Here is a 72,089-nt window from a genome sequence, read left to right as displayed (position 1 = left end):
CTTTTGTGGTTCGCTTATGACGACAAGTCTATCACTGATAGAGTAGGTTTGATGTGGATAAAAATTTATCAGGTTGGGTGGCATTCATGTCACACTGTTATTCTCGGACTATACCGGATGTTTCGTCAAATACATTTACTTCTTTCAACAACACTCTCGTCAAATTATTACATTGTTCATGGTCAAGTATGTAGACTGCTTTGCTTTATTGATTACCAGTTCCTTGATATTGGGTGCAGAGGTCAGTTCTGTAGCTACTCATGTATATTGTTAATTCCACACTTATCAAGTGAATCACTAAGTACTGACAGTATTTACTATGGCCCTCACTGATTTTGTCATTCTACTTGGACCCCGAAACCGTCAACATCAACGTGAGATCTCCCAGCTGAAAGTCTATCATAGTGTTACCTTCATAGAGCAACTTTGTTCCTAATATGCATCCTGTCACCAATAAATCTGCCCCTAAGAATATGCTTAATATCGCTAGATTTATTAGGCAAATCGTACAAAGACCTGCCACTTGATGTTGAGAGATCTGGTGCCTGTCACTCACAAAATCTTGCAATCGCTAACGGAAAAGGCGGGTACATGCAAATTATCGCATTTCTTTTTGCATAAATATTTCGTGAAGGTGGTGCTGCACAACCTTAATGAAGGTTAAAATATTCACAATGGAACACACGTCTCTGTCAGAGTTTTTTACTAAAGATGACCGATATAGGTCTAGGATGAGACCATCATCGGCCCCAAAAATATCTCATCTATGTATTTACACAATTTGAATAGCAATTATTAGTTGTAAACTCACTCATCAGTAATATTAGCTGTATATGAGTAGAATTTATAGTCTATTAACCTAAGACATGCTCGTGGATACTTGCATCATATACTGAACTGAGTAGTAGGAGTAGCGTCTTTCGCTATACTTTCATTCAATAAGCACGAAAATATCACAGACACGATCAAGCAACTCCAGTGGCAGACACTGTAAGAGAGACGTTCGGCACCAAGGTGTGAATTACTGTTAAAGATCCACGACTCTACGTTCCTAGAAGAATCAACCAATATAATGCTTCATCGTCTGAGCATCGCACGGAAAGACCATGAAGTTACAATTAGAGAGATTTGAGCCCATTGGGAGACTTACAGGCAGTCGTTCATACCGCGAACTATTCTCAAATGTAACAGCAAAGGGGTGGGTGAAGGTGGTGCACAAATTAACCTCCGCCACACACCACTAGACGGTTTGCGTCGTATAGATGTAGACGTAGCTATTTAACGCTACGTTAACTCTAACGATAATTAAATTTAAGTCGCATTAATGATACTTTTCTACAATGTCTTATAACTGATTCGGCTTGGGTAGCTGCCATGAATGTGCTGTATTCTGTCCTGATTTACAACTATTGTAACCAGTGCTTGGTATAGTCCGGTCATTCTGATTTACGTTTTCTTGATTTCCACAGATCGCTTCAGGCAAATGTCGGGATGGCTCCTTTGACAGGGCATGGCTGACTTCCTTCTCCATCCTTTCCTAATCCGTTGGGACCGATGACCTTGCTGTTTGGTCCCTTCCCCCATATCAACCAACCAACCTCGTATGTAGATTTACACGTAGAACTGTGAATATTTCCTCAAGCTCGCTTTTCACGTGCTTCATTACGTTTAATACGTGAAACTTTTCATCCTCTGCTCTAAGATGTCACTCAGGAATGGGAAGGTCCCTAATTCCCTAATTGTAACAAAATCCTTCCTTCACTTCAGGATGATGTGCATCTTCCTTGATATTAGTTACACTTCAAACCTAAATAAATGGAATGCTTGCCAGGAAGTAGATGTTTCTGCAAGATGTGACGCTTTCTAAACATTTACACAGATTTAAGATTAACTTCAATACGTTGCAAGGCATTCAGAATATAAAACGGTGAGACATGTCAAAAAAACACTCATTACATTTCCTCTCAGGAAAACCTTGTGTGATACAAAATTTGTTGTAGTCATTTCACCAGTATCTAAATAGGTACGCCCTCGAGAAGCTACCCTCCTAAGATATTTGATTGTTTAGTGGATGTAACACCCAAATATGGAACCCCTAATGAAAGCCCTTTGGTGGCAAAAGAAACAACTAAATTAGTTTTCCTGACATTGACGGGAGCTACTAACAACTAAATGAACACTATTGCAAGTTTAACTAAAAACGCGTATTATAAAGAAAGGACTAAATGAAAGACTATCAGATGATACGAAGCCTGAAACTTTAAATGAATAATTCAGAATATATTCTTTAAGAAGGTTAAAGCCCAGACCATAAATAGATCAGAGATAACATTTACCCAAGACGAGAGTTGTAGCCGCATCGAGCTGTAAGTTCGCTGCGACTACAATGTAACACGGCAATGGAGATGTTAATTCAGTCTCTCTTCTAGACATATCAATAGTAGTAAGACTATTGAACACTACTACAATGTTTCAAACCGATCTGAAGTTTTAAATGTTTTCCAATATCGACTTGACGTACTAGTCAGAATTTCGAACTGAAGTAAAATAACATTTACGGTTTACCCACACAACGGAGCAGTTATTATATGTGAAAGAAAAGTAAATCGTGTGATACCTGATTAGCGCTGGGACTTAGCCTTCCTGATCTGTGATTGTCACGAACATCAAAGGACACAGCAATATACCAACCGACAACATAAACTCTATTATTAGCCTTGAATAGGAAACAGCTATACGGGATCACGAACAACTTACAGTTACGCCTTGTTGTCGGAAGTTGTAGTCAATGTAAGAATCACTGATGCAAATAGGCTGAAAATCCTGAGTGCAGGTTTAAATAATTACGAAGTTCAACATAAACTCCAATATATCCTTAATGCTTCGTGTCGGCTACGTCATTTAATGGAAATTTACTGTGGAATCGTGTATTAAATATTTCTTGAGAGAACGCAGAAGTTAAATGTGATTTAGTGATTTTATTAACAGTGAACAACAAGTTCTCAGCGAAATATGACGCTCTCTGTACGTTGTCCGAAGACTATTTAATCTCTGGGATTACGCCGTATTAGCTGTTGAATTAACACCGCATCGACGCCTTGACTACGCTGTATTAATTAATAAATCAACATCCTCGCAAAACTGTGATGTGGCATCGGCTTTAGTGATGGACTTTATAATTCAAGATATCTTATTAGCTGCGTTTGAACACTTATTCGCAAACCGGGCATAAGAACTATAGTTATCAAGTTCACGTAAGCTTATTAGCCTGTAGCGAACACGCGAAGCATATATGGCTAACTGTTTTTAGATCAAGGGAGTTGTTGCGGTACCGAGTGGTGCAGACGCTGTGGTTTCGAAGTAAAGAAGACCGACAGACTTCGAACACCAGTGCTTCAATTTTAAACAAGGGCTGCTTACACATTACGGCGTGCTGCTCCATCGATACGCTGATATCAGTATAGGGGAGATAGTGTCTGAAACTAATCAACCAAGCGAGGAGTTCGTTTTTAACAGTTACAGATCGGAGTCGTCGCGTTCAACGGACGCTGTTCCATGTCAACCAGACTGGGACAACCGTCACCATCGAGCCGACACAAATTAAACGCCACAAGGTTTATCCAGTCGGTATACAATCCTGTCTTTTTGAGAGTGCTTTTCTTTAACTAATTAGCTGTGGAGCATCCATTACAGGCTACAGTAACAAGAAATCACTCAAACAGCGCCCAACCTACCTAGGTAAGCATTAAGACTATGGTGGGGCAGGTTTCTTTCTCGTTTGCGTTTGTTTCACCTCAGCCATCCAACTCTTCGGCGCGCGTCACACCTTAAGACATAGTGTTACTGAAAGAGTTCTGTACAACTGTACCATAATTGGATTCTAGGCTATTAACCCACCATATCTGCGCCTAGTGACACACAACGTTCCACCGTCGCACCGCATAGTGACCTCTGAAACATGCATACAGCAGACAGAAAAGAGGGCTGACAAGTTTTTACCAGCTGCCATCTCATGTAACCCAGGTCGAAATTTCAGCCGAAAGCTAACGTAGCTTGACTCATGTCATTTAAATCCTCACTAACTGGCACTACTCAGGAGGTACGTGAGGTTTAACAAATTCCACTAACGTCTTATGCCTTACACCGTTGTACTTCTAATATGGAAGGAATGTAGCGCATATGGGTATACATTACGCTTGTCTCGTGTGTCTTCCTTAAATAACATAATGCAATAGAGGGCATGCGAGATGTGTTTGCTACTTTATCTCTGTTTTTCTATTTGCGGTTGGCAGGTTTTTTTTTTACGCTATATTTATTCCCGTACAGACCTCAGGGTGAAGACAACGTCTGGGAAGCAATTTGTGTGTAAATCTGTGGATATAATGTCTTATTTAAATTTTCTACGAACCAACTTTCCTAGTTTTCCGTGCTCTGTTTCTACAACTTCTGAGTATACTGTGGCTGGATTAATATTAAAATAAGTTTTACATTAAACTGAGTTCTCCTGATGTTGTTGCCGTTTCATAGAACAGGGCTTAACAGTTTGGGCACCCGTGAAGGGAGAAGGGGTTCGAGGAGTGGGAGCGGGAAGGATTCTCTCTGTCTCAGGAGATTACAGGAAAGACCGAGAATGTGTCTAATGTAGAAGCTAGCTTACCTTAAACGCAGCGCACATTAGATGGTGAAGTCAAAGAGTTGAGTTTCTTTAGCTATAAGGACATGAGTTTTAACTGTCTTAAATACAAGTTTAGGCATAAGGCCCAAAATGGAAACAGATAAGTATTTTTATATACTTCTTGTTTTATTAATTTATGTAACCTGATCTAAGTAGGGCCATCAAAACCTATTTTTCATCGGATCAGGGTTTCACATATACGGCACGTCACAACTACCTATGAAATAACAAATTTTAATATGACAAATAAGGTTAAAATGATCTGTGTGTCGATAGAGACCATTTCAGTAAATAATACTGACTATTAATAATGACAGTACTTCTACTACTGCTGCTGCTCCCACTATAATAATAAGAAGGCAGTTCATAAAATGTTCCGAGCTATTTTGCCCACGGAAGAAATAACAGAAGCAGGCATTCGTAGTGTGAATAAGGTTACGACTGAAGAAATCCGTATAGAAGCTGTAGAGTATTGTCTCGCGTAAAGCCTCCTAAAAGTAATTTAACTGTGGGTGAGAGGAATGTCATAAAACGCCTGAATGAGATCGACATTGTTATCATTTTCCCCGCTAACAAAAGAAAATACAGCAGTTGTTTTGAATCTCACCGACTATTATAGAAAGTTTAACCAATTATGAGATCCACAGACATATAGGAGGCTAAGTAAAGAGCCGGTCGGTGTGGCCGAGCGGTTTTAGGCGCTTCAGTCTGGAACTGCGCGACCGCTACGGTCACAGGTTCGAATCTTGCGTCGGGCATGGATGTGTGTGATGTCCTTAGGTTAGTTAGGTTTAAGCAGTTCTAAGTTCTAGGGGTGTGATGACTTCAGATGTTAAGTCCCATGATGCTCAGAGCCATTTGAACCCTTTTCTAGGTAATGACCCCGCTTATAAAGATTTTATAACTGTTACGCGGTTGATAAAAAAGTTCTCTATGGAAAAGAGCGTTCAGGCAAGTCTCTTCAATTCAAGCGCTAGCACCAAGACTTTATGGATTGCCGAAAGTGTACAAAGAACATGTTCCTCTAAGGCCTACAGTGTGTGGTATTTCTGGTATGATTTTTAGTAATTTAATTGAAAGCTTTGTTGCTTTGGTAAAAATAAAATTGTTTCTTTTTGTCGTGACAGAATAAATTACTATTAATCACACCAGATTTGTCGGAGAACAGCAGCAACATGCGTAATTGATCCAGCTTTAAGAAATTCTATTACCTTTTAGCGGAAAATTCGTCCGGTACTCTCCGACGTTAGAAAAGTCGTGGTGTTCCGTTCGGAGCAGGAGGCGGCTGTCTTTTCTCATTCGCGATATCGAAAATTACTAAAAAATGAACAGAAATTTTTTTTTCGGAGGAAGATCGCGCGGAGAAAACAGACGGAAGTTACATGAAAGAAACCTAAGGGACCAACTAATTGGATTTGTACGAACATATAAACGGAACTGAAAGAACTTGGAATAAATACTATAACGATGTCGTCACGACAGCCTCCTGTTCCGACAGAACACACGCTGGATCATAAGCTGCATAAATCTTTTAAACAGAAAAGATTATCACAAGTATAATTAATGAAAATAAAGTTGAGGGATTTTCTTTGAAATTAAATAAACTTCAAGGCTTCAAGTATTATATTATGAAACGGAAACTTACATTAACATGGCCACCCATTGTGGCGGTGGAGCGAATTTTCATGATACACATTCTCGCTTGTTTGTGGCTACATATATTTTTCAATCACTTAAACTCTTAAATTTACAATAAAATGATTATATCAGTATGGAGCACAATACTTTTGCATCCGACTCGCAACACATTCACAGAAGAACAGCTAGAGAGCGGCGCGGCTCCCTGAAGAAGTAAAAATTGGCAATTGTTATTTAGAAACATAGGTGCATCGTTGTTTTTTTTTCACTGATCGATAGCAGCGTATAACAGTTTATAGCTATCGTGATATTCTGCGCTTTTCAGGAGCGCGGCAAAGATATCTGGTTACAACATTCATTGGTATATGTTAAAAGTTCGCACATACTGACGCGAATACAGAAAAAAACTTTTACATGTTAAAAATCGCAGTGATAAAGGCTGTAATGTCACATATTGGTTAGGCCGCCTATTCAATTGCCAAGTTCTTGACAACATTATTACGACCAAATGTGGGCGAATCTCATTCGTATACCAAGAATTCGGCACATGTTATTAGTAAATTAAACGGCACAGTAGTACAGCCTTAGGACATATTGGTTGGTTTTGTTGTGGAGTCGCTATTCACTGTAGCTCCAATCAATGAAGTGTTGCAACAGATGAATCGGATTTTTCCTCCCGATGTTGAAGAGCTAATTAAATATTGCCTCACAACCATGTATTTCTAATGGCACCTAGACTTTTACGAACAAATCGATGGTTTCGCTATGGACATCCCCTTAAGGCCGTTTATAGCGAACTTCTTTACGGAAAAATTCCTGGTGCAGGCATTGAAAACTGCTAACAAGAAACTGAATATTTGGTTCCGTTACGTGGATGATACGTATGTTTTGTGGCGGCATGGGAGTGACGAAGTGGTTCGTTTTCCCAAACATCTGAACGGGATCAGTCCAAGATTTAGTTTACCAAGAAGGAGGTCTCAGGCGGAACATTAAAATTTCTGGATGTGTTAGTTTTCAAGATAGAAGATGGTAGTTTAGGCCACACGATTTATCGAAAATCCACGCACACGGATCGTTACCTACACCTGGATTCAAATCACCACCCACAACAAAATCGAGGCACCAAATAAACGATGACCGATAGGGCAAGGAAAATCTGGGAACCACAGATGTTTGACGCAGAATTTAAACATTTGATCAAAGTGTTGCTCAAAAATGGTTATTCGCTTGCTGAGGTGAAAAAAGCGTTAAGACCACCACGTAAAAATGAAAGCGATGCTCAAGCGCCGGTGAAATCGAAAGTATTCCAGCCATTCATTAAGGACATGACCAACTGCATAGGGAAGATCTAAAAAAAAAAGAAGCATCACGGTAATGTACACACCTACACGGGAGATACAAGATTACCTGAAATTGGCCAAGTATGCTCGCCAACCACAGGAAAAGCTGGAATTTATAGGATTCAGTGTAGTTGTGGTATTTATAGGATTCTGCGGAGTTCTGCAACATCGGGAGGAAAAAATCCGATTCAGCAGCACTGCAAAAAGAACTGTCTACAAACGACTCGAAAAACACAAGGGCAATTGCAGAAGAGGAGAGACTGGCAGATTAGCAGTTGCGGAACGTGCTTTACAGCCAGCAGACCACGACATTCATATTTATTAGTCTCAAGTACTGCAGCCACAAGTGGATACCATTAAAGGCTATAGTGAGAGAGGGCACAGAGACTCTGAAACTCCCCAGGAATTTCAATAGAAAGGAGGAGGGCGTGAAATTGAATGAAATTTTGATTTCGCTGCTGAAGAAAATGTGTACCAGTTTTCCGCCATGGCATAATAGCAACAGCGGACAACGTCAGTCGACAACGGCCAACTGCGCTCGCGTAGGCAAAAGATGTGATGTAATGCCACATTTTAACAAGAAGAAGAAGAACATTAATAATGGTGAAGATGATTAGAATAATAACAATCATGTTAGTGGTAGATGCAAAAAAGTTATAGGTGTAGAAAATAGATATTTTCTGATATTGCGAGGTATGGGGAAAGAAATAATACCAGTGTTCTCACTTTTCTGTCACGCTGTCGTTCAGCACAGTAACGTAATTTTTGGTGCACGTAGGCACACATGCTATCATACACACAGGCACACACACACACACACACACACACACACACACACACACACACACACACACACACACACACAAATATTCACACACACATACTAACACACAGTTCATCATTCCGTACACCTACATTAAACGCCGACGGTCTTGTCACGTTGGTAATATCGATTCTTTTGCGTCCACGGATATTAGCAGCATTGATCCCGGCTAATATTTGGATAGCTGACCGTTTGTTTTAAGGACACTCAAGTCGCCGAAGTGGCGTTCAACTGAAATTCTTGCACAAGGTCGTGGTGCCACATGACATTTACTCCTATTCTTTGGCTTTCATTTGTTCATTCTTACATGCAGGGTGTTTAAAAGCAGAGTTCAAATGGCTCTGAGCACTATGGGACTTAACATCTATGGTCATCAGTTACCTAGAACTTAGAGCTACTTAAACCTAACGAACCTAAGGACATCACACAACACCCAGTCATCACGAGGCAGAGAAAATCCCTGACACCGCCGGGAATCGAACCCGGGAATTAGAAGCAGAGTCTCATACCCTCACACAAGATAGTACTAATAGAAAATACAAAAGTAATGTATTTAGCCATGTATCAGAAATAAATGCATATTGATATACGGGTAATTTCACTTGGGTGTTGATCTGACAATAATCAGTGCTCTAGCCGTTCTTGCTATTGACGATGGCTGCTCATTTCTTAGGGGTTGTTTTTGTTTGTGTAATTTGTCTGAACTATCAGTTTGCAGCTATGCCGACATGAGAATATTAATAGTGATTACGGAGATTGTCTACAACATACGCAGTGAGAGTCCAGTAACTGAATGGACAACGCAAGAAACAAGGTAGCAAGTTTGGGCTTAACGTCCCGTCGACATCGAGGTTATTAGAGGCGGAGCACAAGCTCGGATTGTGTGGAGGATGGGAAGGAAATCGGCCTTGTCTTTTAAAAGGAACCACCACGGAATTTGCTGGAGAGATTTGGGGAAATCTCGGAAAATGTAAGTCTGGATGGCCGTATACGGGTTGAACCGTCGTCCTCCGGTATACGAGCCTAGTGTTCTAACCACTGCGCGACCGTGTTCAGTGAAAACGCAAGGGCCGTGGCAGATTTCTGGTACTGTCAGCATTTCCCACCGTCGGTCGGCAACACTGCCGGTTCAAAAACTCAGCAGAGGCAACCATTTCTACGTCACTAGACTTCCATACGTCAGTGGTCTTGGACATGAAGAGTCCTTGGCAGTTTCCGGAAAACCTACTACATATGGCAACCACAGCCGGTGACTAAGAAGCCGCTTCAGCTGTATTTTACCCATTTGTTATGGGATCACAGCCGGTTTTGTGGCACTGAAAACTACATCCTCAGATGACATGTAACTAAGAATTAGTTATGGTTTAGCCATATGTCACCCCAGAAAGTGATTTCCAGTGCCATAGAACTTACTGTGATGTGGTAATAAAAAGATTAAAACAACAGAAGCGTGTTCTTAGTACCCAAGATGCTTCTACAGTTCCACACACTGCTGCATGATAACAGACGGACACCAGGCACTAACCCTGTTCCAGGTGTTTCTGCATTGACAGAGAATCACAGTCATCTCCATATGGTCAGCGTTGAGCAGCTGCATTTAATTTCCGCACAGCTCAATACCTCACGACTGGCACCACAGGGTGACACCTCCCATATCTCAGTCGTCGTTACAAGTTATACTGACGCAGCCTTGGTGTCTATGTTGTAACTATGTCGCCATCACCTCCGCTGCCACCAGACTGTGCATGCCCTTGTTTCGAACATTATCACAGGAGGTTGCCGGTTGCTGCCGCTGCTCCCAAGCCTTCGGTCCAGAGTTACTCTCTGGATTACACGACCTGTCACGAGTGAGAAGACTCTATTGGCTGCCGTGTCTTGCTTTGGCTGGCACTGTTGATTCAGTTCGCAGTGTGCCAGCTACACCACCTCATCATCCCGCATATTCAATAACGCATACAGACAGCACACTGTACTATCTTGCCTGTTGCACCGAGTCGAAACTTTACGAGCCAACGTCAAACTGCGCCAGTGAAGAGTGCACACTCGAATGACTGTCGCACTAGAATTAATTAAAAAAAGAACTGAAATGTCACAATTTCAGAGACTTCACTTGCTCATACAGTTATGATATTACGTATATAAACCGAAGTTACGAGTGAATATCTTTACTTAGGCTGGGAATCGAACCTGGATCTTCAGCTTACAAGGGAACCTCCCCATCGCACCCCCCTCAGATTTAGTTATAAGTTGGCACAGTGAATAGGCCATGAAAAACTGAACACAGATCAGTCAAAAAACAGGAAGAAGTAGTGTGGAACTATGAAAAAAATAAGCAAAATATACAAACTGAGTAGTCCATAGTAAGATAGGCAACATCAAGGACACTCTGAGCTCAGGAGCGCCGTGGTCCCGTGGTTTTGCGAAATTTTTATAGGTTTATTATGCGAAGAGGAGGGTAGCTATAAAGCAAGTTGATAGTGTAAGAAAGCTCATGAAGCACATCTACTGGAATACTTGCTGTGTCTTAGAATGACGGTTGCTGTGAGATTAGACGGTGAGATTCGTTATGAAGTAGTCTGGAATACAATTATGAAATATTACGTGCAAATATTGATACATTGTGGTGGTGAAGTATGGCTTACAAAAACGCAATGTACTCAAATCATTTTCTCATGTGGTACCAGGGTAGTATGCGTGTACAGTAACGAAAATAAAAAAATTTACTTGTCATAGGAGAGCTTAGTTTTTTTTTTTTTACTTTGGATTATTATTTTCTTTGTAAATGCAGTGCGTGGCTGAAAGTTTTCATTGTATAGTCAGCATAATTGTTTCTTTTTGTTACGCTAGAGAAATGCTTAGAAAACAGCACATATACATAATAAATGACGTAGTTTCTTATTTAATTTCTAGTTAGTTGTTGTTATAGTTTACTAATCTGTGTTGTCTTGAAAGTATCATTCGTCCACTAAAATGTACATTGGACGGTTCTCGGAATTGCTTTACTCGTTCTGCATAATTTCTGATTGTATTTCGCAAGACAAGCTACTCAGTCACAGTACACATCCTAATCGTCGAGTGCCAACATCTTCGCCATGAAGGCTGAATTGTAAGTAACGCGACCCAGACATAAGTATCGTATAGTAAAATTGTGCCGTTTTTGGCTTCGCACTTTCGAGCAATTTATGCACTCAATATTGATGTGTCAGTAACTTCCAGTTCATGAAGTCCGATTAAGTCTGTCACAGAACTTAAGGAAGGATAGTTATTCTACTTTCAGTTATTACCCACCAACCATCACACCAAGCCCTCCGTTTTCAAACTGACGATTGCCTGACGCCCCCTAGTAGTGTCCTTTCAACCGATTCCAGCTTTTAGTCCAGTTGTACCATGAACTTACAGTGTCTGCGGTTTGGTCCAACACCACCTCATTAGTTACTCGACCTACCCATCCAATCTACAGGAATCCTCTGTAGCTACACAATTCAAATGCGTCTACACTCGTCGTTCCCTAAATGTTCCTTGTCCACTTTTCACATCTACACATTACTTCACTCCGCACGAATATATTCACGAAAGATTCCTAACATACGCATTATAATCCAAGTTGGCATACTTCTCATCTCCATAAATTATTGTTTGCATTTCATACCCAATTTACTGTAACCATTGTTATTTTCCTGCCCTAACAGCAAAACCAATGTACTACTAGTGCTTCATTTCCTATGTTAATTCCCTCACCATCACCTGATTTAATTCGGCTACATTCCATTACTCTTGTTCTACACTGATGTTCATCTCACTCTTTTCAATATTCCATTCGATTGCTCTTCCTAGTCGTTTGCCATCTCCTACAGAACTACAGCGTCATCAGCAAACCTCGAAATTCACGTTTTTCTCCTTGCACTTTAATGCCCTTTCCACACTCTCCCTGGTTTCCCTCACAGTTTGCTCAGTTTAGAGATAGAGTAGTATCATGGATAGTTTCGAATCCTGTCTCACCACCTTCTTAATTACCGTTTCTCTTTCACGTCCTTCGACTGAAAGCGGTATTGTATTATAGTTAACGGATAAGCATGCACACACATTATGTATTCGATGGATATATTGTAGCTAGTGGATACACACAAACAGCTACATCCATTAAATAAGATGCACAGAATAAAGTTACTCCTGGAAACAACTAATATGACATTGATCAACTTGTCCTATGAGACGCACATATTTATTAGCGATTAAGAAAGAGCGCATTCTGGTTACTCCTAATTTTTAGACATCTTAAAGTCCCCCTAAACAAATCTTGGACTCACGCGAATACACCTAACTGTCACCTAGTTTGGTCATGCACTTTGCACGCGTGCACATCCCATCCAATGCGCGAGGTGTGCGAGTACTACTCAGACAGACTGTCCTAGATGTGAGTGATCACCTGTAACAGGTCGCTGATACTACCTGCTCAGCAATTTTCTTTATTCAGATGGAATTCAGCATCGAGGGATTGTTTGGTGTACACGACAGTGTGTATCGATTAACGCTGTTCGCTAAATCACAGTGGAACACCCCTCCTACCATATCTCGAGTGAAATGTAAGAACTATACCGGATGAGGATTCCAATAACCACTACAGGGTAGTAAGAGCTGTCTTTTTGTTTGTCAGGATGGGCTCGTCTACCACCTGGGACAGCTTGGATTACTTTTGACGGTTTAGGAGACAGGAGTGACACTGCGGGCAGCTGTAAATAAACAAATGGTGAACATGAACACTTTGTTATTCCTTCAACCTCGGCAGCCATTATGGTGCGCCCTCATCTCTAGTACATTTTGGTGTTGGCTCGCAATATTAATTTGCCCTCCGCTGAGCAGCAGAGGCGGTGTAGCATGAGATGTGCAGTCGCTACAAAGGAGGTCGCGAGCTCAGCTGGAGGTGTCTGCACGCCAGGAGCTCAGTCGACATCAAAGTCTAAGGCCTGACGTGACCTGCTATGTAAACGAGGCAGAACATCAGCGTCTTCTCACTTCCAGCAGGCCTCTCTGGACCAAAGGCTGGGGAGCAACAGTTGGCAGATGGTGGACTCCAGCAGCAGAGTGTAGGTTGCGAGGACTTGGGTGGTCATGCAATGGCCATTAGTCCAGAGTCTGTCAGCAGCAGTGGTGGAGGCGGCGTAGTTACTGCGTAAACTCCAAGGCTGCTTCAGTACATCTACATCTACATGACTACTCTGCAATTCACATTTAAGTGCTTGGCAGAGGGTTCATCGAACCACAATCATACTATCTCTCTACCTTTCTACTCCCGAACAGCGCGCTGCAAAAACGAACACCTAAACCTTTCTGTTCGAGCTCTGATTTCTCTTATTTTATTTTGATGATCATTCCTACCTATGTAGGTTGAGCTCAACAAAATATTTTCGCATTCGGAAGAGAACGTTGGTGACTGAAATTTCGTAAATAGATTTCGCCGCGACGAAAAACGTCTTTGCTTTAATGACTTCCATCCCAACTCGCGTATCATATCTGCCACACTCTCTCCTCAATTACGTGATAATACAAAACCAGCTGCCCTTTTTTCCACCCTTTCGATGTCCTCCGTCAATCTCACCTGGTAAGGATCCCACACCGCGCAGCAATATTCTAACAGAGGACGAAGGAGTGTAGTGTAATCTGTCTCTTTAGTGGACTTGTTGCATCTTCTAAGTGTCCTGCGAATGAAACGCAACCTTTGGCTCGCCTTCCCCACAATATTATCTATGTGGTCTTTCCAACTGAATTTGTTCGTAATTTTAACGCCCAGGTACTTAGTCGAATTGACAGCCTTGAGAATTGTACTATTTATCGAGTAATCGAATTCCAACGTATTTCTTTTGGAACTCATGTGGATCACCTCACACTTTTCGTTATTTAGCGTCAACTGCTTCCTGCCACACTATACAGCAATCTTTTCTAAATCGCTTTGCAACTGGTACTGGTCTTCGGTTGACCTTACTAGACGGTAAATTACAACATCATCTGCGAACAACCTAAGAGAACTGCTCAGATTGTCACCCAGGTCATTTATATAGATCAGGAACAGCAGAGGTCCCAGGACGCTTCCCTGGGGAACACCTGATATCACTTCAGTTTTACTCGATGATTTGCCGTCTATTACTACGAGCTGCGACCTTCCTGACAGGAAATCACGAATCCACTCGCACAACTGAGACGATACCCCACAGGCCCGCAGCTTGATTAGAAGTCGCTTGTGGGGAACGGTGTCAAAAGCTTTCCGGAAATCCAGAAATACGGAATCAACCTGAGATCCCCTGTCAATAGCGGCCATTACTTCGTGCCAATAAAGAGCTAGCTGCGTTGCACAAGAACGATGTTTTCTGAAACCATGCTGATTACGTATGAATAGATCGTTCCCTTCGAGGTGATTCATAATGTTTGAATACAGTATATGCTCCAAAACCCTACTGCAAACCGACGTCAATGATATAGGTCTGTAGTTCGATGGATTACTCCTACTAACCTTCTTAAACACTGGTGCGACCTGAGCAATTTTCCAATCTGTAGATACAGATCTATCGGTGAGCGAGCGGTTGTATATAATTGCTAAGTAGGGAGCTATTGAATCCGCGTAATCTGAAAGGAACCTAATCGATATACAATCTGGACCTGAAGACTTGCCAGTATCAAGCGATTTGAGTTGCTTCGCAACCCCTAAGTTATCTACTTCTAAGAAACTCATACTAGCAGCTGTTCGTGTTTCAAATTCTGGAATAGTCCATTCGTCTTCCCTGGTGAAGGACTTTCGGTTAACTGCGTTCAATAACTCCGCTTTAGCGGCACAGTCGTCGGTAACAATAGCATCGGCACTGCGCAGCGAAGGTATTGACTGCGTCTTGCCGCTTGTGTACTTTATATACGACCAGAATTTCTTCGGATTTTCTACGAAATTTCGAGACAATTTTTCGTTGTAGAACCTATTAAAGGCATCTCGCATTGAAGTACGTGCCAAATTTCACGCGTCTGTAAATTATAGCCAATCTTCTGGATTTCGCGTTCTTCTGAACTTCGCATGCTTTTTCCGTTGCCTCTGCAACAGCGTTCGGACCTGATTTGTGTACCATGGGGGATCAGTTCCATCTCTTACCAATTTATGGGGTATGAATCTCTCAATTGCTGTTGCTACTATATCTTTGAATTTGAGCCACATCTCGTCTACATTTGCATAGTCACTTCGGAAGGAATGGAGATTGCCTCTTAGGAAGGCTTCTAGTGACACTTTATCCGCTTTTTTAAATAAAATTATTTTGCGTTTGTTTTTCGTTGATTTGGAAGAAACGGTATTGGGCCTAGCTACAACGACCCTGTGATCACTAATCCCTGTATCAGTCATGATGCTCTTTATTAGCTCTGGATTGTTTGTGGCTAAGAGGTCAAGTGTATTTTCGCAACCATTTACAATTCGCGTGGGTTCGTGGACTAACAGCTCGAAATAATTTTCGGAGAAAGCATTTAGGACAATCTCGGAAGATGTTTTCTCCCTACCACCGGTTTTGAACAAGTATTTTTGCCAACATATAGAGGGAAGGTTGAAGTCCCCACCAACTGTAACCGTATGAGTGGGGTATTTATTTGTTACGAGACTCAAATTTTCTCTGAACTATTGAGCAACTATATCATCGTAGTCTAGGGGTCGGTAGAAGGAGCCAATTAATAACTTAGTTCGGCTGTTAAGTATAACCTCCACCCATACCAATTCGCACGGAGTATCTACTTTGACTTCACTACAAGATAAACCACTCCTGATAGACACAAACACTCCACCACCAAATCTGCCTAATCTATCTTTCCTGAACACCATCTGAGACTTCGTAAAAATTTCTGCAGAACTTATTTCAGGCTTTTGCCAGCTTTCTGTACCTATAACGATTTCAGCTTCTGTGCTTTCTATTAGCGCTTGTAGCTCAGGGGCTTTCCCAGGACAACTACAACAATTTGCAACTACAATTCCTACTGTTCCTTTATCCAAGCACGTCCTGTATTTGCCATGCACCCTTTGAGATTGCAGCCCACCCCGTACTTTCCCGAGGCCTTCTAACGTAAAAAACCGTCCAGTCCACGCCACACAGCCTCCGCTACCCGTGTAGCCGCCAGCTGAGTGTAGTGAACTCCAGACCTATTCAGCGGAACTCGTAGCGATGAGTGGTATGCGGCAGGCGCTCTGTGTGTTTCCCTGCTGCGCCAGCCATGATGCATTCGGTTGGAGCAGCTGCTTCATACTGACTTCGCGGAAGGGACTGCTTTTCTGCACCACTGCTAAAATGTCAGGAAAAGGGTCACTGACTCATGTCTATCTCTTGTCATGTGGCAGTGCGTCAAACTGCTGAAGCTTCCCGATGTCCAGGGCCGCTGGTAAATGGAATTCTGATGACACAGAAGCAGTTGCTTCTGCTGAGCTGCTGAACTGGCAGGTGCATCAGCCCATGGTATCCAAAGCTTGGTGTCCCAGCACTCTGTCCATGGTTCTTGCAGTTATCCCACCATTCTCCTAACTGCAGCCTGGCTCCAGATTTCTATTGAAACCTGTCTGCAACATAAGAACTGTTCAGTTACACGTATTTTCACGCTGGTATCGTCCATCCTCTACTTCACCCACAGTGACACTTGATCGCTTATGCTATTTACATAATCTCACAACCATTGAGTCTCGATGATCTCAGTAGCACTATCTTCACTTCATATGACAATTTTAGTCCTGTTAGCAGCTACGTCACTTCATATCATGGGTAGGGAGTGCGCATCGGGAACGTTTTCTAACTCACTATGTTGATAAATTACGTTCTCCCACATTGTAACATAACATACAGACCATTTGTATATCAACTATACGTCTTTAATAATGTCTCAACTTACGGTGAGTCTTGCAGGTTGTATGGCCATGGTCCATCAAACTTCTCGTTCCTAACGTTTCATTGAGACCTGCGCTGGACAGATTACGAGGAGCTGCAGGTTCATAGACCATGAGCACAGAACCAAGGGTATTCATCAGCTCTAATTAGGTTGACTGATAGCCTACATGGCACTGTTTCTGAGCTGTGACAACTTCTGCAAGAAAAATTGACGTATGTGCTCTTTTTGGGACCTAAGTTTCTATATGTCATGGCAAGAAATGACATGTACTGCACAAAATCACCCTCACACGGTATAATATACATTTTTGCGCAATACAGTATGTTAAAAAAGTATTCCACATTATGACAAATGGCAGTATGACCTAAAATAAGATATAAATGTCCAGTATACATGGGCACTAAATACCGCAAGAGCTACGAGCAGTTGAGCAACTTCATTGCTGCGTAAGACACCTCTTCCACAGAAAGGTCTTTGCTATTACGAATGACTTACAGAATGGAATAAACAAATAAGGACAAATTCCTGTGTTATTGTCCATAGATGCAATAAACTTCAGTATTTCCAGTTTTGAGTATGTGCAGCACATACATTAGTTGTAATAGAATCAGGCTGTGTTGTGACATGTTTGTGAAATACTTTTACACTGTAGTTTTTCACTTACCAAAATAATAAAAGCCTATTATTCAACTCGGCGTATGGCAGACGCGATTTTATTCTATGGTGTGCTAAACGGAAAGCCTGCCGGAGTGGCCGAGCGGTCCTCGGCGCTACAGCCTGGAACCGTGCGACCGCTACGGTCGCAGGTTCGAATCCTGCCTCGGGCATGGATGTGTGTGATGTCCTTAGGTTAGTTAGGTTTAAGTAGTTCTAAGTTCTAGGGGACTGATGACTTCAGATGTTAAGTCCCATACTGCTCAGAGCCATTTGAACCATTTTTTGGTAAACGGAAACAATCGCTGCGCCTGTATGCTCTATGCTGCAAATATCCACCCGCATAATTATTCATCCGTCTAATCCGACTAGCGTACTCTAACACCATGACCCAACAACGGCGGATCGTGGTACACCTGACACCATTCCCATCCTGTTGAGGAAGTGCGGGTACTTCCTGGAACTACAATGTCAGCATGTGTTGGATTTAGTGTCGGCGATCCTACAGGAAGAGTTCCTTAGCCAGCACCATGTACACCGTGTTTAAGGGCTTCGGTCACAAGCTGAGCCAGTCAGAAAGAAGATCTATCGATGGTTGTTGTGAAGATAGGTTGAAGATGCACTTTTAACAATAAAGTTACTGTTCACTGTTGACGCAGGTCCCACGCTGGAAGGGATTGTCTATTTTCATAAGAATCATTTGTGGGTTGCCATATTTCCACGCTAGTTGAAGAAGCAAGGCATCAGTGCCGAATTTCATTTACTCAATTACGGCATGAGCTGGAGTTATGGGCAATTGATGTATAGGACCTTATATAATACTAAACAGGTTCGCTGGTGCAAGGTATCTTCAGTTCCTACCAAATGAATTGCCTGTCCTGCTAGAAGACGTAACATTCCGTAACAGCTGGACATGTAGTTCTTGCATGATGCCGGCTGGTGTGGCCGAGCGATTCTAGGCGCTTCAGTCTGGAACCGCGCGACCGCTACGGTCGCAGGTTCGAATCCTGCCTAGGGCATGGATGTGTGTGATGTCCTTAGGTTAGTTAGGTTTAAGTAGTTCTAAGTTCTAGGGGACCGATTACGTCAGATGTTAAGTCCCATAGCGCTCAGAGCCATTTGAACCATTTTCTTGCATGATGGAGCACCAGCCCATTTTTGTCGATAAGTCCGAGTACGCCTCACTCAGACATACAATGAGCAAAGGATTTGTCTGGTATGGCCAGTAGATTGACCAGCACATTTCCCCGATATTATTTCCTTGAATTTTTGCCTGCACGTACACTTGAAGTCTTTGGTGTATGCTCACTTTACTTTTTCTTGGACCGTCATTGTTATTAACGGTTTTATTCGATCCGCCATGAACTCCTCTCCTTTGTCAACGTTTTCATGCCAGAGTAGTACTTCCAACCTAAGTCCGGTATTTGTTTCCTAACGAAAACTAAATTTCTGGTTTCCCCTACGGATTTTACGCTTTACAGCTCCTTGAAGTGCCGTGGAAGTTACTCCGTGTTGAGTTGACAGACGTCCTATCACCCTTCTCCGTTCTTATTATTAGTATTACCATTATTCCTTTCCTCGCCGATTCTGTGGAGAACTCACTCCTTTTCTTATCAGACCATCTATCCCTGAAAATTCTTTTGTAGCATCGTACCTTTATTCCTGTTTTTCCACTCTCCATCATTCACTGCCATTCAATGCTATGTTCCAAACGTAAATTGTCAGAAATATCTTCCTCAAATTAAGGCTTATGTAAACATACTGGTAGACCTTTCCGCCAGTGCCGTTTTTTGTGTACTCATCACTCCGTCCGTCATTGGTAATTTTGCTGCCTATGTAGCAGGATTCCTTAACTCTATCTACGTCGTCATCAGCCATTCTGATGTCAAGTTTCTCGTTCTTCTCATTCGTTCTACCAAGCATTACTTTCGTCTTTCTTCCATTTATTCTCAGTCCATATTCTGCACTCATTAGACTGTATTTTCTTTCAAATGTTCTTGTAACTCATTAGACTGTCTTTCATTCAAAAGTTATTGTAACTCTTCTTCACTTTCACCCTGGACAGGAACGTCATTAGCGAATCGTATGATTGATTTACTTTCGCCTTGAATGTTATTCTCCACCGATGCTTACAGATTACAGGAACGCGTCATGAATGCCTGTCATGCATTTGTGACCGACCTGGATGGAGTCTTAATGAAGCATGCCTTACTACGAATGGGCACCATACCGAGCACCTGCTTTAGCGACGACTCTCAAGTGAAGGTCATACGCGAAAGCAAGAAGCACTTCTGTTTCACAGTATCAGAATAAACGTTTCTTAACTGCATCCTGTAGGTCGTTCGTAATAGCAGACTGCTTGCTATTAGAGAGATGTGTGGCACAACAGCGAAGATGAACAAGGGCTCGTAGGTCTTAACGTATGTATTTCAGTGCCCACGTTTACCGTAGATTTTTTCTTTACTTAGGTGCATTCTACCGCTTCTAAAACTATCGAACTTTAGTACCTTGCATGTTGAGCAGGTGTCTTTACTTTTAATGCGCCGCAATCTTCTACAATATACTCTCAAACGTCAACACCACTCTCGGACGTTCAGTATTATCGCACTATACTACATATTGTGTAATAATAATCGAGTTTGTGAATGCACCTTAAGGAGCACTATCGTTTAAACAGCGCAATGAAATGCCGAGGGAAGCACCATATGTAACTTAGCGCCAGCCATGTCAGCGCGTCTGCCCAGCGTAAATGCCAATAGACTGCAGACTGGGCGGTCAGCGCAGTGCAGGTTCTGCAGTGTTTGTGCTCAGCCGCAGGGCACTATACGCCTGGTAATGGGCAATCGTCAACAGACGTAGCGAACACATCACGCTCCCCGCTGCCCGTAGGCTACTTGCAAATGAGCGGCCGTAGCGCCAACCTCAGCATGCTGGGCTCCTGGTTAGTGTTAAGCGCATGAGTGAGACCTGATTACGAGTGTCTGGTTGGACGATGATGGTACTTCACGTAACAGTCACAGAACTGGTGTTTCCATGACTTGGCTACCCGATTCCTGATTAACATATTGAATGATGTGTAAATCACAGTATTATATGTGATGTACTCGCAACTCCAAGCAGTTCCAGATAAGAACACTATCAAGATGGTACAAACCGTGAGAATTAATTTTTGTGGTTTATTTCAGAATTTTCTCCAACGTACTGTACGTTTCTTTTGACAGTTGTAGGACATCAGTGCAACATATTTTCATTAACCCACGTGTAAAAGTGTTGACCTCTGTGTCTATTACTCAACACACAGAAACGTAACAGCTCTGTGACAAATTAGCGTTCACTTGCTGCTTATACTACCGTGATTTCGTTGGTTTTATTAGATGTACGAGTGTGTATGTAGTCCTATGTGTATACAACCTTAGGTATATTATTTTAACAATGTTTTAGATACACGATTTGTTGTAGGCCAAAAGGAGACTAATGCGCGACGTAGTATCGAGGCAGCCACTGGTCACTGCCGAAACGAGACTTGTAATGACACTGTGGAGCAGCCGGCCACCTCTCGAGTTTGCTGAACACCACCATAATGATGAAATAAGTGTCAAAAGTTCAGGAGGTGTTACGTGTTTGCTCGTGTTGACTGTTCCAAACGACTTTTGGTTGAGAAAGGTAGGCAGTCCATATATGGACTTCACAGGAGTCAGTTCGTCAAAAGACGACAGGTCATAGCCCGTCTCGGCTGAGGTTTGGTATATGGTCTGGTGGCGGAAGACTATCTGGTAAACAGACTTACGAATTCGGTAAGGCAAATGTTGTGAAGAGTCTACTGATAACTGGCCTAGTCGTGAGATTTTTCTCCCAAGACCGATGTAGACCGACTTCGTTGGAGTAGGTTCCGCTGATAGTGTTTTCTCCATCGAATTGCTTAGTACCGGCAGAAATGATGATTCATGACCTACTTGTATCGTGGAAGCAACTGTTGTAAGCCAAGTCTTCGTTTGGTGGTAGTTATTGGTGCAATGAAGTGTATCGTAAGCTATCCGAATTTTTTTCGTATCATACTCTTAGTTGGCTGATAGCACATCCTGAGATAGTTGGATTGGTGCTCTTATTCTGTAGGGGAATTGGGTGCTTTGTGGTGCCTCGAGCGATTTACTGACTGGAGTATTGTTGGATGTATAGGTAATAGCAGATTACAATAGGAATTATGTGACTTCTTAATATTGGTTTAGTCCGCAGTCATTTGACCTGATCGTACCCTTCAAAACAGAGTTTATTAAAGGCGAATGGCAAATTTTCATTTAAGAAATTGTAGATGGTAGCGACTCATCAACGGCTGAAGAGGCATAGGTTTGTTGAATAGTATAACTTTCACCGACCAAAGAGGCGATGGCGAATAGGATCTTTTTTTGTCTATGTATCCTTACCGTTCGCGCGGGAAATTATTAATTTTGTTGCTGGCATTCGCATACGAGCTACATTTGATTTCACTGCAATATCTAAAGTTGAAAGTAAAAGACGCTACGTGGATTAGCAAGTATAAACCAATATAAACAGTTTGTGTTGATCTTTAATTTCAGTAAAGAGGCCCATTTTTATTTTTAGAAAGAAATGTTTTGATATAAGTAAGCGTAATTTTTCTAAGACAAAAGATGTTCACAAATTCAACCCCTGCCTAGAAAAGCTGAAGTCATCAGTAGTGACAAATCATATCTAATAACAGTGGCAAAACGTGCCAGCAAAGTCAATAAATGAAATTCTTAATTTCAAAATAAGGAGTGTTCATATCTTTGATCAGCGAAAAGTCAGTTGGTCGAATGTTTTGTTATTAACATGGCTAAAGCGAAGACGGGAAGTTGTGGTGGTGACGTGGTTTCGTGGACATGCGTGACGTGTTGTCAGTAGTGTGCGAGTCGTTCGTTTGGTGGACATTGAGTTATATTTTTGCCGTCATGCTATGTAATTTCTTAGCGGTTGTTGGTTCTTCTTGTCGTTAAGTAATTTTGGTAAGATTTCAACTAATAAAGAGTTTCGTTTATTGATTACACGCTACATGTGTGGTGTCACCGCCAGACACCACACTTGCTAGGTGGTAGCTTAAATCGGCCGCGGTCCATTTAGTACATGTCGGACCCGCGTGTCGCCACTGTGTAATCGCAGACCTAGCGCCACCACCAAGGCAGGTCTCGTGATACGAGAGAGCACTCGCCCCAGTTGTACGAGAACCTAGCTACCGACCAGATGTACGAAGCCTTTCTCTCTCATTAGTCGAGAGACAGAATAGCCATCAGCTAAGTTAATGGCTACGAACTAGCAAGGCGCCATTAGCCATACAGTGATTGAACTTAAAGTCTCCTGTGTATCGTCAAGATCGATGTACCACAATGATATTAAAGATAAGTATTAATCCTGCTCCGTACTTTTCTTCCTAACATTAATTACGTATCCTGTTCCAGTACATCACGCCCGTCTGCGTTAGTCTAGCTTGCCTTTTCAGCCATCTCAACTTCACGGTGTCGGCCCAGCTACCGACACAACAACATGTATTTTATTTATGTGCTGTTTGCCCATTCATACGTATGTGGTGACCTGCGACTAAGAATTTTTCAGGATTTTTGAGGATCGGCGTAAGTCTACTGGAAATCAAAGAATTTGAACAATAAATGACGACATCAAACGATATCGTCCAATAATGGAAGAAATTCCCCGGCTGAAGACTGAAACAGAAACCTTGCATCCTTAGGAAGATACAAACATTAAGCAGATTACGAACTAAAGAAATGACATTGGTTCAACAACGCCATTACAGCCCAGGAAAGCAACACAGTTAGAAATGGTGATAACTGCTGCAACACGGCCACAGGGAGAAACAGCAATTGATGTATCCGCTCGTTTCAGCATTTCACCCATCCAACAGCTGCAATTACATGTCCCTTCGTTTATGCCTCCCCAATCACATACATGGTTCACAGTAATGCAAAATCTATTTCAACAACAGAGAGTTCACTTTGGTGGTATGTAACCAACACACCTCGGCGTTAACATAGGACGTTATAGTGAAGTCGCCTACAGATGGAGCGTACGATAGACCGAAAGTACTCGTATCTCGGTGAATGAAGTTAGGCGACGCCAGATGCAGCAAGGTACTGTATCAAGAGAAGCGGGGAGGGAGGACCCCGCCGGAACACTGATGACATTAACGCAGTCTGGTAAGTAATTAAACAGTCTTTCACTCGATGCTGTTATATGTATGGCATACAGTGCAATTAAGGACTGCGGTAGCCACAAGTGAAGAAAGAACAGCTCACAAACTACTGCTTCCCGTGGGCAGAACCTATGAGACGCACGAGCCAACTTCAACACTTGCAATGATTTCGACAGACTCCGCGCACGATAACCATCATGGTCAGCATGACGAAGCCGGATCCACAACCGTAAACTGCGCTGCAGAGGAACCACGACGCCATCTAGCATTTCAAACTGCACAAGCAAGAGCGACAACAAGTTTACAATCAAACGCGATAGTGGGCTACGCGTGAAACATGAAGCCGGCAAGAGGATGAACATATAGTGATGTAGGAAGCACAAAAGTTGTGGGAGATACACTGCTAGATGCCCACCACTGTGCTCCTACTTGAAGAGCCAAGGTACTTACTCGTGAATTAACGGCACTGTGTTTTCACGTCACCAACAGCAACTATCACTACATATATCTCTTTGTGCTTCAATGAGGTTCTTAATATTAGAAAAACATATATTCACAAGGTTTATGGTGGCTATCGGGTCGAAGTCAGCTCGCTTCCTGTCCACCATGCATCACACAACGAACGAGTCGTACAGCCACGTGTGAAAGCAGTGAATAATTCTGTATGTACATGGTCTTTTGTGATATCTGATACATTAGAACCCGTATTGGACCCTGATTTTCTAACACATTTCGCGTTGGTGGTAGACTTGCAGGGAAAACGTTTGTTAAATCTGACAGAGAACAGTACAATATCAGGCAATAAAGGGCATACAATTACGAGTAGTTTCAAGTGATTGGCTACTCTGTATCTGAGGAAGCGAATAAAATAGAGGAAAAGCAGAAACTTTCAGACAACCGGACAACAGGAACAACTGACGAGTCGACTAAACAGCCACCCTGCAAAGGAATTAAATAGAGTATGGTATACTATACCATATAACGCCAGGACGACCACATTCATGATGAGGAATGAGAATTGTACCAGAGAGGCTGACAGAAATAAAGGCGATATTCTAAGAAATATTACGGTCGGTAGCCAGATAGCCAGTGGTTTTCGCACATACACTTAGTACGCACGAAACACAGATTCTGGAGGCAGTGTGGGGATTACCCGGAATTTAACTCAAGGACCACACTAGATCGCTACTTATTACATTACATTCAGGACTTCACATGTGTTTTAGCAGGTGGGAAAACTTTTAGAATTCTTAACTGAAGGAAGGTTACAACCAGGTACCAGTAGCTACAGGAGACCTGCTGAAGAGATCATTGATTACACCATTCGGGTTATTCGAGCTTTTATTTACGCTTTTCGACCTTAATAAAGCAGCACAGGCTTGGCAGCATTTTTTCGACGAAGTGCTGAAGAGACTGATATTTATTTTTAATTTTTTATTTTTATTTTTGTTTATATTGGTGACATTTTGATGCTGTCGCCAGATTCTCAGATGCATGAACAGCATCTGGCCAAATTCGCAGGAGACTCTTTGGCCAAGCAGTGGTTCAAAAATGGTTCAAATGGCTCTGAGCACTATGGGACTTAAGTGCAGAGGTCATCAGTCCCCTAGAACTTAGAACTAATTAAACCTAACTAACCTAAGGACATCACACACATCCATGCCCAAGGCAGGATTCGAAGCTGCGACCGTAGCGGTTCTGCAATTCCTGACTGTAGCGCCTAGAACCGCTCGGCCACGGCGGCCGGCACCAAGCAGTGGTGTTAACCGAAAATAAGTGCGTCATGCACAAGAACCAAGTCACTATTCGCGGATATACCGTATTGTCAGAGGGAATATTGCTTCTGGCAGAGAAGACGCAGTGATACAGTCGCTACCAAAGCCAGCAAACTGCCAAGAGCTATACAATACATGGGAGTAAGAAATTGTTATTGACTTCATCTGCCAGCAATGGCTACAGTGAAAGCTCTACTCACCAATTCACTCTTGGGGCGCAGTGCTGTCAGCGATTGGATAAGTAGACACCAGAAACAGTCAAAGCATGTAGTGATCTTCAAGCTAGACTGAGCCAGCCAGTGTTGCTCGCTCACTCAGTTCACTGTGAGCAGTTAGTTGTTGTAGACCCGAGTGAGTCAGCAACCAGGGCAGCACTTACCAGCTTACAGAAGTGCAATGGCGGCCATGGCAGTTTTTCTCAAAAAAAATCAAAGGCATCACAAGAGAAGTGAAGCCTCCAATGAGAGAGAGAGTTGTTGGCGATCTATGAAGTTGCAAAAAGAAGGTAGATCATTGATATTGTTTGCAGCCCACAAAATCATATCTGTCTAGAAAAACACAAACGATAAATCGTCAGCGAAACATTTAAACATACTGAGTTTGTAAGCCAGTTTACGACACACATACACCGCGTAAGAGGAACGGAGAATTTAGTGACGACTATTTTTCGCGTATTTGTGGGATTTCAGAGATTATAATGATAATCTCGTGATGGAACTGATAGTGGATTCAGAATTACAGCAACTGTTAAACGACCCATTTATAGGTCTGCAGTTCGAACAAAATACAGTACCTAACTCTAAGCTGAAGCCGTGATGCAAAGTTTCTCAAGGTAAGCCAAGACCATTAGCTTCAGGGAAGTCCCAAACACCAGCATTCAGCAGTGAACGCAGCCTCTCGCACCCAGGGGTCATGCTTGTGACATATCGCTCTGTGTGGCCCACTATGAGACACGTGCCTTTCAGTACTTTCCTGTGTACCTTGTCAACAAAGGAAAGAGGCACGTCATATACATGCTATGCTGAAAATCTTCAAGGTACCTTTGCTAGATCCACACAATTTCACGTGGACTTGGTTGGATCTCTTCCACAGCCAGAGGGTTGCAGTTATTTATTTATGGTAATAGATATGTGTACAAAGAAAGCACATGCAACTACAGTGAATACGTTTCTGTATGTGTGAGTCGCACGTTTGGATTAGCCCATCATGTTATCACTGATCAAAGATGTCAGTTTGGGTTCCGATTGTTCCTAGAGCTGGTCGAACGGTGCTATTTCGAATGCCACCACAAGACTAGCTATCACTTCATCACTAATAATATGGTGGAATGGTGGCACACGACTCTGTAACCAAGAGAGACAGATGGAAGTATTACCGTTAGTGTTGTTAGACCTGCGAACAGCTCATAACACCAACACTGATGCGTCAATGGCTGACATGGTTCATAGGCAACTGCTGCAGACCCTGGCAGTCTATTCAGTACCAATCTCACCATCAAATTCAGACGGTTTTACACCGTGTTTGCAGCAGGTAAAACGTCACTGAACAATTACACGTTGCCCACTGCCTTCCCGCCACTGCAACCGTCAGGTGTTTGTACACAAAGACACAATTGCTCTCACTTTGAGTTACGAACAAACCCAGACCAGTCGATCTTACAACCACTGTATACTGTCCTTTCCAGGTGTTGGGTAGGGACAAGCGCATTGTGAACATATTACACAATGGCGTTTCGACGAAGGTATCAACTGAACGCGTCAAGACAGCAAGGATTTTACCCTTGTCGACCTCAGACAACGTATCTGTGAATCAACACACAGTGAACAGAGAATTAACTGAAAGGACACGTGGCATGTCGACCGAGACAGAAGCACACCTGACAGAAGCATCATCACAGCAAACTACAGATCGCTGCTCCCGAGACACCCGATACATACAAGAGCCGTCCGTTGGATTAAATTCGATTATCAAAAGATTCCGGAGGATCCGCACTTTAAGGGGATTCTGTGTGGCAGTGTTACTTTTTCTATCACTTGTGTGACGTAATGTTAGCGTACTTTGATGAATGGTGGTGTTTATGTCTGCCATCATGAGATTTAATTTCTTTGTGTTGATTGATTCTTCTTGCATTATGTAATTTAGCCAAGATTTGAACGCATAAAGAGTTCATTCATTACATACTGTGTGTATTCTATTTATGTGGTGTGGGTCGATGCATACAATGTGTTTAATGTCTAACTAAGGAGAAATATACCCACAGGAATAGAAATAAAATCGTTCTAAATCGCTGTTTGAGTTTTGTATAGACAGGTAGTCGTTGATTATCTAATCTTCTCCATAGATGTTTTGTGTGAGCACGGATAATGAGAGAAAACAATACATTAACCAACCAACAAAACTGCAGATATTCTGAATGAAGGAACATCATTCCCATAACGAAAGAAAATATTTCCATAGGAGTGAAACCACAATTATTTATTTTAGAATGAGAGATCAGTTTCACCTATACCTATTATAAGAGAGAGATATTCTGCACCAGATTAAATCGCTGATACTTAGAGACAGTTCAGTACTATCTGAGAGCGAGCTCACGCAGAGATATCATTATTTGCTACGATTGAATATATCACGTTAAACAAAGGAGAGCAATTTCATATATTACGTTAGAAAGCGTTTTGAAGTAAGTAACCAACGTCATATTATGCCCCTTCCTTGTGCCATGCAACATTTGTCCCACAAACTTTTTAGCTACTATCGTACTATCTGAGTGATTCCAGGTAGCAATAGTTAGTGACCCACCCTGTATATTCTTGTGTATGAAGGTATACACTTCGCTGTCGTAATCGATATGTTTACTTACTGCACAACTTTTATTCAGTAACTGTTAGGAGAACAAACAACCCAGGAATCTAACGTGAAGAGCTAGACGAGACGGATAACAATAACATCTGTTGTAATTCCCGTACATATAATTACATTAATTACTTCTGGAGCGCTGGTCGGCAGGTGTATCTGAGTGATAGTGCAACAAAAGCTAGTTAAACAAAGTGTGACATTTTTTACAGTGGCTCTCTCTTTTATAATATCTCAAATGTAAACTGAACACAGGTTTACATACTGCCACTGTAGAATCAGCAGCAAGCTAGTCTACAAGTATATTGGTAGTCCTTGGCAGCACAGTGTTCACCACTACCATCTGTATAATACGGTGTCCGTTGTATGCCGTGTTTGTAGATGCATACGGAAGTTTCTATTCACTAGTCGCATACGTGTCTTGTCACAGCAGTAAGTATCGTACGAGGCGAAACGTCAGGGTATGAGAAAAGTATTTTCCACAGACCAGTCATTTTGTCCACTGGATCTTCTCCGCCACATATTTACACCACAACTCTACACTCTTACTAATTTCCGGTTCTTGACTCCACATATCGATTAAGTTCGTTCATGTATTGGTCTTGTTTTCAAAGTTCTTAAATTCTCATGAATGTGTAGTGCACATTCAAGCACATGTTTTTAGATTTACGTTATACTACAATTAGTAAAACCTGTTACGACATGCTCTGAATTACACTGCTAAACATCAGAAGTTTATTAAAGTTATAAACGTTTAAATCTGCCGCGCGGAGTAGGGTGTCGTCCTTAGCGTAAGTTAATGTACCGGATGATCAAAAAGTTAGTATAACTTTGAAAACTGAATAAATCACGGAATAATGTAGATAGAGAGGTACAAATTGACACACATGCTTGGAATTACATTGGGTTTTATAAGAACCAAAAAAATACAAAGTTCAAAAAAATGTAACACAGATAGCGCTTCATCTGATCAGAATAGCAATAATTAGCATAACAAAACAAGACAAAGCAAAGATGATGTTCCTTACAGGAAATGCTCAATATGTCCACCATCATCCCTCAACAATAGCTGTAGTCGAGAAATAATGTTGTGAACAGCACTGTAAAGCATGTCCAGAGTTATGGTGAGGCATTGGCGTCAGACGTTCTCTTTCAGCATCCGTAGAGATGTCGGTCGATCACGATACACTTGCTACTTCAGGTAACCCCAAAGCCAATAATCGCACGGACTGAGGTCTGGGGACCTGGGAGGTCAAGCATGACGAAAGTGGCGGCTGAGAACACTATCATCACCAATCGACGCGGGCAAGAGATCGTCCACGCGACTAGCGATATGGGGTGGAGCGCCATCCTGTATAAACATCGTACGTTCATGCAGGTGTTTATCAGCCAGGCTGGCGGTGACGCGATTCTGTAACATATCGGCGTACCTCTCACCCGTCACGGTAGCACTTACAAAACCTGAATCACGCATTTCCTCGAAGAATAGAGGCCCGATAACCTTATTTTGTTTTGTTTTTTTGGTTCTAAAAAAACCCCATGTTATTCCAAGCATGTGTGTCAACTTTTATCTCTCTATCTACATTATTACTTGGTTTAATAAGTTTTCAAATTTATACTGACTTTTTGATCACCTAGTAAGTTAGATTAAGTATTGTGTAAGCTTAGGGACCGATGACCTTAGCAGTTTGGTCCCATAAGACCTTACCACAAATTCCCAAAAAAATTTAACTCTTACCCCAAAAAAATAGAGTCCTTAATCAACTGTTTAACTGTTTTCGGGTCTGCAGTCCTGGTATACATTTATATCCATGCTTCATATTACTATAGCACGACGACAGAGGGTGTTAATAGAGCAGGCTATGGTACTTTAATTTGTTGGCTGCAATTGAAGGGGAAGAAGGCTACAACAATGCGTCTAGAGTTGATGGAAGAGTGTGGCAACAGTGGTCCATCATCTGACAAACTGGTTAACTGATGCCGAGGTTTCGAGTGTGTTCACACATGTCGATTAATGATGAAGAACAAAAGGCAGAACATATGTGTATGATGAACTGCGAACTGGAAGGGAACTAGGAGCCCTGGTGCTTGAAGGCCGGCTTATAACAACTAAGGTGATAGTGGAATAGTGACAAGTGGTCATGGATAACATTTTAACTTAATGTTCGACATTTTGTACACGACGCGGAACATCGACCATACGGCTCCTTACACGCCTTCAAAAAGTTCGCCGACATTTGGCTTCAGTGGAATTGTCGCTGGTGTATGGCCAATACAGGTGACGTCCCGACCAATCGCCACGAACGAGTCATGAGCTTTTAACAGCTGCCTCGAAATAAGTATAGTAATTAGAGCATAACTACCGTTCAAAACCTCAAAGACCAGACATCAACAGCCAATGCTATTTTGTCGAAAACTGCAATCTTGAGACCGTGGCTGTGTATGTAAAATACAGGTTGATTCTTTCAGACAATTTAACGGCAGCCAGCCACTTTTTAGCTGCTGTTATCGTCTCTGCAAGAATCAACATATATCATCAAGCAAGGCAGTGCAGGGTCTGTTTTGGATTGCCATGATGTGGTGTTCACGGAATGTGCTCCTTAGCGGCAGATATAACAGCAGTATCCCTTGACGGAATTACAGGAAGCTGTCACAACAAAGCGTAGCAGGAAGACGTCCATAAGTTTCCCTATGGTAAAGTTCCGATTCACTCTGCACAAGATACAATCACGCTTGCTGCCTCCTGGGGCATTAAAATTTGGCGTCACAACCCTTGTCCTCCTAAAAGTCTATGTGTGACCCTTCTCATTCCTTGGAGAAATAGTCTATCGCCTACCGTTAAATTTCCGCGATGATGTCCACATAACATTCGATGTCGAGCGCTTTCTGAATGGCTAAGCTGCAGGCATCTACAGTAAAGCCTATAGTAGAAATACCAGTGAGTAACACAGAGTATATATATATATACATATATATATATATATATGTATATATATGTATACTGTAGCCTCCCCACAATAAAATATAATTATGTATAGCATTGACATTTAGCGTAACCTCCCAATTAAAAAAAATATTATGTAGCATTCACATTTAGCGTAACCTGCCAACAGATAAATTCCATAACCTATCAATAGTAAAAATGTGACTAATCTCTCAATCGAATTGTGGCTCACTTATAACCTTTCAATAATTGACTGTGAATTTAAACTGGTAAATTTTGGACGTCAGCAGTGCTGCGTCATGATCCTGAAAGATCATACTGAATAAATTGAAACTTCTTACCTCAATAAGGTCGCCGGATAACAAATACATATCTGCTCCTATAAGAAATATTTCTGCCACAGCCCAGTGCAATGCTGGCCGATAGCTTTGTCATGTATAAAAAGAAACAACTGATTTTTCTTTACAATAATTGGGATGACCATGGATCGGAGAAATTAGTAAATTCTTTAAATTGATATGAATGATTGCCAAGTTAATTTTTATAAGAAAGATTATTATTAAGAGATTTTTTAAAACATTTACATGGGACTTGATATAACAATAGTATATATGCACGAGGCTGCTTTTACCTTATACTACAATGCTCAAGCACTGTCATCACTCCCCCACGACCGGCCCAGCCAACTCGATACAGAGGACTGCTAGCTACTACTTACTCCTACTGCCACACAGTTCGTACTGCTGACAACACTGCTCTCTTGTCTGAGATTCACTAATACTTCACATATCGCAGGCAGCGCTTAAGCAATCCATCGGAATTACATCCACTCGAGTGCGCTAGAAACAAATTCCTTAGTCATGGACCTCTTACAAAAATTTGCTAGCGATGGTGAGTCAATTGGACTTGCCATGAGCAACAAATTTTTCTGTAATCTATTTAGTTAACTAAGTCTACAGTCACAGAGCATATACTTTATAGATAAGTGCAGAACATATTAAGAAATGAAATAGAGTGCACATGCACTGAGTTCGTAACATATTAAGAAATGACAAAATGTATACGCTATAAGTACTAAATATATTAACAAATGACATAAAGTGTACACGCACTGTATAAGTCTTCAGCATTTTTTTTGCAAGAACTGAATACATTAAGAAATGAAATAAAGTGCACACGCACTCTAAACGTCTTTAGCATTTGTGCATGGATTTAATATATCAAGGAGTGAAATAAATTGCACACACACTGTAAAAGTCTTTAGCATATTTACATGAACCGAATACATTAAGAAATGAAATAAAGTGCAAATGCACTGTAGAAGTCTTTAGCATATTTACATGAGCTCAATACATTAAGAAATGAAATAAAGTGCACACGCACTGTATAAGTCTCTAACATTTTACATGAACTACTAAAGGAATGAGAAGGATAGCATCATGGTTTTAGCACAGTAGATTGGACGTAGCTGCACTGAAAGTCCATATCTTTCTACAGAAGCACAACATCAAGTGAGACAATATGAAGTTCTCTTCCCTGAAGTATGCATCAGTGTAGCCAAGACACTGAAAAGTTGTATTAATATTGTACCTTATCATTTTCGTAGTACATTAGGTACACCAAACAGTAGGACCATAATGACATCTCCTTTGGTCAGGGTGGTAAGCGGCTTGACATGTCAACACCACATTCTTGTAGAATCCGTACTCTTACATCAATGTAGAATTACTGCAAAAACCAAATGAAGTTCTCCATGATCATGAGGATGGACAGGACATACGGATATTTCAGTAATTGCTGGTAATTAGGTCAGAAGGTGAAGGACATTAAGTCTTATGCTGGTCATCAGTCAGAATTACGCTAGTGTATCAACCGATTTGAGTAATAATTGGCACTCATTGGCTAGTTACTAAACATTTCTGTGTATGTATAGAGTATTACAGAACATTATTCATTCTTATTACAGTAATTATTGGCATAGTATTTATGTATAAGTCATCTCATTACAGTAATCATTGGCATAGCATTTGTAGAGTATAACAAAACATTATTAAGAAGTCATATTATTGCAGTAATTATTGGCACTCACTGTCCATTTACAAAACACTTATTATACATTATTCATAACTCATCTAATTACAGTAATTATTGGCATCATAAGTCTTCTCATTACAGTAAATATTGGCACAGCATTTATGCATAAGTCATCTCATTGCAGTAATTATTGGCAAAGTATTTATGTATTATTACAAAACATGATTCAGTATTACTCAGAAATCATCATTCGAAACAAGAGTTATTGCGTGTAGCAAGCTGTTAGTGTTTATATATGATATCATGCAAGTGGCATAAGACATATTTAATATGTAACACATTGTAACTATTACTCAAGGTCTGTAGTCCAATAATACATAGATATAATGGAATCAATACATCAGAGAAATTTGCATTATGTTTAGGACTAGAAATATATCTTAAACTGGTACCAGTATTTAGTTGTATATTGGTAATTTTTGGAACTGGTAATAATTGTTTTTGTGCTTGCAATGCATTGCTGGGGCATGAAAATATTTCCTTTTGACTTATTGCAGGAAATAAGGATTAATAACGTCATTTGTCATGAGTCAGCTGTAGCAAGGTTATAAAACAAGTACAGTATATGTGATCACATTCATAAATTATAGTCACAACTGAGTAAAAAAGTGCAAGTATTAGAATAGGTTTAATAACTAACTGCTTGTAGCATATTAATATCATGAAAAGCTTCTCCTGAAAAAAATACAAAATTGATTATTGAGCTGAAAGAAGAAATGTATTCATATTATGCTGAAAAGTAGTAAACTTCGAATTAACAGGTAATGAAATGTCTACTTAATATGTATGTACTCTAGCTGTCTTTCCCAAAACATTCGGTCATTATACTATGTGACATAAGACATACTGTCAAAAGGAACTGCAACAAATGCTTAAATAACTACATACCATCTCCTAACTAATACAAAATATATAAACGACGTCATTATCATCATCTGCAAAGAAAAACTTCATTGTTAATATTACCATATTCTTCATATAACTATTCATCATCATTTATTATCATCTGCAAAAAATAGACACTTCATTATCCATATTAATATCACCATTTACTTCATACAACTATTCATTATCATTCATTACTTCATGTAGTATAGAGTTTCTTACTTCTAGCATATTTCATCACTAATATTAACATGTGTAGTTCTGTCTGAGAGCCTGCATCAATCGCCTCGTATTCTGATAGAAAAACAATTGGTTAAGACTGCTATTATACAGTGTGTGTAGTATATTCTTGTTAATGCTTGTTAATTCTGATCCATTTACTCTTGACGACAAGGTATTGCATTTTCTTTCTTTCATTCCAATTGTGAAATTTCCATTTCATAGTAGACCACTGTGGTTGTATAATTTATTTCCTTTACATGGTATTGCTTTCTGAAAATGATGAATTTGGATTAATATCTTGCATTTAATGAATATACCCACTAAATTAAAACTTGTTTCTAGTGATATAACTACGCACACATCATTCCATGACAGAAAACGTATTATGTCAAACCATCGACAATTTTCAAGTGCAAAAATGTACACACAGTATCATAATGCAGTAGAAAAATAGCGTAGAATAGTCAAGATATTGAGATATCATAAGGAAAAATGTCAAAGTCAACGGGTGTTTACTATATCTTAAAGATTTCATAGTGCATACAGATAAAGTTCTACTTTCGTTAGGAAAACAATCATACATACACAAAAAATGGAAAATGTGCACGGTCTGATGCCTAACGACAAGAAAAGCGACCTGCTAACCTTACCTTGCCGGACACTTGCCAAGAAAAAATAAGATCATCATCAGTAAGTGGTCATATAAATATCTGGAAATGGCATTACAGTGTGATAAATCATAAAGTATGTTCACTCAATAAAGGGTTTAATATTGGAAATATGGTGATTGCCCTTGCTTTTTCTGGTTCTCAAAGTTTCGACGTGTACCACATTGGGGTGAGGAATGCTGTGAATTCTGTATGGACCTGTGTTGGATAAATAGTGTGTGCGTACTAATATCTTATGTCCAATGTGAAAGTCACGGCGTGTACAAACCTGTTTTTTCTGTCTTCTCCAGCGCTCTGTGGCACGTTTGATGTTGTTGAGCGCCACGTCTATTATTTCATGGTGCCGTAGTCGACGAGATAAAGGAAAGGTTACTAATTGTTTAATTCTGTTAGGTGGTTCAACATTTTTCAATGTAACAGTCGGAGATAGCATAGTAGATTAATTTGGTATGGAGTTAATTACAACCTGGAATGAGAGTATGTGTGTATCCCAATCAATATGTTTTTTATGGCAGTATATTATGCTTAGTTTACCAATTTCTTTCATCAGTCATTTACAAGGGTTCGAAGAAGCGGGATACTTGGATATATAGATCGGCGAAATGTTTCCAGCTCGTAAAATAAGTGTCCATATTGCAGATCGAAATTGTGGTCCATTGTCGGAAATTACTTTCAATACATGCCCTACATAAAATAAAAAATGTTTTACAAATGCATTCAAAACAGTTTTAGCAGTAACTTTGCGTAACGGAGTGAAGGTAACAAATTTCGAAGTGTGTTCAACAGCGACAAAGATGTAACAAAAACCTCTATTAGATCTGGGAATCGGACAAAAAATGTCTACATCGGCCATATGTCTCAATGTAATCGGTACAATGGGATGTAACGGAGGAATATGTGAAGTCGTGTCTCATTTAGCTTTCTGGCAGGTTTTACATGCCGCTAAAACTCGTCGAATATGTTTCTCCATGTTGGCAAAATAACAGTTCTGTCTAACTATAAGAAAACATTTTCTGGCTCCATAATGTGCGTAACTTAAATGAGTATACCATATTAATTTGTTCGTCGGGAATACATAATTACCAGTTGTTGCTGTTAGGGTGAGAGCGGCGAAACAGAATTTTCTTGCGTAGAGTATAATGGTTTCTAAGAATAACCTTATTCCTATCTTACCAAAGGTGTTTAATTTCTTTGCACACGTTGTCTTTGCTCTGCTCGTGTGCTATGTCTCGCAATGACAACGAAATGCAATTTTCAAATGCAACTTGTTGAATATACATGAGGCTAAAATTTGCTTGGCAGAAGTTGGTTGCGATGTCTTGCTGATTGTTGCTAAGAGAACGGGATACTGCGTCTGCTACAACATTTTGTGGACCGTGAATGTGAACAATTGTAAAATTAAATTCCTGCAAATAAAGTTTCCATCTGCGTATACCGTCATGTGTAAATTTAGCTTAAATTAAAAACTGAATAGCTCTGTGATCTGTATAAACGGTAGTACGTCTTCCACAAATAAAATGCGTCAAAAGTAATAACATTTTCGTGAACAAGATTCTGTGTGTCAAAAGTATTGCTTACGTTGTTGGAAGATGCAACCTGTACTGTATCTAGTCAAATTCTTTCTGACGTGCTGTTATTTGCGGGAGGATGCTGTGGCATATCGACTATTTGTACTGTTCTGTTATTTCTTCCTGACGAATTTGGCTGAGGATGATATCGACTGTCTGGTTCATTCATAATAATCTGTCGTTGTGGTTGACTCTGCTGCTGATAAGGCCTACTGTTATTAAATGTACGCTTAAAACTGTGCTCATTACTTTTACGTCTGTCATGATAGTCATTACTATAAGGCGCGTTGCGATAGGAGTTAAAATGATGTGTTTTCTGTAGGTAGTGATTTCCTTGTTGCTGTGCGTTACTATTTGGTGGAGCCGACGCTATGCGTGTAGGCGGCGAAACATTAAAGTTTGGTTGACGTTGCACATTATTTTGTTGGTTAGGTATGCTAATCGCCTGGTTTTGTAGCTGTTGTGGAGAATAACCTCGATTGTAGCCAGAATGTGTTTGCTCTTCCTGATAATTTTGACGATACTGATGATTAAAATTTTGTCTGGTACTAAAGTTATGCTGTTAGTTCTTGTCATTTCGGGAGTCTCTAATGAAAACTGTCACTTTCGGGTAAAACTTGTCGTATCAGGTTTTCTTTACTCATTCTTAAACCTAGAAACTGGTGACGTATCGTCTGATTTGGTGTCTTTGTTATTTCCGATAACATAAATAAGACAGGCCAATTCATCTAATATTTTAGTCAGTGCTTTTACCTGACCGTCGTTTTTAATGTCACAAGCATTAATTTGTTATTGCATTTTACGCGTGGTTTTGTTCAATTTCTTAACGTCTGCTTTAATGGCATCGGGATCCTGTATTAATTCCAATTTTTCAAGTCTGCTGGTCACTGTCTGAAAGTCTACTGTGTGTGTGTCTGTTTTTGTTTTAAGATCCGAGATTCCATGATGCAGTTCGGTGTTCAAATGTATGATTTCGTCTAATGCTGTAGCAATGTTGTTGTCTACGTATGTTTTTGCTTTCGGAAACAATTTCCGCTTGTCTTCCTGTCTCTGTGCAGTAATTGTTTCCGTGACTTGTTGCTTTACTTTATTCTGTTCCTGTATAAATTTGCGGTAACGCGTTTCACTGTTTTGTAGGTGGTGATTAAAACGTTCGTCAATTTGGCTGTTCTGTTGGTCAAATTTCGTGTCTACTTTCGCATCCAATGTGCGTGAAAATTCTGCTGACATTAGCTTAAACTCGTCGCGTAACTGTGTTGCGTTTTCAGAACATTGTTTAGCGACTGCACTAATTTCATCTCTAAGTAATTTCGTTGTGGCAGCATGTGTATTACTTAATTCTTGTGCAACAAATCTAATTTCTTCACTACTGCTCCTAGCAAAAACCTTAATTTCCTCACCTAATTGTTCTTTAGTGTCACGACATTTCACAGCAACGACTGTTTTCCATTAAACTGTTTGAAATTTTCATTAAGGTCGTCTTGTTTTTCATTAAGTTGTTTGTTCGATTCATTAAGTTTTTGGAAATTAATGTCTTGTTCTTTCTTCGACTGTTTGAGATCTTCGTTAATTTGTAGCAATACTGCCATAACTTGATCCATGCCAAAATTATCGATTCTATTTTCTATGCTGTGTATCTGCATTTGTCGCGTTTTGTGTAACCACTAGGTCATTGTCTGATTCACGGAAAGGTTTGCTAATCGGATGTGCACTGTTGGTCACTACATCGGAAACAAATAAATCTGACGTATTTTGACTACATTGTTCATTTTCATTAGAAACATTAATCTGTTCACTGTGTACATTTAGCAAATCAGGTGTATCAAACTGGGCAGCTTTCATTGTAACAAGATGTGCCGCGTCATTAATTGTCGTTAAATTAAGTGCGGACATAATTGAATTTGTTGGATCAACATTAGGATTAAAATCATTTCTAGTGGTCAGTACTCACTGATTATCTGTAATTGGAGGATTATCATTATGACACTGAGTGTCGCTAGTATTATCAGTCAAATTATTCAGGTCCGCTTTTTCACTCATACGGATCGCGATGTACTGTTAGCAGTTTTTCGCGGCATTTTCACAGGTCAAAGGTAAGCACAAAATCAAACAAAGACTAAGCAAAAATGGAACAAATTCAATAACAACAAAGAGCAATAAATGGCCGATGATCTGTGAAAGAAAGAGTGACAAATTAGTAAATTCGTTGCGCCAGATGCAAACTACATTTAACATTTGGTAAATAAGAGCTGATACATAACTGACTACTTTCAGAAATTCACACAAAAAATACGATCCTGGCCGGTTGTCGACAAGTGCAACCTCCCAACAATAAAATATAATTATGTATAACATTGACATTTACCGTAACCTCCCAATAAAGAAATAATTATATAGCATTCACATTTAGCATAACCTTCCAACAGATAAATTTCGTAACCTACCAATAATAAAAATGTGACTAATCTCTCAATCGAATTGTGGCTCACTTATAATCTTTCAATAATTGACTGTGAATTTAAACTGGTAAATTTTGGACGTCAGCAGTGCTTCTTCATGGCCCTGAAAGATCATACTGAATAAATTCAAACTTCTTACCGCAATAAGGTCGCCGGATAACACATACATATCTGCTCCTATAAGAAATTTTTCTGGCACAGCCGAGTGCAATGCTGGCCGATAGATTTGTCACGTATAAAAAGAAACAACTGATATTTCTTTACAATAATCGGGATGATCATGAATTGGAGAAATTAGTAAATTCTTTAAATTGATATGAATGACTGTCAAAAGTTAATTTTCATAAGAAAGATTAATATTAAGAGATTTTTTAAACATTTACATGGGACTTGATATAACAATAGTATATATGGACGATGCTGCTTTTCCCTTATACTACTACGCTCAGGCACTGCCATCCTCCCCCACGACAGACCCAGCCAGCCCGATACACAGGACTGCTAGCTACTACTTACTCCTACTGCCACATAGTTCCTACTGCTGACAATACTGCTCTCTGGTCTGAGATTTATACATTACATATCGCAGGCAGCGCGTGAGCAATCCATCGAAATTAATCTGCTCGAGTGCGCTAGCAACAAATTCCTTAGTCATTGACAGCTTACAAAGTATATGGTGGTCTATTTATAGTGACCGGGCGAAGTATCTCACGAAATAAGCGTCAAACTAAAAAACTACAGCGAATGAAACTCCTCTGGCTTGAAGGGGGAAAACCAGATGGCGCTATGATTGGCCCGCTAGATTGCACTGCCGTAGGTCAAACGGATATATACTGCGTTTTTTAGAATAGAAACCCCCATTTTTTATTTCATATTCGTGTAGTACGTAAAGAAATATGAATGTTTTAGCTGGACCACATTTTTCGCTTTGTGATAGATGGTGCTGTAATCGTCACAAACATATGGCTCACAATTTTAGACGAACAGTTGGTAACAGGTAGGTTTTTTAAATTAAAATACAGAACGTAGGTACGTTTGTACATTTTATTTCGGTTGTTCTAATATGATACATGTACCTTTGTGAACTTATCATTTCTGAGAACGCATGCTGTTGCAGCGTCATTACCTGTAAATACCACATTAATGCAATAAATGCTCAAAATGATAGCAAATATTCTTCAAATTTCCCCACAGAAAGAAATCCGGCGACGTCAGATCCGGTGAATGTGCAGGCCATGCTACGGTGCTTCGACGACCAATCCAACTGTCACGAAATATGCTATTCATTACCGCTTCAACTGCACGCGAGCTATGTGCTGGACATCCATCATGTTGGAAGTACATCGCCACTCTGCCATGCAGTGAAACATCTTGTAGTAACATCGGTAGAACATTACGTAGGAATCAGCATACATTGCACCAATTAGATTACCATCGATAAAATGGGTGCCATTTATCCTTCCTCCCATAATGCCGCTCTATACATTAACCCGCCAGGGTCGCTGATTGCCCACTTGTCGCAGGCATCGTGGATTTTTCGTTGCCCAATAGTGCATATTATGCTGGTTTACGTTACCGCTGTTTGTGAATGACGCTTCGTCGCTAAATAGAACGCGTGCAAAAAAACTGTCATCGTCCCGTAATTTCTCTTGTGCCCAGTGGCAGAACTGTACACGACGTTCAAAGTCGCCGCCATGCAATTTCTGGTGCATGGAAATATGATACGGGTGCAATCGATGTTGATGTAGCATTCTCAAGACCGACGTTTTTGAGATTCCCGGTTCTCGCGCAATTTGACTGCTCGTTATGTGCGGATTACCCGCGACAGCAGCTAAAACACCTACTTGGGCATCATAATTTGTTGCAGGTCGTGGTTGACGTTTCACATGTGGCTGAACACTTCCTGTTTCCTTAAATAACGTAACTATCCGGCGAACGATCCGGAAACTTGGATGATGTCGTCGAGAATACCGAGCAGCACACATAGCACACGCCCGTTGGGCATTTTGATCACAATAGCCATACATCAACACGATATCAACCTTTCGCGCAATTGTTAAACGGTTCATTTTAACACGAGTAATTTATGACGAAGCAAATACCGTCCGCACTGGCGGAATGTTGCGTGATACCACGTACTTTAACGTTTGTGAATATTACAGCGGCATCTATCACACAGTAAAAAAGTGGTCCAACTAAAACATTCATATTTCTTTACGTACTACACGAATATGTAATAAAAATGTGGGTTCCTATTTAAGAAACGCAGTTGATATCCGTTTGACCTATGGCAGCGCCATCTAGCGGGCCTACCAAAGCCGCATCTGGTTTCCCCCTTCAAGCTAGACGAGTTTCGTTCTTTGTAGTTTTTTCGTTTGACGCTTATTTCGTGAGATATTTGGCCCGGTCATTATCAGTGTTACAGATAGTTGCAGTTAAAATTTTTATACCGGTTAATAGTTCTTTATTGACCAGACGACACTTTCCTGGAAACTAAGAATTTTACTTGAATTTAAGTAGTCCCGCAGACTTTGGAGCAATCACTTAGTAACCCTTCAGTTGTAGTGTTTTTGGCTGTTCCTCTACTTCCGTTGCAATCTGTCCACACCAGATCAAACCCAGTCAGACGACCAGGGATTCCTTGCAGCAACTCGAACATCGTGGCCGGTCGGCATGGATGAGAAACGGAAACGGACGACAAATCGTAGGCGGCTCAGTTACTGTCAATGGCCGCCGCCACCGTCCCACTGGACGATTGGCAGCGCGCAAAGCTCGTCAGAGAACCCGAGGTTCAATAGGCGAGCAAATTGGAGTTCCTGGCCGATATGCTCTCTCTGATTACCTTCGCCACCACCGTGGGATTTTCAAACTGTGTGTTTTGGTACTACCTACGTGCTACGCAGATCACTACGTTCTTTGAAATAACAACGGTTTTACTCATCATGAAGTATGTTACGTTTACATAAATTCAAATGTCTTGCCTGCGTGCCTCCATAGACAGACTGGTGCTTTACCGAGTGAACGATCAAATATGCGCTTCCTGATGACATTATCATCAATTAAATGATGTATGAAACTTATCACCAGTTTAAGAGAAATTTTAAGAACCAATCCCAGAACGTTCACAAACATAGGAATCAGCATGCCTCTGTTCGCATTATTATTGTTATAATGAAATTTATACAAAAAGTGTGATTGAGCTATTACTTCAAGTTTTCGTTTACTTTGCTGTGATTCATTAATATGCTTGAAACCACTATTTATGATATATTTTATCTTGTGGCATGTTGATAATATTATGCTAGATTGATTATTAGGGTGTACGACTTAGTGTTAAAATTCCTCTCAGCTTTATTTCACGTAGTTTTCCTTTTGTTTTAGAAATTTAAATTTTCCTTTTTGCCTGACTTCTTGATCAGGAGCGAAATCACTCCACTATGCGAAGCCTCCAATTAATATATTTTTTTGGAAGAACTACCGAAGTATTCCACAGTGAGTATATCACATACTACCTATACAAAAAATGCGAATTAACAAATATGGTAACGACAAAGAATGGTGAGAGATTCCACGAAGCACAAATTATAGAAAAATTTAATTCCAAGTTTAAGGTTAGCGATAGTATACCTATTCAAATGTTAGAGGTATCTATGTAGCACTATGTACTACATTACCCTAGCGAAGTGAAAGTTTCGCGTTCTGGTCCTAGACTGGCAAGTGGAGTCCGAACGATCACCGTATCACTCTCTGCCAAAGACGTCGTCATGTGCGGTATGGAGGGGCATAGTGGCCTCACAGGACCGGTTGCAACCCATACCATCCTTCCACTAAACAAAAGTCGCTCTCAGTACCGAGAATCAAGACATGGTTCCCGCATGGTAGTTCAAATGGCTCTGAGCACTATGGGACTTAACTACTGAGGTCATCAGTCCCCTAGAACTTAGAACTACTTAAACCTAACTAACCTAAGGACATCACACACATCCATGCCCGAGGCAGGATTCGAACCTGAGACCGTAGCGGTCACGCGGTTCCAAACTGACGCGCTTAGAACCGCACGGCCACACCGGCCGGCCGCATGGTAGTTATCCGCGCTGAAAACTCACATACAGACGATGACGTGCTGACGAAGGAAAGATGCTAGAAGCCAACTACGAGAACTGACGAGGGAGAAAACTGTATGTTTCTCGGAGAGACCAAAAGCGATTTTAGTATGTACAAATAAAACCAAGTTCACTAGGACAGAGAAATAGGATTGAAGTAAGAAACTAGATGTCGAACTAGGACGAGAAAATACTGTTAAATCAAAAGGAAATATGGTAAGCCATTACCAATTATTTATGGAACACTGTAGAATACAAGGTGTGCAAGAAGATGAAAAATTACCGACTTAAATCCGTTGAAAAGTTGATGAGGAAAATAACAACACATTGACAGTACAGTAATTGAACAGGACATCATAGGTGTAATAAAATGAAGCCTCAAATGAAACCACTAGGAGCTGACACTCTGCCAGTGAAATTCTGTCTGGCCTACCGAGTGATTGTGCAACGGCCAACTAGCTACTATGTATGATCTCAATTTAATAATAAATTCAAGAGACGACAATGATCACAAAAACGACATACAGATATTTAAAAATATAAATAAAAACTTTATTCGATTCTGAGTTTATATTATTCAGCCGTATAGTGGCGAGTGTACTGACGGAAATATTGAAAAAATTGTTCGCATACAGGAAACTAGCATAAGCAGTTGCAGATCTAAACTGAACGCAATAACGCTTATCAGCGACAGCGTAGCAGTCTTAAGGCTGAAAAAGAAAAATTGGTCATTATGTTACTAAGTTTCATGTCCACAACCTACGCATAAAGACAAAATTAAAAAAATGGACACATGTGATTCGTAGTACAACACAGTCACGCGGTAATAAACTATACGAGATCTTAAACTGTAATCACTTTAAATAAAAGCATGTCAACAAAAATAAGTATAACGCTGCTACATGCTGCAAATGTCTACAACCATGTTTCCTTGCTAAATTGACCTTTTGATAGCCACGAATGACCAGGAGATGCGTTTGTTGAATTGCTACGAAGAACTGGCAGTAGCACCATATGCAGATGACGATGGTTTACACTTGACAAAATAATAACATAGAAAGCATTCGTCAAGTCCTATGTAGCTACTAAAGTGCCTCATGTGAAAAGGATTAGCAGTCGGCAATCCTAATTCCTTGTTCTCCCTCTGAATACAAGCCATAACAATGTAATGGATTCAACCCTGACAAAAGTGAAACTGATACGGATGAAATTAATAATTACTTGCAAGAATGATGCTATAATAATTTGAACAAAATATAGGACTAATAGGAAGAAAGCAGGAAAACTATGTTTAATGAGAACTGATTGATCTATAGAGAATGCAGTAAACATATAATGCAGCAAACCTAAAATGTGGTACGGCTATTATTCTTCACGCTAATATTCTTACAATGGTACATTAGAAAAGCAAGTCACGAATAACTGAAGTAAAAACTCCAAACAGAGAAAATAAACACAACGTTGGCCACATTAGTAGCCTGCTTTAATGCTGCTATATGTTTTTGCAGGGAGAGTCTACAAGAGGATACTGCTAGTCAGAAGTAACGGAACCAGAACAAAATAGGTTCACTTAGAACGAGAGGACCCCAGTGCAATCAAAATCGAAATAAATTGGAAACAACGATGAACAAATTTTCTCAAGTCACTTATTTGCTCAATTGCGAGCTCACTATGGTATGGACTGGTTCGCTGAAAATTTACCACAAAATAAGCCTATGCATTACCTCCATGTGCCGCAATTGCAGCATAGAAGACATAGTATAGCAGTACAGGCGAACGTAAGCTTTGCGTGAAAACTCAAGTATGGCGGTGAAAGGCGGTAAGCGTACCCATTAACACTGAAGCAACAGCAGATACATCCATACAGTACTGGTAGACAAGAATTATCCTGAAAGTTAATTCATTGCGTTCAACTGGCTGCTTGACAGTCAGGCGTATTCCACTCATCTGCTTAAGGGGAGAAGTAACGTTATATGATTATTAGCAGTATTTGCAACAGCGGACAATCAACTGACGCAAGTGAAGTTCTAGTTACAACAACGTTGAACCAAGAAGATTATAGAATAGAGGGCGCATATTTCCAAATAAAGTGAGCTCTAGAAATATGTTCCTATTTAACTAATTTCTTTTCTAATTATTAATGCGGGAAAACGTTAGCGAATACAAGAATACTACATTTCCTTCCGTCCGAAACTTTGTTTTAATTGACACAGCTTCATTTTCATATAGAACAATTAAGACACAGGCGGTCGCTAACCAAGATTTAAAATCCATTAAAATTTTGCGGTCGTTTCTATTTTGTCAGAAACTGTGGCATAGGTGGCTTCCAAAGAAGACACAATAGAAAAGCGTGGTGTGGGAAAGGGACTGATTTGAAACTGAATGGCGTAGGATTCGAGCAACAGCTCATTGTTTTCTCCTTCCTTTTTTTCTGTTAGTTATCGCGTATTTCACCTCTGGTAATGTTCGCTAACGTGATAAACTGTAACCTACAGTGAGATTCAGTGCAACTGTGCACGGTACGCTCCATCTTTAATTGCGTAGCTAAGTCAGTTGTTAGGTAGGAAGAAGGTAAGGTATCCCACCTACGTTAAGACCTTGTCTAGTAAAGCAATGGGGCATTCAAATCAGTCTTCTATACCTGGACAGCTTTGCGTTTCTTATATGCAAACGATCAATTGTGCAGCCGTTATTGTAGAATATTGAGGACCAAAATCTGTTACTTCTTTTTACTTTTCCTCTGTTGAAAATATAAACATCTATGACTCAGTGAAAGTATGGTTTGGGTAAACTGAATCTTTCTAACGTAATTAGCCAGAACCAGTAATTTTCCTCTACTTGGACATAAAAACACGTATGTTGTGGTTCTTAATTTATTATTCCTCAAAACCTTGGTTATTTTCAGTCAAGTCACGATATTTTATTACATATTCTACCAGTTTCATGCTCTTAGAAAACAAAATCATCTTTTATGTCATATACACTACGACAGTTTAATTCATATATGACTATCACTGATTAAGAGACTTTGTTCCAAAGCATTCAAAATATATTGGTAGAGTTTGGTCAGTTCTTGATTTGTTCAATGAAGTGGCTCTGAGCACTATGGGACTTAACAGCTGAGGTCATCAGTCCCCTAGAACTGAGAACTACTTAAACCTAACTAATCTAAGGACATCACACACATCCGTGCCCGAGACAGGATTCGAACCTGCGACCGTAGCGGTCGCGCGGTTCCAGACTGAAGCGCCTAGGACCGCTCGGCCACTACGGCGGGCTTTTGATTTGTGATATTTTCTTAATGTAAGACACACATCAAAACAATGTTCGTTTAGAGAAAACTGGATAATGTTACAAATGCTGACTTAGACCGTTTTCTACGTTCTGTGTTTTCTTATCATTCGGGAAGTAGTGAAACAATGTTAATACACTTTGGTATTCAAACAAATCTTCACTACGACGTTCGCGTTGCTTTCATGCGCGGAAACTAAGGTAAATGCTTAACAGTGCCCTTAAAAGAGCGAAATCGTTATAGGATTACGTCGTTGTCCCTCTCTCTATCTGTTTATCTGTACGTCCCTCCAACTATTAAGACAACTTTTTCTCGGGAACAGCTAGAGGTTTGAAGTAGAAACTTGTGTCACTTAGTAAAATATATGGCCCCGTGGAGGGTGTGAAAACTTCAAGCTTCTAAGTCAAGAGATAGGGCTATACATATCACATACTTTGTTACGGCCATATATGTCACATATTTTGATGCTCATAAACTCATTCTTGAAACACTATAGATGAACTTTCTATACACGTGTCGGGCAGGGTGTCCTGTGAGTGAAAAAAAAATGAAAAGAAAGGGTAAATCACGTGCCCGGAAGTGCAGAGATCGAAGGATCGAAACTTGGTCAGAATAATATTTGTTTTCCTTCGTTTTAACTCAGCTTTCACATTTAACGAAGCGAGAAATCGCCACAAACTCATAGTTCTAATTTCATGTTAAGCTTTAGGTCCCCTTTTCTCGGTTACATACCTGTGGTAGGTTTGTTTATATCGCGTCCAATAGAAAGACTACCAAAGTCCACACGAAATTATTATTATTATTATTATTATTATTATCTTTATGCATAATTACGTTTATACGGAACCTTAAGACTGAGAGTCCTCTCCGCACTTGCCCTTGTTTTTATGAATTCTTATTGGAAATGACGATTTGTCAATGACACAGTGCAAGTATAGTGTCGGTGAGGTATATTACCGTTAACTTACGTCTTACTACATGCTAAATAGAAGAGGCGTTCAATAAGTAATGTAACACCTTCTTTTCGGAAAACAGTTTGGTTTTATACAGGATTTCAATACACCATATTATTCGCCACTCTTTCCACTGCAAATACTCTATTTCTCAACATAATCTGCGCGGAATGCGACGACCCTGCACAACCTTACTAGAATGGCATCTATGCCCAAAAGGTACCACCCCACTGTTCGATGCCGGAGCTAACGTTTTGCTTCATAAATAACTTCGTCATCCACATACTGCAGAGTGCATTCTTCATTGGCCGAAAAAATGGAATTCGGACGGTGTGAGATATAGGCCTTAGACTGAAGTTTCCTGAGCTCCTCTCGGATGCGTAGAAATGCGTGAGGCCCTGCGTTTTCATAGAGAAGAAGGTCGTTTACATTTTTCGGTGACGAACACGCTGAGGCCCTTTCTTCCATTATTTGATGGCAGCATAATAGACTTTCCGGTTGATCGTTGCACCATGAAGGAGGACATCAAACTGAACAGCCGGTCTCAGACAGTTGCCATCACTTTACCAGCTGATGGTGCAGCTTTGAACTTTTCCTTCGGAGGAGAGCTGGTGTGGAACAAATCCTGCGATTGTCCTTTTGTTTCTTGTTCGAAGTGATGAACCCACGTTACATCGCCTTTGAGGATGTCCGACAGAAATTGTCATGATTAGCCTCATAACACGCTAGCAGCTCTGCACAGGTGGTCCTTCGAAGCTCTTTATGGTCTCCCGTCAGGCGGCGAGTAACCCACTGGAAAAACAGAGTATCCCAACTGATGATTGAGTGTGCCAGTACTATCAACAGAGAAGTCCAGTTTTGAAGCGAAGTCTTTGATTGTGACTCGTTAGCCATCTCTAGTGAAAGTGTCCTCACACTGCAGAATTCACAGCCGTGTGTGGCCCCAAGTGTGCAGAAGATCAGATAGGTTTGCGCAACATTGTTGTCATAGTGGCAGACGCGTCGCCCTACGCCTCTCTGTGATTTTATTCACTGCCATGTCTCTGTAGAGATTCAGCAGGCTCCTATGACTATCTGCGATGCTCTGGTTCTCCGCCAAAGGACACTCAGTAGCTCATTGTGAAAAAGCACCTCCGTTATAAACACCAGTTTGAAGGGTATTATTAATTGCACCGCAAAATATCAAAACTTCGTGAGAGTAAAGGGGCTGAAGCGGGAATATTCCACTACATCCCATAACAAATTCCACATTTCTTTCAATCGAAATTCATAGAGGAAAAGAATTATGTATTACTTACATGAACTGATTTAATAAACCTTTAAGGCATTCACAAACTCAATAACTTTTGTTTCAAAATTTTCCAATAAATGTCGTACGAAAACAGAAGTTCGGTCTATTTGTAATACCTTTTCGTGTTTGCTGTCAAATCGGGGGGAGTCAGAGACGCAGAGTGAGAAGGTGAGAAAGCTGCGCTTCCGGAACATCCGACTGTATTGTAGCGGCGCTGCCGTCGCTGGAGAGCGCGTAGTTGAGGAGCCCTCGGTTGTTCGGACTGTCCGCACTGTTTGCAGCCCTCGCAGTTCGGTCCATTCTGGCTGCTAGCACAGCCTGCTCCACACGGCAGACCACGTTTTGTTACATTGTCCGCCTCCATAGGGCTCCACCTAAGTTGCGCCGACTCCCTGGACGACGCTACAAGCTTGGAAACGGTGTTCGTATGTCACACGCCAAGATTTTCTTCCATTTGTCGCTTCACTCGGTACGCGACCTCTAGCACACATCAGCTGCAAAAACCAGGCTGTCTGGCCCTTCACAGGCACTATTGAAACTTGGGGGATAGTAATCTCACAGGTGAAAATCGAAAGTGAAACTTTCTCCATGCACTGCCCTACGAAAAAGTGAGACACACTCAAGGAAGCAGGAAACAGAAAATTACTAGTTTAGGCATATGTTACTTCAGTAATTGCAAAATCAGGAAAATTTACTAAGAACTCGACAATTTCAGCACACCTATCAATATCACGGTGCCCACTCCCCTACCGCCCTCCGCCACCCGCCCTGGCTACTGGCTCCAGACTTCCTGCTGAAAAGTGTCACCATCATACTCTCGCATGAGAGATAGCACATTAGCATTCAATATGTCTATGACGTACTGTTGTCCAGTTTTCCATCTATTAATACCAGCATTTGCCCAGAGCATGAAGCAACGCATAACATCTCTGTCTGTCTTCAAAACAATGGAGGGAGTAGATCTCTTGCCTGGTCGTTGCCATACTCGAAAACTGTGGTCATTCAGGGCAATGCAGAACCACGATTATTCTCTGCACACAATGCGACGCCTTTCACCAGCAGTCTTTACTTCTTGGTCATGGGCCAGCTTCAGTTGTAACAGCAGTGGGTCGATAGTTCCACAATCCGGCTGCTGGTAGTCTCCGGACAGTGAAGTATTTGGGAAAAGTATATTTTAAAGTGGCCATTACTTCTTGTATGACGGCAGGCACGTGTGTGAAAAGGTTAAGATATGCTTCGTGCACAATATGGCGACGCTACATTGCGGTGGCCAAACGTAGGCCTACCGCAACTTTGACAATGAGTATGCGTGTCGTAACGTCCCAAAGCATTCCAAGATCAGTTCGTACCCACGTCCAAATGCCGCACAATTTTGAGGACAGCACGACTAGACCAGCTAGGAAAAAAAAAAAGAAGGGGAGCCCCCTTTCAAACTGTCAAATGCTGGTGACACTGTTTCATACGAACACGTGGCATCTCCGTGTCCTTAAAAGTAATCACTCAATATATGGCGCCCTTATATAAACTAACAAACCCGGTAACAACTCTGTCACTAAGAACACTAAAGAAATCTAACGGCCGTCACTGAGAGTTGCAGCTCTAATCCTTTGAAAACCGACCGATATTGTGTACGTGTTATAAACTTCTATTGATACTCAACCGCATCTTCTGAGAGCATCACGTTTTTTTTTTTTTTTTTTTTTTTTTTTTGTCAGGCAGTGATCTTTTCTATTAATTTGTGAGTTCAACGCTACATTGATGACATAAACGATGTGACGTAAAATGTGAACAGCAATGTGTAACTGTTTGCTCTTGATGCTGTAACATACTCGTACAGCACAACATAGTCTTGAAGTAACTGTAGGAGGACATAGCATGATTGGACAGAATTTCTATTTTGTGTGATGAACGGTAGCTTGCTTTAAACGTGAAAAAATGTAAATTAATGTAGATATGCAAGAGAAACAATCCTCCAATGTCCGAACACAGCATTAGTAGTGTGTTGCTTGACACACTCAGTTCCATTATGTGTCTAGGTTTAACGTTACAAAGAGACAAGAAAGGAATGAACACGAGAACAGCTGTTGTACGGAAGGCGACTGATAGCCTTCGTCTTTTCTTTTTTTTTTTTAGAATTCTTGGAAAGTTCAGTTCATCGAGAAAAGAGACCGCGTACAGAATAACAGAATAATTGTGATACCCACTCTTGAGTTCTTGTTGGGTATTTGAGAAATCCTAGCTATTCAGAGGTGTGATGCTAGAGTTGTTCCCGGTACGTTCGATTACTATGTATGTACTACGGAAATGGCGACTGAAATGAAAGAGGAGTACCTGGGGAAAACGTAAAACCTTTTGTGAAACAGTATCGAGAAAGTATTTACTACCTTCTGCAGTATCATCGTACTGCCACCGACGCACATCTCACCTAAGGGCCGCGAAGGCAAGATAAGAGATATCAGGCCACGTGCAGATGCATTTAGACAATTGGTTCTCCCTAGTTACATTTGCAGGGGGAACAAGAAACGCTACTTACAAGAGAACCACACGGTACTCTCCACCATGGATCCTGTCGTGGCTTCCGGAGAACGTATGTGGATGCAGATGTAGATTTTTTCGTGATTAACCTTTAATGAGGTTCAAGATCAATTTCTCTCTTCTGCTAGTCAAAAATCTTCCATCGTGACGTGTTCGCTTCTCTGACTTTATTTTACTCATTAATGATGACAGTTGATTCACAAATTTTACCGATGACAGAGTGGAGTCACTAAAAATGGTTTTCCGAAATTCCTACCCCAGAGAAGAAAAAGTTAATGTTCCAGAACTCGAATCAAGAACGGCTACCAAATAAGAAATTATAAGATATCCACGGTATAGTGAAGCAGTTTAAATCATTTAATAGAGGCAAAGCCTCAGGAGCAAGTTGGGTCCCTTTGAGATTATGCTGACACAGTAGCTCAATATCTAGAATTCATGTACAGCCTCTCGCCCAGCGACAGAATCGCACCGAATGTCTGGAAAGTTGAGCAGGTCACATCAGTATCCAAAAAAGGAAAGAATGGTAATCCGATGAATTCCAGACCCATATCACTTGACGTCTATTTGCATTAGGATTTTGTAGCATAAACTGTATTCGAACGTCATGAATTACTTCGAACCAAACAGTCTATTGGCAAATAGAGCGCTCACATTCAGACATTATAGTTTTTTCTTTTCTTTTTTTCCAACACAGCTACCTCTTTATTTACATGTAGTCATGAAGACTGTCAACAGTGGATCGCAACAGTTTCCACATAGTTATATTTCCGGAAGGCTTTCAGCAGGGTTCCTCAAAAGTGAATTTTAAACCAATTGCATGCTGATAGGCTATAGTCTCATTTGTGTGACTGATTTCGTAATATCCTGACAGAAAGGTCGGACTTCGTAGTAACTGAAGAAACGTTATCGAGTGCTGTAGGAGACAATTTCAGCAGCCTTTTCAGATTGTTTGCAGATGATGCTGTCATTTACCATCGAGTAAAGTCATTAGAATATCAAAGCCAGCTGCAAAGTTATTTTGATAAGATATCCCTATCAGGCAATCGAACCTAAATGATGAAAACTGTGATGTCATACACATGAGTGCTAAAATGAATCCGGTCTAATACTGCAGCAGCGTAACCATTTTATTTAAATTGTCGTGACCTAACGCGTTGTTACCAACAGACTTGACCGCCATGGGAGTTGTTGCAATCGGATTTAGGCCGCTTACCAATCCTACATTCAAAGAAAACAGGGATTTCGAATTAAGCAAAAGTTATGAACGGTTCGCACAAAGTAAAGCAATATATTCACTTTAAGACAATCACTACTATTTTCGTACGTTTCAGTTTATGTCTAACCTCTCACAGGTCAAATATATTGAAACATCGTCGCATGTTGTTGTAATAATTGGCACAAGTCATCCTCGCGGCATTCCAACGGCCGGCGCCGTGCACGCGAACACGTAAATTCAGCAGTCTGTATTTATAATAACTTTCTGATAAAAATACTTCTTTGCTAACCAGTATTTATTCGATTTCCTGTCGTCATCCCACGGCAGTGGGGACACTTTCTCAACTGGTATGGTATTTCCACCGCTGCTACACCATTACGATCTCCACTCACTCCTCAATAGCGTCTCACTGACGAAACACACGTTCGCCGCATTCGGAGCCTTACTATGGGTTTTTGACCTATCCTCGAGGTGTACAAGTAAAATAAACTTATCTTTGAGTAAGAGACCTAGGATCCTTTACACACCCGCCCCAAACGACTTCTTTGGAGCCATAGGAGAAAAAAATGTAGAAAGAGTTGTTGAGCATTACAAAAAAGAAAATAAAGAACAATAAATGAAAGTTACAATGCATCGTGTATAGTTTACCTCTAGATCTGGTAGTGAAACTGTCTCTAAAAAATTATTACTCCAAAATTCAACTAATTTGAACGAAGCATGGTAAATATTTTAACAATTTGTGTTTTACACTAGTTACAATGAGCCTCTCAATAGTTGGAGTGGGGCCTAAAACACATAATTGTCGCTGCTTGCCGTCTCTGCGTCACAGATCAAAAGTCAAAAACAGTTAACACATATCTGCTACCCCTTGGTTTTCCATCCTTTCGTGACGACTTTTACGATCCACGTTACTAAGATTATTTGAACCCACCTCAGGCTCCACATCTGGAAGGTAGAGAAGAAAAGCTACAAGTAAATAACCAGGTCACACTCATGTCTATAGAACTGTAGGTAAGAAGAACGAGAATGAGAACATAATTTGACTACATCAAATTGTATTACCTACTGGCAATTGATTACTTTGTATTGCACCAGTCGAAACATGTAGATTATAATTTAATGCTTGAAATGTGTCTTACACACATTTGTGATAAATACAAGTCTCCAGAAATAAACTGCGGAATAAATGGCTATTTTAACCGTGCCATATGATAATTATTGTGGTTACTTGTTACCAATAGAGTTACTTCAATGGACAACTTTCTTATTCTATTGACACACGATTTAAATTTTGAAAGATTAGTACTCGTTACTGTTACTTAGCAGACAGTGCTAGAATTCTGCTGCTGAAACCCAGTGCAAATACTTGCATTGTCAACCTCGACAGCCAACTAGATCATTGAATCAACATCCCTTCAGCAATGATTCACCACTATGCTGTTACTATTATTGTCTTGCACTGGGTTTCAGCAGCAGAATTCTAGCATTGTCTTCTCATCATAATTAACATATAAATATGTAGAGATAGAATTGGGACATCACCTGTGAAAATAAATGACATCATTCAAAAACTAGGCCTTAGCATACTTTATATTTCATATCCATTTCAGTTGACATAAACCTCCATGACACATACATCTCTCAACTCAGTATCACGTTTACTTCTAATACTTATTGCTACAACATCCACTAATCCACCTTACTCTCCTCGATCATTACAGAAAAATTGCTCAGAGATCCTTCATCTCTCCTAATCTCATTAACTCATCAGAAAAATTTGCTTCATAGTGCATATCATTCAACCAAACAAATTACTCTGCACCTAGCTGCTATGGCATCACAACAGATTATGGTTACCATGCTTTCTCTTAAATCATGAAACAAATATACGGCATTACAGATTATTCTTTATTGATACTCATTAGTTTCACTCAAACTTTAAACAAACGTTTCATTTTATGTTTGGTAGTTATCTCTACTCTTTTGGCAATGTTATTTCTGTAGTGGGCTGAAGTTAGACAGTTATATAAAATATGGTTTCTCGAATAGTACCCCTATCAAATGAGGATGAAGTTCATCTTATTATGCTGAATGTGCCACAAATTTTACTAAACTGTTCATATCTGAAATGCTTGACAATCATTACTCAATGAATATAATAATTTCTACTGTTTTTCGTAATCTGTAGACAGTTAAGATATGGTAGTGATGAAACTTGAATATGAAGTAAAGTCTCACCCAGATGGGAGTGTAAACTTGAATATGAAGTAAAGTCTCACCCAGATGGGAGTGTACTACTCGCTACTTACCACAACAGCAAAAGTGTTGTTAGTTCCCTATTTTGAAGCCCTTCATTCTCTCGGTAACAGTTTTCTCCACGTGGGTTCCTTTCCATGAGCTCTGTTTTTTTTTCACTTATTCTAGTTTCATAGTGCTTGGATACTCAGTCTTTATTAGCCAATATGGTCCTGCATAGACATGATTAAACTTCTAATTTTCTTTGATGTGGCATGTACTTTTACTAGCACAGAATCATCCACTTGACAAGTTACTGACTTCAATTTGTCATGTTTCTCTTATCTCCTCTTTGCCTTCTCCTTCATACTTAGTTTCACTAGTTCTAAATTCCTTGACCACACTGTATCACTTCTTGATGGTAGTCCAACAACTGCATAGTCCAATAGTACATAAAACACACTATTAAGTAGACGGACACATGGCACAATTTCCATGAAATCATGTGGTAGGTGATCCTGACACATTCAAATTCTTTGAATCATTCCTTCCAGAAATCCCGATTCCGGTGACAGATGTTGTACATAAACGATTCTGTTCCATCATTGTCTGTTGTACTGAATTGGAGGCTAGCCTACTGCTTTCGAAAACATTCTTTTATATTTTATGACTGTTAAGCACTTCTCTGCTTTCTTTGGATGAATATTGTGATCTGTCATCACTCAGGATCCGCTTAGGTGAGCGTACATAGCTGAAACAGTTTTTTTCAAACTTATTTATGTTAGCTATGCTCGTGGCCTGTTTCAGCAGCAAGAATTGTAGAAATCTGGAGACAAATTTTCTTCTGGCAACAAGGATTTGTATATGGTTTCTCGTATAGCCATCGAGGGTCCAAACAGATATAGTCTTTAATTGATGCTGCTACGATTTCAGCATAACCATTACCTATGACTGTTGTTGTCTTTTGTCTTTTTCCAGGTATGACAAGTACTTAGTACTTTGTATGTATGTGTTTCCATGTTATATACGCAAAATATAATTTCAGCTTCTCAAGACATTTCTTCACTCCCTAATGGGCATTAATGTAACATATATAAAAAGTTTACTTTTCCACTGTATGTTTTTGGACACATAGATTATAGTTTGCTACACTTGTATTGTTTCTTTTGTGTATTATTCCACTGTCGAAGTAGTAACATGTATGAATCTTTTCTTCTCCAGCAGAGCTATATTATTAGTGTTAATTGTCTTAAGTTAATCTCGATCATTTTGCTACTCACAAACCCTCCTCAAGTCTATTGTGATGCCATAGCAGCTAGGTGCACAGTAATTTGTTTGTTTGAATGATATGCACTATGAAGCTAATTTTTGTGGTGAGTTAATGAGATTTGGAGAGATGAAGGATCTTTGAGCAATTTTTATGTAATTATTGAGGAGAGTAAGGTGGATTAGTGGATGTTGTAGGAATAAGTATTAGAAGTAAATGTGATACTGAGTTGAGAGATGTATGTGTCATGGAGGTTTATGTGAACTGAAATGGATATGAAATATAAATTCCTTTTGAATTCCTCATGTGGCGCTCCCTTCATTACACTGATCCTAAACTTTTAACCTTGCTGCCTTCTCACTGCTATCTCCCAAGAATCAGATGGTAGTTTTCATAATGCATCAGGTTATCATGTTGGTTTCTATGGGTTTCTACATCTCTTCAAAGTATAAGTTTTTAGCGCATGTGCCCACCTTAATAGATTATATCTTAGTGTTCTGATAGTTACAAATACTAGGGCATTATTATTAATGACACATGTCTTCCTGGCAAACAGTACCAGCATCATTTGAAGCTCTATCAGCTGCTTGTACTTCCAATAGGGTAACAGAATACTTTTGTTACCATGCATTGAAACTTTTGCTACCAAAGACTACAGCTTATATCACTTTCATACCGCCGTTTCCTCCACTTGATATGTGTGCCTAATCTGTAATCTGATGTGTATGGACCAAAAAGAAGTCTTTAGTAAAGTCAGGGTCATAGACCCCTGCATTACACAAGGTTTCTTTAATGAGTTCAAAATCCTCTTGATTTTGTTGATTCCATGGTCACATCATCTTTGCCTTTGTCAGCTTTTTCAAGTCTGGGGCATTGTGTACTGGGTCGTTGATAAATTTCCTGTAGAATTAACAGATATCGAAATATGATCTCAGTTGATTCTTACTATCTGGAGCTGGAACTGCCTCACAGCCTCCAGTTCACTTGCATCTGGGTTAACACTCTCTTCTGAAATTATATGGCCTAGAAATTTTATCTGTATTCTAGACAGTTCTGATTTGCCAGCAATCATTTTGTCTCAAATACTTCTAAGGTTACAACTGATATTTCCAAGTGTTCATCTCATGAATCGCTCACAATCGGTACATCGTCAACTAGATAGTGACTTTCTTAAGTAACTCTGCACCTATAATTTTGCTAACACTGTGATGAATTCAGCAACAGACACATTAGGTCCAAACAGCGAAAATCTAGAACGGTAAATCCTGCCAGCATACATAAAGGCTGTGTACTGATGAGATACTGAAGCCAAAAGTATCCACAAATCACAGGCAGGCAGGTAGGTACTACTGAATATTTTTGCTCCTCGAATTTTTTGTATATGTTCTTCTATTGTTTCAGGCCTGTCTCACTCTATTTCGATGATTGTGTTCACATTGCACACATTCAACACTATCCTCACCTTACTGTTCTTTTTTGTTAACTGCAAATTGGAGACTATTACATGGACTATAAACTCTTTGTATAATCCCAAGGTCCATCGTAACCTATTCTTTTTCTCCCACTCTCCTTTTGGCCTGAGGGATGTAATATTGTTTATTATTGAAAGGTTTGTAGTCCTTTATCTTCAGTCGTCATTCTACTGCTTTCATGATACCCACTTGCTGAGACAAGACCTTAGAACATTTGTAGAATAATGTAGCTAGTTTCCTTTGAACCTCTTCAACCAAGTGTTTCATTCCTTACAATTTCTTGTTTATCACGTTTTCCCTATGTCATTCTACTTCTACTAATTCTCAAAGATATCCGCACACCTTCCTCCTCTGTCTCTTCGTTTCATTGTTCTACTGTAGGCTCATTTTCATAAAATAAACTCAACGACATAAGTCATTCCTCCTGTTCTACTTCAATGTGTTCTACAAAACTTAACCTCTTCTTCCTCCTTTTCTCCCTTACGCCTCAACAGCACCTTCATGAAAACCCACAACTGCTTCCGATTCCATCCTTAAATAGGTGACATATTCAAACATGGCACTACTGGAAAGGTAATTCGTGTTTTTATCCCTCTACTTGATGAACACTTGCTGTTTAAGGGGTATACTGTAGCAGTTACAGCATTTACAACTCTCACAACTTTCATTGGAAAATAGGGTGAGCTGATTCTTGTATTCCAAATTGTTTTATATAGTTTCTGGTCTATAGCACATGTAAGCTTCCTGTTTCTACTGGGCCATGAAAATTCAATCCAGACATATAGATCTTAACTGTAACCAACATGGGTAGCTTGGAAAATTGGTCGTTCTATATCCTTAGCGTTCCTATTAGGTTTCCCCTACCATCCTCTTGGATAAAGTTAATGTTCGTCCCTGCACAGCTCACTCCTAACTGGACTTCATCCAGAGCACAGTTTAATTTCCCTTTCTCCCTGCTTCTATCCGTCTATCTTCTCTCGAATTTATAATTTCTTGAGTAATATTTTCTCCTCTGTAATTCGGTGGGTTGTTAAATTGATTTCATTGGTAACTATTTCCCCCTAGACTTTTTCCATTCAACTCTTTTTTTCCTGCGAGCGAATGGACTCTGTCTGCACCAGTACTTCCTTTAATGTATCTGTGTCTTTAATCAGGCTCTAACTCAAGTTTCCTAGCATCCTTCGATTTAGCCTTCTTTTTATTGTGGATATCATTACTTCGTCACTCAGTGGTTGCTTGAAGATCTCTCTCAGTTCCCATAAATGCTCAGGAAAGTCTAGCAGGGCACCACCTCCTATTGTTAAGGAATTTACAACGTAGTAAGTCTTCGGGAGAAATGGAAAAGAAAATCGAGGATTTTGCTTTAGGATAAGTAAAGGTAGCAGACTTTGCAACTAATAATGAAAACAAGGCTGAAGAAAAATCAAGACATGACACAGACCTGCCGACATGGGAAAAGTATTTGAAAATGTCGAATGATGCAAAATGTTCGAAATTCTGAGAAAAATAGGCGTAAACTACAGAGAAATTACAATAATATACAATACCTGCCAGAAACAAGAGGGAACCTTAAGATTGTAGGACGAAGAACGAAGTAATCAGATTAAAAATAGTGTAAGACTGGGATGTAGTATATGTCCCCTTCTGTTCGATCTATGCACTGAAGAAGCAATGATGGAAGTAAAGGGAAGTTTCCAGCATTGGATTAATATTAAAGGAGAAAGTACATCAATGACAAAATTCTCTAATGATATTGGTATACTCAGTGAAAGTCAAGAAGAATTACAAAAATTTTTGAATGAAATGAATAGTCTTAAGAACACAGGATATGTACCGAGAGTAAGACAAAAAGTAATGAGAAGCAGCAGAAATGAGAATCGTGAGAAACTTAACATCAAAGTTGGGTATTACTAAATATAGCATGTTAAACATGTGAGACTAAGCAAGGAGGACATAAAAACCAAAATTGCTGAGGCAGAGAGGGTATTCTGGCGAAGAGAATTCCACTATTGTCAAACATAGGTCGTAATTTGAGGAAGAAATTTCTGAGAATGTATATTTGGAGTAAACGTGAACTGTGAGAAAACCGGAACAGAATATAATCGAAGCATTTGAGAGGTAGTGCTATAAAAGAATGTAGAAAAATAGGTGGACTGATAAGGTAAGGAATGAGGAGATTCTCCACAGAATTAGCAAAGAAAGGAACCTACGGAGAACACTGACAAGAAGAGGGGACAGGATAGTACGACATCCGTTAAGACATCAGGGAATAACCTCCATGGTACAAGAGGGAGCAGCACTGGGTGAAAACTGTAGAGGATGAAAAAAATGGAATACATCTAGCAAGTAATTGACGACTTTGGTTGCAATTCCAGCTCTGACATGAAAAGGTTGGTACAGGACAGGAATTTATGGTGAGCTACATCAGACACGTAAGAACACCGATGGCTTAAAAAAAAGTCTTCAAATGTTCCTCATAGATGGCTCCATTCTATCTATTGCAAACTGAATTTTATCTGCATCTCTAAAGTGTACAGGGAAGACTTCAGTTAACAACATAGCAAATATGACTGGGTGTAATCCCCCTTTGGTTTACATTGCTGCCGCAGATTAGCTTGGATGTTCTTGATGTTACTATTCACTGACATAATGACATTACCTTCCTCCACTGTCAAGTTTTTATTACTAACTATTCTATCAATCTCTTCGTTCTTATTTTCCATTTGGTATATCTCTTCTTGTAAATACGTAACCTCTGCTGTTGCTCTCTGAATATCTTCTTGCCTTCGCACCACTATCACATTCTTTAAATTTACAGCCATTTCAGTTGGTTTCCTAGTATGTTAATAGCAATATTGCATTGATATTGTATCTATGTTACTCCATTGTATTGTTGGTCACGATATGTCTCTGTTCCTTGAATATTCCCTCTCTAAGTCTTATCTCGCTAATACCTTCCTTGGCTTCTTTTGACATCTGCTGATCAGTATTGTCCATATCTTTGTGGAGCTCGTGTAGAGCATCGAAGAGTATGGAACTGAACGAGGGCTATGGCAAACAAGAAAAAGAGACAGCATTTGAGATGTAGTGCTATTGAAGGATGTTCAATATTAAAGGAGTGATAAAGTTCAAAATGACATGTTGGAAAGGAAGCTTACGAGAGACGCTTACCAACGAGAGGATCTTCAACGGCACCCATGAGTAGACACTGCTCCGGGAAAAGTACTAGGCTCAGGTGAAAATTAGATTTTGAGCAGCAGATACAAGGACGTTAGTGTGAAATATTTAAGTAAGGATGAAAAGATTTGCGGAAGGTAGAGATGGATGGATGACTGCTTCAAACGAGCCGAAAGATATTCCGGAAACTGCAGATTCTGTCGCTACTTTCTGACGTTTCATTTTCCACATACACGAATCTTCAATTCTTCTCTCTGGGCGATGGAGGCTACAAAACTTACATCATTTTTCCTCTATCGGTGTGTATTTTAAGCAACATAAATCCCGATTTTCCATAGTTAAAGCCAGGAAAAATCTTTGGAGGCTAATTGTACCGTTAACACGTGTATGTCGTGATTTACTTGGAAACAGCCACACCAGTTCACGTAACCAAGGGTATGCTACGAGGTTGTTCATCTCGCTTAGATGTGGCGAAAGCTGTTTGCTGTTCGATAATGAGGAACTTCATGGGTGTCTGCTTGTTATCTCTGAGGCGGCCTGTTACGGTGCGGTGGAGCTAGACAGATGAACAACGTTATTCTGAGGCGGGCGGCTAAGAGGCAATTCTGCGGCGGCTGTAACGCCATGTTATGCAAAGCGAAGGCGTTGGCGGGGATGGAATATTCATTAAATCTTGCTATTAACCATACTGATACCACCAGTTGGCCTTGTTTGAGCACGTCTCGTGCCGCGTCCTCTACAGGGCTATTACAAATGATTGAAGCGATTTCATAAATTCACTGTAGCTCCATTAATTGACTCGTGACTGTGTAGTTACAGACATACCCTGTGATTCAGCGGCCACACAGTCTCTCGGCGTGTGGTCTGTCACTGTGTGTGGTGTGTTAACAGAGGTCCACTGGTCTGTGGCTGTGACGTGCTCCATGCGTTGCTGGCACCAATGCCCAGCATAGCAACACGGCAGAATAACTGTAAGAGACCTAACATCCTAGAAAATCTTACCTTCATCATGAGAAACTATGTGAAAATCGCGTAAAGGTGCTGCAGGGTAGGCTGTGCTGATAAACAATTGTTAGGAAACAATTCTATACGTTGCACTGGGTTAATTAATCGCGTAAAGATGCTGCAGGGTAGGCTGTGCTGATAAACAATTGTTAGGAAACAATTCTATACGTTGCACTTGGTTAATTAACATTGAAGTTAGCCAGCCAGGCCGTTATGCTCGCAAATCAAAGCATCCCGCCACATACAATTAGTTTCAGTTACTCTCATAGCATACATTACAGTGTACCAGATTCGTCAGTCCGGCCGCTGTGACCGACGGGTTCTAGGTGCTTCAGTCCGGCACCGCGCTGCTGCTACGGTCGCGGGTTCGAATCCTGCCTCAGGCATGGATGTATGTGATGTCCTTAGGTTAGTTAGGTTTAAATAGTTCTAAGTCTAGGGGACTGATGACCTCAGATGTTAAGTCCCATCGTGCTTAGAGCCATTTGAACCACTTTGATTCGCTAGCCTTTAGTTCGGCTTTAATTCTTACCACTGTCTCATGTCCAATTTTTTGTAGCTCTGTTGTTCAGTTTTAGGAAACCAAACGAAGAACACATTGGGGGACACCGTCTCTGGTGGAGCGCCTGGATTTGCACGCGTGACTGTCTGATTGGCTAACTTAAATCCTAATTAAATTCGAAAAGGCACAAAGCTTATTTTTTTACCAATTACCTGTCAGCACAAACTACCCTCTAACTCCTTTAAAAGTTTTTAGCCTTTTTTTGACCATCCTATACATCTCGGTCGCTGTCTTACATAAAGCTTTTGTTCTGGTGGAATTAAATAAAATGTCCTCTGTCAGTGGTAACTACTCCAGTCTGCTCCACGAGAGGAGATTGGATTACCGTTCGATCCTGCAGTCGATATCTCACTAAATATCAACTAAAGGTGAACTGTAATCCATTCTCCTCAAGTGGAGCAGACTGCTGATGTCATCACTGACAGAGTAGTGCACAGAGAATAGATCGGGGGATGTGACGGGGCAGGATTACCAGCTGCTGTCACTCTTTCTATTTAATCTGGATTTTGAGTAGACAGTGAGGTAAAGAGTGGACGATCTCGATCAAGATCTTATTTGCCACGAGAACAGCATCCACACATCACAAAGATATGTCCGGCAAAAAGTAAAGTGAAACTGAATCAAGTGTTAGCTGAAATTCAGACCTCGAGACCATAGAACGCTTGGTACAGGGCAATTACAAATGATTGAAGCGATTTCATAAATTCACTGTAGCTCCATTCATTGACATATGGTCACTACACACTACAGATACGTAGAAAAACTTATAAAGTTTTGTTCGGCTGAAGCCGCACTTCAGGTTTCTGCCGCCAGAGTGCTCGAGAGCGCAGTGAGACAAAATGGCGACACGAGCCGAGAAAGCGTATGTCGTGCTTGAAATGCACTCACATCAGTCAGTCATAACAGTGCAACGACACATCAGGACGAAGTTCAACAAAGATCCACCAACTGCTAACTCCATTCGGCGATGGTATGCGCAGTTTAAAGCTTCTGGATGCCTCTGTAAGGGGAAATCAACGGGTCGGCCTGCAGTGAGCGAAGAAACGGTTGAACGCGTGCGGGCAAGTTTCACGCGTAGCCCGCGGAAGTCGACGAATAAAGCAAGCAGGGAGCTAAACGCACCACAGCCGACGGTTTGGAAAATCTTACGGAAAAGGCTAAAGCAGATGCCTTACCGTTTACAATTGCTACAAGCCCTGACACCCGATGACAAAGTCAAACGCTCTGAATTTTCGGCGCAGTTGAAACAGCTCATGGAAGAGGATGCGTTCAGTGCGAAACTTGTTGTCAGTGATGAAGCAAAATTTTTTCTTAATGGTGAAGTGAACAGACACAATGTGCGAATTTGGGCGGTAGAGAATCCTCACGCATTCGTGCAGCAAATTCCCAATTCACCAAAAGTTAACGTGTTTTGTGCAATCTCACGGTTTAAAGTTTACGGCCCATTTTTCTTCTGCGAAAAAAACGTTACAGGACACGTGTATCAGGACATGCTGGAAAATTTGCTCATGCCACAACTGGAGACCGAGAGCACCGACTTCATCTTTCAACAGGATGGTGCTCCACCGCACTTCCATGATGATGATCGGCATTTCTTAAACAGGAGATTGGAAAACCGATGGATCGGTCGTGGTGGAGATCATGATCAGCAATTCATGTCATGGCCTCCATGGTCTCCCGACTTAACCCCTTGCGATTTCTTTCTGTGGGGTTATGTGAAAGATTCAGTGTTTAAACCTCCTCTACCAAGAAACGTGCCAGAACTGCGAGCTCGCATCAACGATGCTTTCGAACTCATTGATGGGGACGTGCTGCGCCGAGTGTGGGAGGAACTTGATTATCAGCTTGATGTCTGCCGAATCACTAAAGGGGCACATATCAAACATTTGTGAATGCCTAAAAAAACTTTTTGAGTTTTTGTATGTGTGTGCAAAGCATTGTGAAAATATCTCAAATAATAAAATTATTGTAGAGCTGTGAAATCGTTTCAATCATTTGTAATAACCCTGTACAACTCGGTGCGGGTCTGAAATATGAAGTGATAGAAGCTTTGAAGGTCAAAAGCACTGATCTAGTGAACTATGAAGAGGTACTGCAACGAGTAAACATTTCTACTAAATAATTCAGCCAGGACGAAATACCGGGAAGGACTAGACCAGTGGGGACTTTACACGCTTCATTCACTGGTAGAACACAAATTTATTTTACATAGTTTCACTTACATAGCAGACAAGTAAGCTTTCGTTTATTCAAAAGGACAAGCACTGAGCATGGTGCTAAATGAAAATATGAAACATATCACTGTGTTTACAATTGAAAATTAAATGACCGATCACTTACTTTAAAAAGCAGAAGAATTAGGGGAAGGCGGACAAGAACAGGTAACGCATACACTAATACACTTTTTTCTGGAACACTTCGCATTACACTGGCTAAATGTTTTCAAGCACCACAGATACGTAAGGTTAATACTTAAAACAAATTATAATGAGGTATCAGTCAATGAATCAGTTTAAAATGTCTGATAGATGTTGTAGTCATATTGCTTTCCAAATACCATGGAAAAACGGGCGTCCATATCCATCAAACAGAAGGAAGACTGACCAGAATGGCAGTGAACACGGGCCTCATAGCTCGGCGTTGTGCTGGTAAATTACAGTACAAACTACATCATCGGTACTCGATAACTTAGACGGGGTAATATCACCTCAGTGTTATTCTCTCGCCAACGGCTATCACCACGGCGAAGGGGTCCCACTAGCAGCGTGTTACAGTTTCGTTCCTCAGCTCATACTCCAACCAAACCGGCTACCGCTCTCTCAGTGGCCACACCATAGGGCCCTGCACTTCAACGGTAACATGTTAGTCAAAGATCGCATGAACATGAAATCGATGTTGTTGTGGTCTTCAGTCCTGAGACTGGTTTTATGCAGCTGTCCATGCTACTCTATCCTGTGCAAGCTTCTTCATCTATCAGTACCTACTGCAGCCTACATCCTTCTGAATCTGCTTAGTGTATTCATCTCTTGGTCTCCCTCTCCGATTTTTACCCTCCTCGCTGCCCTCCAGTACTAAATTGATGATCAATTGATGCCTCAGAACATATCCTACCAACCGATCCCTTCTTCTAGTCAAGTTGTGATACAAACTCCTCTTCTCCCCAATTCTATTCAATACCTCTTCATTGGTTATGTGATCTACCCATCTAATCTTCAGCATTCTTCTGTAGCACTACATTTCGAAAGCTTCTATTCTATTCTTGTCTAAACTATTTACCGTCCATGTTTCACTTCCATACATGGCTACACTCCATACAAATACTTTCAGAAACGACTTCCAGACACTTAAATCTATAATCGATGTTAACAAATTTCTCTTCTTCAGAAACGCTTTCGTTCCCATTGCCAGTCTACATTTTATATCCTCTCTACTTCGACCATCATCAGTTATTTTGATCCCCAAATAGTAAAACTCCTTTACTACTTTTAAGTGTCTCATTTCCTAATCTAATTCCCTCAGCATCACCCGATTTAATTCGACTACATTCCATTATCCTCGTTTTGCTTTTGTTGATACTGTCCATTCCGTTTAACTGCACTTACAACTCCTTTGCTCTCTCTGATAGAATTACAATGTCATCGGCGAACCTCTAAGTTTTTATTTCTTCTCCATGGATTTTAATGCCTACTCCGCTCTTTTCCTTTGTTTCCTTTACTGCTTGCTCAATATACAGATTGAATAGCATCGGGGAGAGGCTACAATCCTATCTCACTCCCTTCCCAACCACTGATTCCCTTTCATATCCATCGAGTCTTATAACTGCCATCTGCATTCTGTACAAATTGTAAATTTCCTTTTGCTCCCTGAATTTTACTCCTGCCACCTTCAGAATTTGAAAGAGAGTATTCCAGTCAACATTGTCAAAAGCTTTCTCTAAGTCTACAAAAGCTAGAAACGTACGTTTGCCTTTCCTTAATCTTTCTTATAAGATAAGTCGTAGAGTAAGTATTGCCTTACGTGTTCCAACATTTCTACGGAATCCAAACTGATCTTTCCCGAGACCGGCTTCTACCAGTTTTTCCAGTCGTCTGTAAAGAATTCGCGTTAGTATTTTGCAGCCGTGACTTATTAAACTGATAGTACGGTAATTTTCACATCTGTCAACACCTGCTTTCTTTGGGATTGGAATTATTATATTCTTCTTGAAGTGTGAGGGAATTTCCTCTGTCTCATACATCTTGCTCACCAGATGGTAGAGTTTTGTAAGGACTGGCTCTCCCAAGGCTGTCAGTAATTCTAATGGTATGTCGTCTACCCCCGGGGCCTTGTTTCGACTTAGGTCTTTCAGTGCTCTATCAAACTCCTCACGCAGTATCATATCTCCTATTTCATCTTCATCTACCTCCTCTACCATTTCCATAATATTGTCCTCAAGAATATCGTCCCTTTGTAGACCCTCTATATACTCCTTCAACCTTTCTGCTTTCCCTCCTTTGCTTAGAACTTGGTATCCATCTGAGCTCTTGATATTCATGCAAGTGGTTCTCTTTTCTCCAAAGGTCTCTCTAATACCCCTGTAGGCAGTATCTATCTTACCCCTCGTGAGATAAGCCTCTACATCCTTACATTTGTCCTCTAGCCAACCCTGCTTAGCCATTTTGCACTTCCTGTCGATCTCATTTTTGAGACGTTTGTATTTCTTTTTGCCTGCTTCACTTGTTGCATTTTTTAATTTTCTCCTTTCATCAAATAAATTCAGTATCTCTTCTGTTACCCAAGGATTTCTACTAGCCCTCATCTTTTTACCTGCTTGTTCCTCTACTGCCTTCACTATTTGATTCCTTAAAGTTACCCATTGTTCTTCTACTGTATTTCTGTCCCCCAATCCTGTCAATTGTTCCCTTATGCTCTTCCTGAAACTCTGTACAACCTTTGGTTCTTTCAGTTTATCGAGGTCCCATCTCCTTAAATTCCCACCTTTTTGCAGTTTCTTCAGTTTTAATCTACGGTTCGTTACCAATAGATTGTGGTCAGAGTCCACATCTGCCCCTGGAAATGTCTTACAATTTAAAATCTGGCTCCTGAATCTCTGTCTTACCATTATATAATCTATCTGAAACCTTCTAGTATCTCCAGGGTTCTTCCATGTATACAACCATCTTTCATTATTCTTGAACCAAGTGTTAGCTATGACTAACTTATGCTCTGTGCTAAATTCTACCAGGCGGCTTCCTCTTTCATTTCTTAGCCCCAATCCACATCCACATATTGCGTTCCCTTCTCGTCCTTTTCCTACTCTCAAATTCCAGTCAGTTATGACTATTAAATTTTCGTCTCCCTTCACTACCTGAATAATGTCTTTTATCTCATCATACATTTCATCAATTTCTTCATCATCTGCAGAGCTAGTTGGCATATGATCTTGTACTACTGTAGTAGGCGTAGGCTTTGTGTTGATCTTGGCCACAATAATGCGTTCACTATGCTGTTTGTAGTAGCTTACCCGCACTCCTAATTTTTTATTCATTGTTAAACCTACTCTTGGATTGCCCCTGTTTGATTTTGTATTTATAATCCTGTATTCACCTGACCATAAGTCTTGTTCGTCCTGCCTCCGAACTTCACTAATTCCCACTATATCTAACTTTAACCTACCTATTTCCCTTTTTAAATTTTCTAACATACCTTCCCGATTAAGGGATCTGACATTCCACGCTCCGATCCGTAGAACGCCAGTTTTCTTTCTCCTGATAACGACGTCCTCTTGAGTAGTCCCTGCTCGGAGATCCGAATGGAGGACTATTTTACCTCCGGAATATTTTACCCAAGAGGACGCCATCATTATTTAATCATACAGTAACGCTGCATGTCCTCGGGAAAAATTTCGGCTGTAGTTTCCCCTTGCTTTCAGCCGTTCGCAGTACCACAACAGTAAGGCCATTTTGGTTTGTGTTACAGGACCAGATCAGTCAATCATCCACACTGTTGCCTCTGCAACTACTGAAAAGGCTGCTGCCCCTCTTCAGGAACCACACGTTTCTCTGGCCTCTCAACAGATACCCCTCCTTTGTGGTTGCACCTACGGTACGGCTATCTGTATCCTTGAGGCACGCAAGCTTCCCCACCAACGGCAAGGGCCATTGATCATGCGGGGGGGGGGGGGGGGGGGGGCGGGATGATATCGATAAATCGATACATTCCGATAAAGTCGTCACGGCTCCGCCTCCACTCTTATGCCCAGAGGAGTGCGTCTGATTAGCTGGACTACCTCATGATGATGTCATGGAAATGTCGCATACTTTGGTGGCGTCCTTTGTGTCCATAGATTCTGCCTTCCCTCTCCATCTACAGCAGCTTCCAGCGCCAGCAGTCGCGCTGGACTGTAAACTAGAAGTATTTTTTCTCTCTAGCCTTTCTTTATTAAGAATATGCTTCTATCAGTTGCTAATTCCATAAGCAGTGTCTCATATTAAAGTAATTTCACATATCTAATTTCAACTGTGTCCTTGATCGTAGAGTCCCTGAAGATCTATGCATGATCAAGAACTTTCGCTTGTTTAAAGCAAATATTACGGCGTAAAGTCAAGCGCCGTCACACCAGTCGGGAACGACGAAGAAGAGAAGGCTTTGAGAAGAATTCAGCCACTGGCATGGTGACCGAACGCCATTTCAGGAGCATAAAGCGACAACAGTTGCCCCTATGTGAAGACAACATAAGCGCCACACCCGACTGGCGGCCCATTTGGATAGCAGCGTCAACGATAGGCACTTCGATGGAAGCTTTAACGTTAGCCACTTCGATAGCAGTTCAGGAAAGACTTTTGTCAGTTAGAGATCAGCCGTCACTACTAAGACTAAATATTATGTATGTCGCTCTTTGCTTGCGACAGATCTTTGTAATTGCCGAAGTTTAGTATTGTTTTTTATTAATTGCAATAAAACTTATTAATATGAGTTGTTCGATTGTTTGGCTAGCGAACCAAGTAGGCAGAATTCCTAGACACAACATAAAACCATATATTTATTTGTACTCGGCAACAGCTGATCCTACTGTAAGCATGCCCCAAGGCTCTGTCATCAATCCCATATATCCTCTACACTGCCAGTATGCCCAAACCACCTCCACCACTCCACTTCCTCAAGTTTGTTGATGACATCGGTTTCCTTGTGCTCCGTCTTACACTCCAGAAATCCCAAACACCTCTTTAAGCCAGCCCCAGTCACTTCACCTCCAGGTGTAGCCAATTGGTGATGAGTAACAGCCCATCCAAGCCCAAGTAGTAATTATAGGACAACCAACTCATACCTTTCTCCTCCATGACTTCTAAGAACGTCCTTACCAGTCAACTAAATCATTAAAATACCTGGGAGTAGCTATCTAATGGCAAATAACATGGAAAATTCTCCTATTAATCGTCCAACAGAAGGCCCACAACAGACTAAAACTACTGAAACTGCTAAGAGGCCGGACCTGGGATAGGAATCCCTTCACTGTACAGCACACCTACAAAACTTGACCCGGTCCATCCTTTTCTATGCAAATGTTTCATTAATATCTGTCGCACCTAAGTTCTGTAAGTCCCTTCAGATTCTTGAACGTCATGCACTCCACCTCGCTTTCCGTATCCATTTACCTTTCACTACATAGATCCTATACCGTCTAATCAAATCCCACTTCTCTTCACCCACATTTAACGTCTATGAATAATTTGCACTATCGGAAAACTCGACACCATCAGTCCTACTCTTTCCCTTCGAATCTCTATCATAGTACGATGCTGCTTTTGCAACGTCACATACATAATAATTCTGAACCGTCTCTCACTCCCAGACCATGAACTCCATCCTGACATTTACCTTCACAACAAACTTTACATCCACCACATCCATTCCGTCTCCTCAGGGCACCCCTTCAGTTCGCTCCCCTTATTTTCCAACCGATTTTCCCTTTCTCCCATTAATCATCTACTCCTTTTTGTCCTTAAAATGTCAACGGCTGTGCTGAGGTGGATATACCAGTTGCCATCAGACCACAGAAGTTAGGCAACGTGGAGCATGGCCAGTATTAGATCGGGAAGCGTCCATATACATCTCATGCATTCGATTATATCCCCTTAGCTTTAGTGCTGACGGGATAGGAGGGATGGTAGCGTAAAATTCCTGATCAGTCTTAGCGCTAATGTCCTGGATTCAATTCCTAATAGCTCCGTTGTGCAACATTTGTTGAGGGCTAGAGACACTTATGACGGTGATCCGTCAGTCGGAAGGGGAAGTTAAATACGGTGGCCTCCTTGGTGCTCTTCAAGAAGAGTAGGCTATGTGCTGGCATCGCGTTTCATTATCTCCGTTGACTAAACATGAACACGACACGACACGCACACACACACACACACACACACACACACAGACACACACACACACACACACACACACACACACATCATTACAGTAATCTTCGCTTAACAGATACACTTGCACACACAGCTCTCTTACTGTGCAAAGGAAAGATGCCTGAGAATGCAGAGGATAGCGAAACCTTACCAGATAGGTAGCTTAGCCCGCGCATTGGGGTGTCAAACCATTCATACCATACTTTACTTTACTCAGAAATTACAGCTTCGCCAACACCTTCATCTACTCCATAGATACTATGTATCAGTCCTCCTTCAAGATACCACCAACCATCTACCCTCCTCAACGACAAATCTCTTTTCTCTTCAACAACAGACTACCAATTCTAGGGCTCGTTCTTCCAGTTATAGTGAAAATGAAGCGCATCTTTATAAGAACAGTGTTTTACGTTATATTATAAATGTTTTTATACATATTCTTGCGGTTTGTCATTTTACCTTTATTGTTACTGTTTTCAACTAAAAACGAAGAAATTCGTGTTTATCATTTACAAAAACTTCCATAATTTCTCCATTACATTTTAGTTATTCACATTTAAATAACTTTATTTTATTAGTGTATCTTTTTTTCTTTCTTAGTTTTACTTATCCCTTCTCCACCACTCCTCTGCCGGGTCATATGGGGCGAGGGGGATGAAATAACAATACAGAAAAAATAGCCTCCATGTGTGCCGAGAATCCTGTATGTAAGCTAACGTTGATGCTCAACACAATTATTGGCAACAATCCGTATACACTGATCAGCCCGAACATTATTGCCACAGACCTACTTACCGATACAAATCCGTCCAGGCGATAGCAGCGTCCCCTGGCGACGGATGACTGCTAGTCAGACACATGTACGTTGCCCTTAGTATCAGTGAGTGTGTGGTTCGTGTGTA

This window comes from Schistocerca piceifrons, chromosome 3, assembly GCF_021461385.2.
Source record: "Schistocerca piceifrons isolate TAMUIC-IGC-003096 chromosome 3, iqSchPice1.1, whole genome shotgun sequence".
Taxonomy (NCBI): domain Eukaryota; kingdom Metazoa; phylum Arthropoda; class Insecta; order Orthoptera; family Acrididae; genus Schistocerca; species Schistocerca piceifrons.
The sequence above is the reverse complement of the archived record's forward strand: the minus strand, read 5'-3'. Positions refer to the sequence as shown.